At 35.2% G+C, this 72,089-nt stretch overlaps 3 protein-coding genes across 5 annotated transcripts in view; 1 reads left to right on the plus strand and 2 right to left on the minus strand.

The window, feature by feature from the left end:
• Window positions 1–15,088, plus strand: part of LOC127937785 (CUGBP Elav-like family member 5) — a 131,716-nt gene extending 116,628 nt beyond the window's left edge. Inside the window, exons 8-12 of one of the 2 annotated variants that reach the window (XM_052534304.1) lie at window positions 4,312–4,521; window positions 5,476–5,565; window positions 6,331–6,474; window positions 7,142–7,313; window positions 8,709–15,088. In XM_052534304.1, coding sequence (XP_052390264.1) covers window positions 4,312–4,521; window positions 5,476–5,565; window positions 6,331–6,474; window positions 7,142–7,269 — 572 coding nt within the window. In that variant the 3' untranslated portion in view covers window positions 7,270–7,313; window positions 8,709–15,088. The remainder of the gene's footprint in view (window positions 1–4,311; window positions 4,522–5,475; window positions 5,566–6,330; window positions 6,475–7,141; window positions 7,314–8,708) is intronic. The other variant, XM_052534305.1, reaches the window with a different exon arrangement.
• Window positions 15,089–23,609: 8,521 nt separating this feature from the next.
• Window positions 23,610–35,445, minus strand: hsd11b1lb (hydroxysteroid (11-beta) dehydrogenase 1-like b). The gene is made up of 7 exons (XM_052534308.1): window positions 35,277–35,445; window positions 28,638–28,768; window positions 28,300–28,411; window positions 27,037–27,128; window positions 26,864–26,957; window positions 25,501–25,666; window positions 23,610–23,866 (listed from the first exon to the last, which is right to left on the minus strand). Exons 1-7 carry the CDS (start codon window positions 35,350–35,352, stop codon window positions 23,695–23,697), a joined length of 843 nt encoding a protein of 280 aa, XP_052390268.1. The 5' UTR covers window positions 35,353–35,445; the 3' UTR covers window positions 23,610–23,694.
• Window positions 35,446–41,200: 5,755 nt separating this feature from the next.
• LOC127937896 (spindlin-W) lies at window positions 41,201–50,509 on the minus strand. 2 transcript variants are annotated; one of them, XM_052534313.1, is made up of 5 exons: window positions 50,272–50,509; window positions 48,948–48,989; window positions 46,931–47,178; window positions 46,026–46,259; window positions 41,201–43,960 (listed from the first exon to the last, which is right to left on the minus strand). In XM_052534313.1, the coding sequence occupies exons 2-5, from the start codon at window positions 48,965–48,967 to the stop codon at window positions 43,755–43,757; spliced, it is 708 nt and encodes a 235-aa protein (XP_052390273.1). In that variant the 5' UTR covers window positions 48,968–48,989; window positions 50,272–50,509; the 3' UTR covers window positions 41,201–43,754. The 2 variants fall into 2 exon arrangements, with proteins under 2 accessions (XP_052390273.1, XP_052390272.1); XM_052534312.1 differs by having other exon boundaries at window positions 46,931–47,181; window positions 50,272–50,508.
• Between the last annotated feature and the right edge of the window lie 21,580 nt (window positions 50,510–72,089).

The raw sequence follows: 72,089 nt of genomic DNA on the forward strand, positions 1-72,089 counted from the left end.
TTCTTAAATGAAGTACATATTTAATGTAATACTGTGTGTGTGTGTGGGTAAAAAGTTGACTGCAAAACTAGTATAGATTCCATTTTTTGTTACATATGTTACATTAGATCAGTTTACTAGCAGTAAGTATCCCAGATCTGCACTCTATCAAACCCATCTCACGCTGGATATCAGCTTTCACTCCCAGCTCACCTGATCAGTGTCATGGACTGGAACGCACTAGAGATTCCTATTGATCCTTGGGAATCGATGTGCTGGATGTGAACCACATCTCATGGATGCGTTTCAGATGTTCAAACACACACAAACACACACAGCTGCAGGCTCTCGCTCTTATAGCGGACCCTTGAAGCCGGGGATACAGGATAGTCCACGGGGTCCCACATGAAAACAAGCTCCTGAATTTGAGAAACGTTTTAAAATCCATCCACTGGTCATGATTTCGACAAGTCCATTGTAGATGTTCAGAAGCTTCAAAAACAGACAATAGAACATTTTGACAATATTTAGGAGGAAACTAGCATATAGTTGACCTTTAAGCTAACATACATGTGCTAATGGTCCAGTTTTGATTTCATAGGCTCTTAAATTTTGTATACCGTAAGTGTGGTCCCCCAAAAGGCACATGGATTTTAAGTTTTTAAGTTGGTCTGAGTCTTCTGTAATTGCACAACATTTGAAATCCCAGGCCTTGGACAAGAATAATCATCTGGCGCTCGAGCGATCTGTGCCCACACAGAACAGATGCTTTCATCTGTGCACACGATGACCTTTAGTCTGGGTGCTGTTTTGGGCTCAGTATTTGCCTTACATATCCCAATGAAAATAGTGATGTGACTAGCCACACTCTGTGGCTTTATGCAAATGTATCCGAGGGTCACTTCCCAGCGTGTTTCTGGATCTGAATAAGACATGCTGCACTTTCTTAAGGATGTGTTGTGTAAACTGATTCTTTAGGGTTGCATAAGAGAGTGTGTGTTGTAATATTCTCCTCACTGACCATGTAATATGTTGAGTGAACACACAAACACATTTATACACAATAACACCATGGACTCGCCCAGCATCCACTCTGTGTATTGCTTTGATTTTTACTCTGACCGCCTGCTGACCTTTGTATCTTCTAGACTGTGTGTGTGTTTGTGTAAGATCCTTACAGAATATCCATTCACTCCCAGTGTGTGTGTGTGTGTGTGGTTAGAAGAAACAGTGAGTATCTTGGAGTCTGTAGAAGAGACAGTAGTAGACATGGCAGCCTAATTTATCATGGCTCCATGGGACCCGCAAAGCACAAAGCACTGCAAAAGAGACAAAAGCTCTCCTGGGCCTGTGCTGTCCCACACACACACACACACACACACACACACACATGCACACATAGTGATTCCTGCTCCATAAAGAGTAAATATTTGGCTACAGCTGTGCTGTGATGTGACTTTCTGCAACATGAAATGCAAATCCACTCATTACCTGTTGAGATCGCAGTCAAGAGCTGTACACAATACCCTAAGCACTTCAAGTTTTGTAGGGCAGAATTTCACAGTTTTGTATTTTTCCTCTAGTTTTGCAAGCAGAGAAGACTTTTTACTGTCAGCATAAAATTTGGTCCTGTTTGCAGCTTTTTCTGGTTAAGAACTGCACATTGCTTTCCAGAATTTTAAGCCAGAAGGGCTTAGAATATTAAAGTGCTTGATTATTGTACATAAAAAAGTTATTTGTCGTGGTCTTAAAGGGATATTTCACACAAAAATGAAAGTTCTGCCATCATTTAGTCACAATCATCCAGTGTTGTTATTTATTTTATATTTTTTAGTTTATTAACTTTTAATGTATGGACAAAAACAGCTGAGACATTCTTAAAACTATCTTCTTTTATGTTCCACAGAAGAAGGAAAGTCATTCAGGTTTTGGAACAACGTGAAGGAGACAGTGTTGTTATTGACTAAAACGATTAAAAAACGGTTTCTGTTAACTGAAATACTAAAGACAAATGCTAAAATAAAATAAACTAATAACTTAAATGCCTTAGTTAGGTTTACGTTTACTACTTACTACTTATACGCTGTCAGGAGTTTTCGTATGTGAGAGCCGTTCTGTTTTATCAACACTTTCTGACTCACTGTTAGACTTATATTTCTCTCTACTCTCGTTCTCATCCTTTATCACTTTTCTTTTCTCAATCCTGCTGGAAAATCGATGCTGATTTAAATATTTCTTATTATTATCAACGTTCTAATCAGTTGTGCTACTTCATATCTTTGAGGAAACGGTGATACTTTTTTCAGGATTCTTTGATGAATACAAAGTACAAAAGAACAGCGTTTATTTGGAAATAGAAAACTTTTGTAACAATTGAATGCTCCCCTGCTGAATAAAAGTGTTAGCAAGGCAAGAATAACCAGGTCCAGACAGCTGAGCTACTCAATGACTTAATGAAACCAGTTTGGACGAGTAGAAACTATGTCCTGTGCTCCAGCTTCCACCTTCAGCTGGTTTCAGCTCGATGAACAGGAGTGTTACACAAGACCGGACAGCACAGAAACACATGATGTGTTTGATTCGACTGTAGATCAGACATTAAAGAGCCCAGTCCTCAGAGAGAAGTCAACAAAACATACTGCACTACATGAAGACAGCAGTCAGGAGAGATGATGATATTTCTCTGGCTCTCTCAGGTGTTTGTATTTCGCTCTGATTTCATCATGAGCACTGTTTATCCTATTTGCAACTTTTTTGTAGTAGAAATCAACTTCCATATTCCTTGTATGCAAAATCGAACCTCATATTCTACATAACATCTCACAGTGTTTCATTTTGACAAAATTCTTTCATCGTTTTTTCTGCGCAATGTGTGTTGTATGGTGTTTGCTCCTCTTCTAGGGCTAACCGAGCTGTTTTTCTAACCACCTGTTCTTCTCAGTTTGATTGACAGCAGAGTTGAAGCGTGTTGATCTGTCCAACGTTAGATACAGCCAGCAGCGCTTCAGACATCATTTACATAATCACGCTCCTGCATCAATCCATACACATCTGCTGTACTGCATTGTTCATGAACATTTATGAGACTTTGCTTTGTGTTGAGATCTAAGCACTTTTACAGTAATATATAGAGATTTTTATTAAGGATTATCTTTTCTGCTTACCATGGTTGCATTTATTTGATCAAAAATACTGTAAAAAAATATATATAATTTTAAATAAATGGGTTGTATTGTAATATTTTTCAAATGAAATGTATTCCTGTGATGCTCCGCTGTATTTTCAGCATCATTCCTCCAGTCTTCAGTGTCACATGATCTTCAGAAATCTTTCAAATATTCTGATTTGCTGCTCATGAAATATTTCTTGTTATTTTCAATTTTAAAAACAGATGTGCTGCTTCAAATTATTGTGCGCAAACTGCGGAAAAAAGAATCAAGATTCTTGAAATAAAAAATAAATAAATAAAAAAAAAAAATTATATATATATATATATATATATATATATATATATATATATATATATATATATATATATATATATATATATATTTTTTTTTTTTTTTTTTTTTTTTTTTTTTTTTTTTTTTTTTTCAAGCTGGAGCTGATTTGCAGGTAAAAATGAAAATATGTGATGGATGTAAACATGGTACAAACACAATGCAAAAAAAAAAAATTCAATTCCATTAAAATTTAAAATTATGTATTATTTAAAAATTAAATTAAAAATGTATATATATATATATATATATATATATATATATATATATATATATATATATATATATATATATATCTGCCAATGGGGCAAGAATAAAATCATTAAAATCATATAATCAATATAACTGAAATAATGATGACAACATTAAATGTTGGAATGTGTAGAATTTGGAGATTAATTTCAGCACTAGATCAGCATCTATCATATTGTTTCATTTCACAGGAAGTGGCTTAGTTTGTTTACAGAAAACCATCATATATAATGCAAACTAATCGTTTTTTTTTTTTGTTTGTTTGTTTGTTTTGTTTTTTTTGCATGTGCAATTCACTTAGAAAGCAGAATCACCACACAGGTGTGTGGAAACCCCAGATCATGGCTGAAGTTTCCCTGTAGGCATAAACTGGTTACAACCACAGTGTGCTGCATCGATATCAGCTGTCAGCACATTCTGACGTGCAATCAAATCGGATCTAGAACTGATGTCGAAAATTGAGTTGAAGTGGCACAATATCATTAAAACGGCAGAATTTAAAGGAATTCCAGCTTGTGAAGTTCATCGTCAACATGTCGCTGGTCTCAGATCAGTAATTTCTGTGTCCGTCTCGTCGCAGGTTTGAGCTCTCCACCGGCTAATCTGGCCTCCTCTGCCATGCCGAGCATCGTGACTCCCATTGTTAATGGGTTCAGTGGAATCCATCACCAAGCCAACGGTCATCCGGTCGAGGCGGTGTACACCAACGGCCTGCCGCAGTACTCCACCCAGAGCCCCACCGCAGCCGACACGCTCCAGCAGGCCTTCACGGGCGTCCAGCAATACACAGGTACTGCACACACTAGTGGAGACCTCAGTCTCAATATGTCTTCTAAAATTAGTTTGGACACAAAAGAGTCAGTTGTCATCATCCAGCGAGAGTTGTAGAGCTATGAAATGAATCTGAATCTGAGCACAGTTTGAAAACTCGTGTGAGATTACTGGAGTCTTTCTCTCAGAAGAGAAACATCTGAGAAGCAGGGGACTCTCAGTTTGTTCTCCATTTAATCTCGTTGTTGTTGAGGAGAAACTATAGAGATATTTGAGATATTACACATTTTAGAATCTGAGCACAGCTGTGAGACGTTGTTGAGATCTCGCCTAAAACATTTTCTCAGGAGAAACATCTGAGAAGCAGGAGATTTCAGCAAATCTGTTCTCCATTTAATCTTGGTGTCTGGGTGAAACAAATGATGTATTTGAGATACTAAACGTCTAGATTACCTAAGAAGCAGGAGGTTGGGTTTTTATGTTCTCCATTTAATCTCAGTATTGTGTAGAAGTAGCAGAGATATCATGTGCGTGTATTTCCAAACCTGAGCATAGTTTGAGACATCTGTTCAGACACATTTGCTCTCCATTTAATCCCACTGCTGTTTAGCAGAGAGAGCCGAGATGTTAAATGGATCTCATTTGTGATTGTCCATTCCATGCTGTCGATATTTTCATAAATGTCACTTTCACAAATATGACTTTCCTCATGAAGTGTTATTGCTGGTAGGTGACTTTGCTGTGATTGAAACCTCAGGTTGTATTTGTATTTTCTGGATATTACAGCTATCATACGGATGCCTGGAGATCTGTCATTTGAAATCAGTTTGATATATGATGAACTTGCTTTCAGATTTCATTGCACTGTGATGCTGTCATATTTCATTAGCATATAACGGTCAACCTTCGTCTTGTCCTTATTCTTGCCTCATCTGCACCTCTCTCTCTCTCGTGATTATGAATATATCTGCAGCCATATATCCTGCCACAACACTGACCCCTATAGGTCAGACACTGCCACAGCCTGCTCAAATCATCCAGCAGCAGCAGCAGCAGCGGGAAGGTGAGTGACAGAAATCACAGCTTTCATTTCTCTCACTAATCAGTCTTTCCCCCTCATGTTGTTATGAACCAATGAATTCAGATCAGTTAGTCTTATTCAGAAGTATCAAATGCTTGACTGCTTCCCTGTGAAGATTGAACTACTGAGTTCCATTTTAGAATCTTCAGTTTTAGTGACATCACTGTCAGATGCTTCCTGATTGGCCTGCTGCGCTTTAACTTTTTAAATGGCATAAATCATAAAACATTAAAGAAAATATCTTATAAGTGGAGCAAAAAATGCTAAAAAAAGACTATAATGCTCAAAACCCCCCAAAACAACACTGTTTCCATCAGTTGCAACATTTTGTTGTCTATGTAAATTAAATCATTTCTTGTTGATGTGTATTTTATGGAAGCCCATTTCCGCCACACAATAAAGAAATGAATTTTTTCTCTCACAATTCATCAGAACAGAAAAAATTTATTAATTGAAAAAAAAATAGAAATAAGTACCAATAGTAAAATATAAAATCAAAAATGTGAGATATAAAGTCAGAATAGCAAGATATAAAAAATGCAATTTTGGAAAGAAAAGTCAGAATTGTGAGATAAAAACTCACAATTACCTTTTTTTCATAATATTTCACTGATGCATTACAATAAAAAATAATCTTGCATCTAAGTTATATTTCCATCATATGTTTCATTAGTCTTTTCATATAGTCTAAAAATACATGTTCATGTCTGCCACACAGCATATAAAATATGCGTATGTCTGTTTCAGGTCCCGAGGGCTGCAACTTGTTTATCTATCACCTGCCACAGGAGTTTGGGGATAACGAGTTAATGCAGATGTTCCTTCCGTTCGGATCCGTCATCTCCTCAAAGGTGTTCATGGACAGAGCCACCAATCAGAGCAAATGTTTCGGTAAGACACACCTCTATCTATCTATCTATCTATCTATCTATCTATCTATCTATCTATCTATCTATCTATCTATCTATCTATCTACCTATCTATCTATCTATCTATCTATCTATCTATCTATCTATCTATCTATCTATCTATCTATCTATCTATCTATCTATCTATCTATCTACCTATCTATCTATCTATCTATCTATCTATCTATCTATCTAAGCCAATTTTAACATGCATTAAGTGTTTGCCAAATTAGGATTTGTATCCAGGGTGCCATGTAGCCCATGATGTGCCAGCACTTAGATGTTTTGTGTGAGTGTGTGCGCGTGTGTTTGTGTGTGTGTGTGTGTGACTGTAGTGAGTTTAATGAAGGTTTATTGGTCTCCTCACTCACCCCAAAAGCCTTGCCTGTCTGGAATCACATATATTTATATTAATTCTTCTCAGACTACACATGTGGCTCTCGGGAACGAGATCCCTCCGCAGAAATCAAGCCGTTTCTCTCCCTCTCTCTCCCATTAGTTTAATTTGATTCAGTCCTCTCAGTTTAGTTGTTGTTCATTTCCTTCCACATGAATTAAAAAGGAGTAAATTTGGACGTTCGTAGCACACGCACACATGAGCAGCACTGTCTCTCTCAGACTCTGTTGCTCTGTTTCTCTCTCGACTGCAGGCTTCGTGAGCTTCGATAACCCCGCCAGCGCTCAGGCTGCCATCCAGGCCATGAACGGCTTTCAGATCGGCATGAAACGCTTGAAAGTGCAGCTGAAACGACCAAAAGATGCCAGTCGTCCATACTGACCACAAGCAGGGATGCATATGTGCACTCTCAGCCATTAGGAGAGGTAGGCACACGCATCGTTTTAATAAACCGGAGGTGTCCATCATAACATACTGCAGGCTTATGTAAAGGGTTTAGTTACACTCAGGTGTAGCCATCATTTGAGAAGTGAGGAATGTAATAATATTTTTTAAAAATCGGATAGACCAAAATAAATAAATAAATAGTTATAATTATAATGAATACAAAAAAATCTCTTGAGACTATCTTGTCTCTTTTAATTTAAATATAAATGTATTTACAGTCGCCCTTGAAAACCTCACTTGCTTGAATAAAGTGTGAATTTACGTTTTATTAAAAGTGAAGGGGTTCTTTTACTTTACAAGACAGCATTAATAGTTTCAATTGTGTCCTTTCTCTCTAAAAACTGTTGAAACAAGTGGAGAGACCAGTTTAAGTTGATTGTTTTCATTTGCGAATGTTTTATATTCTGTCTGATGATAGCGATGATTTAGAAAAAGCATGGTTTAAAGATTAAGTACAATTTACAGTTCTGAAATATTAATGTAATGACCTGCAAGCTAATAATATCAGGCCAACAACAACTAATTTTATGTTTTTAAATTAATTTAATTTTTATTAATGTTGTTGTTTGTTGTTGTTGTTATTTTATTATTAATATATGTTTTTTTTATAAAAATGTGAAATAAAATAATTAAGATAATAATAAAAATAATAATAATGATGATTATATAACTTTTTGATGTATGATTTTACAAGTGCTTTTGACAACAACAATGATGATTTTATATTTCAAACAAAAATGTAAAATAAAAATAATAAGAAATTATTATTTTTATTAATTAAAATATTGTTATTTAAAAAAAATAAAAATCAAGATATTTTCTTAATTAAAAAGCAAATAAAAAGATGTATTTTAAAAAGTAAATTATAATTATTATATATATATATATATATATATATATATATATATATACATATATATATATATATATCTTGTCCATTATAATCGGCCATAATGAGACATAATAATCAGTTATTATTTATTATTATCATCAAAAACGCTACATCCCGCGTGTGGAGTATAAAAGCTTGTGCTGAATGAAGTGATCTCTCCTTTAAAGCCGCAAACTTCTCTACTTAACTCTTCCGGCAAACAGTCAAATGTTTTCTTGAAGCTGCAGTGTGGATGATGCAATCCATCGGCACACCTGTATCATGTCATCTCTCTGGATGCTTCTATCATATTTAATGTGATGTCAAGAGCGCAGGCCTGAGTTTGAGCTTCACACGGCTCCGGCTGTGTCTGATGGCTCCTGGTTTGACATCCAGGTTTCAAGCTGTCAGCATGAAGCTGAGCTGTTTTCCTCTTCTGCTGCTGCTGTCTGTCTCCCGAGTCAAACTCTGACATCTCTCTCTCTTTCTCTCTCTCTGGCAGGTTTTGAACAGTTGTAGTCTTGACGTTTTGACGGATGGAAACTTTTCTTGAAAAACTAACACATGAAAAAGAAAAAAAGACTAAACACACACACAAAAAAAACAACACAAAGAAGCAAGCAAAGTGGAAAAACAAGCGCATAAGAGAGATTCGTGAAGCATATGGCATTTAACAAAAGCGTGTGTTTTCAATGGCGATGAAAGACTGGCGTGACGAGGGGACAACAGCGACGGCGGAGACGAGGACGAAAACAAATAAACTCAAATCTTTTTTCTCTTGTGAAAAATGCTATATACCGAACACTTTGGAAGAACAGTGCATGGCTGGGACTGGTAGAGTTCGCAAAAAGAAAAGACGGACCCATGCACATATCAAAAGACAGTTGTAGCTTTTCCTCGCGTGGAGTAATGAGGGTCTAACGGTGAAATGTGTATATGACACTGACGCAGTACAACGAACTCTCCCATAGGGACCAGAGGACCAAATCTTTTTCATCTCTGTCGGTACCGTAACCATGTACAATATTACCACCGAACGATTATCTTACGCGACTTACATGCTACTTCATATAATATGCCAATTAAGAGTTAGACACAATTAATTCAGGGTGTATAGTGTAGGTTTACGGGGACTTGGGGTGTGTTTTATTGAAAACCTTTGGTTGTGGGCGCAAAACCGTCTAAATGATATTGATAGATTGTTTAGTGGGGTATTTTAGGCTATTGTTATAGACTATGAAGTGTGTTGATATTGAGTCGGGCACATCCTGCTGTTCATCGCCACGTCTCATTTCAGAAAGGGCATTTGATCCATCGCAATATCATTTATTTCATGCATCATACTGTAAACATTTGACCACAGCAAACACGTAACCACACATGGATATTTTTGCCAAACAATGGCTCTTGTTTTTGAGCTAAACAAATTCACAAGGAAACCTCACTCTGGTGATAATTTCACCACCAAAACTCTCCACGGATGGTTTTAATGTTGGATACGAGGATTTCATAAAGTCTCAGTTATCTTTGGTTTGTTATTGTTTTATTTTGTTTGTTTGTTTGTTTTTAGTTTTTTTGTTTTTTTGTGTCAGCTTACCAAGTTCGCAAGGCTTACATTTAAATTACTCTTTAATTTAATTTAATTTAATTTAATTTAATTTAATTTAATTTAATTTAATTTAATTTAATTTATTTTATTTTATTTTATTTTATTTTACCAAGTACACAGCAGGGCTTAGAGTAAAATTACTCTCATTTGTTATTTATTTATTTATTTATTCATTCATTCATTCATTGTTTATTTTAATGTTAAAATAAAAGTCTCACATTAACATTACTGTCAGTTTATCCATGTTTTTTCTTTTTTTTATTTATCACATTGTATCGTATATGTTAGCTTTCTTACCGTTAATGTGTTGGTTACATTAAGTTTGTCAGTTTAAAACACTGCTGAATACCCAGCAATCAATCTAATGCAATTCACTATTACTATTTAAAACTATTTAACTGAATTGTTGCTCCTGCTACTTCTGTACTGCGTTCCCCAAACACGTGAGAACATATATGAAGATAACTGAGGCTCTATATTGAATCCTCTGAAATTAGGTTAAAAACAGCCAGAGAAAGATGTTTTGCTGGTTCACGCAGCACTGATGTTTCCATTGTGAGATCGGGCTGTTTTCAAGATACAATTCAGGAAAACCTTTAATTTACAAACAGCCTAAAATCGTGCCATAGTGAAGCTTTGAATTTGTTTCAGTGGCTTACACTGATATGCTGTTTGCCAGAAGGGCCTTCTCGAACATTTATAGTAGACAAATCAAATCATATGACAGCATAACACACAGCACACAGAGAGATCAGCAGTCTCTGAACATTTCTATAGCCTTGAAAGGCACTTTTAAAGACAGTAGTTCTCTTCTATTCATGCTTTATTCAGGTATTTCATGTGTGATTACACTTAAATGAACTTCGTAATTGCTCATAGTTACACTGTATTGTGCATGCCAATGTAAACGTAGTACTTATGTAGAGCCAGGTCACAGTTATGGCCTAAACGATCGCGAAAAAAAGAGAGAAGTGATGAAAGGAACAAAAATGTATGAAAAATAGTGTTTAGAGGTGAAAATCTTTGGAACCAAACCAGTGAGGCCACATCACCACTAAAAAACATGGGAACGTTTATTTTAAAGTCAAACATGAAATCAAAATCTTTCGCAATACACGTTTCTAGTCTTATTTTGAAGGACTCACCAGTGCACATACCGTATTCTCCGGACTGTAAGTCGCACTTTTTTTCATAGTTTGGCTGGTCCTGCGACTTATAGTCAGGTGCGACTTATTTATCAAAATTAATTTGACATGAACCGAGAGAAATGAACCAAGAGAAAACATTACCATCTACAGCCGCCAGAGGGCGCTCTATGCTGCCAGAGATGCTGCTCAGTGCTCCTGTAGTCTCTACACTGAGCAGCATAGAGCGCCCTCTTGTGGCTGTAGATGGTAATTTTTTTTCTCTTGGTTTTAAATAAATGCGACTTATAGTCCAGTGCGACTTATATATGTTTTTTTCGTCATCATGACGTATTTTTGGACTGATGCGACTTATACTCAGGTGCGACTTATAGTCCGAAAAATACGGTAATCGCAAATACTTAATACATTCATGTATTCTTAGAAATACGGCAAATTATGGAATTAAATTGGGTTGAAAATTCCATTTCATGTTGAATTTGACATCATGCTTAGTTGTTTTGACCCATAGAAACTTTTGAACTTTTTGGACCAAACCTGTAATGTTAGATAGCAGGGTTTTTTCAGCACAGCCTGCCATGATCAGCCAACTAGCAAATGTGTCACGTGCCACGAAAGCACAATTTCCCCCAGTCAAAACAAGTGATACTTTCTCTGTGCCGTTGTCCCATTAATATTTTGTCAGGATAAGAGAAAAGCTCTCGTCTAGGAGGTTATGTCAGGATATCTGAGTTCTTGAAGCTAATATGACTGGACAGCACATTTCACTCTAAAACCTGAAAATGGTCAGTGTCACTCTTAATATTCAGAGGACAAAGTGGATCTTAAGTGCTTTACAGGTCAAACAAGGTACATGTTTTGATATTAAGACAGAAATTAGCAAAGTTTTGGATCACCGTATGGTTACTTTGACTGATGGATCAACACAAAACATGAATCAGTTATGAAAGGCTTCCCTTTAGAAATGGCAGAATCTCCAGAAAACATGTTCAACAGCTCCAATAAATAAATATAAAATATTGAAAAAAATCTTGCATTTTTATATATATATACATTTTGACAGCAATTTTGAGGACCATTATGATATTTTCCACAATAAGCACATTTTCCTGTCATGCAATCCTCATTACTACAATGCAAAAAGCATTATTATGAGTCATCATTATACTATTAGTTTTGTTCTTGACATTATTCCCAGTTGTTATTTGCTTTATTTTCTCTTTACTGTAATAATATCCAAAATAAAAAGAAATAGCTTTAATACGATAATGTTTATAAGTTAACAACAAATGCTAGAATGATGTATACATTCTTGAATTAAATTTATTCCTAGTAATGATCATGAGATTTTTATTTGTTAATGAGAATTTGGGACAAAAATGCCCTTAATTGTCATGAAAAATTATTTAACAGTGCAAAATAAAAATCATAACACGTTTTAATAAATGTAAACAAAAAAAAAATGTGACGGCCTTAAAATATACTTTATTTTTATCATCAGTGATACACAATGGATCATTAAAACTAGTTAGAGTCCAACAGGGTCCTCAAACACACACACACACACACACACACACACACACACACACACATATATATATATGCCTAATAGTTGCACAAACATTCCAGTTCCTATCGCTCCAGTGGGACGTCTGCCATCTGTCTGTCTAAACTCAAATTAGTGATCAGGGACAGAGCAGGTTTTCAATTAAACTCTTAGAGGATGAGATGATCACAGTGAAAGGTCACTATAATCAACATTCAAGGGCCCTATTCTGTTTACTACATTAATTCCGTTTTCTATAATACTATAGAACTGAACTGTTAAACTAACTGGAGAGTGACATCATCATTCTGAGACGGGACCCAGTGAGATCATGGATGTGTTTGGAAAAGCCTACTAACACACTCCTCATACTGTTTTTTTCTTGTACATTTATTAAATACTCAGTGTGCAACAAAGCAATACCCTGGCAAACACATATCAATGCATTCAAATCAATACTGTCATGAATGCTTTTTTGAAGTTGTAAATAAAACTAAGATAATTGTAGTACATCTTACAAGAAAATACCATTTCCGTTTTTCTACTTCAAATTTTCATGTTTAGTATAATGTGTAACTTGCCGTTTATTTATAATTATCTGGAAATTTACTCTCTACACCTAATTTATTTAGTGTAGTTAATTAAAAATAAAACTATATAGACTTTTTTTTAACCATAAAAATTTTAAAAACAAAGAAAAAAATACTAAAACTTTAACTAAAATTTTAATGAAACCTATATAACCACTATATAAAAATAAATACTAATTCCAAAAGGTAACAGAAATTATACAATTATACAAAAATAACACTGATTCACACAGAATGACTTAGCAACCACAGCAACACTCAACTCACTGCTTTTACTTCAATGCTGGGAAAAAATCGGTATTGGTTTACTTGGAATTACTTCTCACTGCTAGTAAATTTCACAAATAATGAAAAGTTTTGAGGTAGAAAGACTGAAATTAACATACTCCAATAATGTTTATTTACAACTTTGAAAAATCATTTTTCAGTGTGTTTGAACGTGTCATACTGTGTCACAGATTTACATTTGACATCAACAAATCAATCAGTAAAAAACAGTATGAAGCATGCATTTAGCAGTGTATACTATTCCATTCCTTTCCATTCGTAAGAGCAGAACATTCCTAGCCGTGCGGCAGCTGATCCACGCAGTGGCACATACGATTTTCAGTCTGGATGTTTCTAAACCTGTGGCTCATACATTCTGTACAAATATGAATTCTCATGCTCTGTTTTCATTTTTATTCTATTTATTGCCAAAAAAAAGAGAAAACTAGTTCTTCTTTCATAGCTTGCCCTGCCTATAGTTCTTTAAATCACATTTGTGCATGCTAATTGCTAGAGATGTAGAGAGACATTTTTGTAGTAAAAGACATAGAAAAGATAAAAATGCACCATTTTTTGGTTTTGCTTTTCAACCAGTACCTCCTCGGGTAACAGTCAAAGCTTCAAGGTGAATAGCGGAGGTCACGCTTTATAGTTTTTAGGCGTGCTATCATGCAGTAAGGATATCATGGAAACCTAGCGCTGCGCTTGGACTCGCTCGACATGCTCTTCAGGGTCTGGGCTATTTTGGGTGTATGTTTTACAAACTGTGTTTTTTATTCATACAATGTTACTACCTGAACTAAGCCATGTCCTCTTCCTTCATACTCCCTATATACTGCCATAGTCCTCTGCTAGAGCCAACGCTGCATACAGCATCAAAACATACAAACCTCAAGCTTTCCATCCACGTTTGCTTTTCTTTCCCGCGTCTTTGATTGAGAATGATTTTTTTTTTTCAGCCAATACTCTGAATGTTTTGTACAGAAGAAAATGGTTTAGGATGTTATAGATTAATCTATTTGGTATGATATTCCTATGAATGGTTCTCTTTATATATGTCAAGGTAATGAAATCTGTATTTGTTGGGAATATATAGCACAGAACGCTTCTTTCAGGTACAATGGGAGTCGCGCAAAAGCTCCCGGTGTTTTCTGTCGTGACTGATCCGGGATCAGCTCTAAAGATGAGCTGGAAACCAACACTAGACCTGGATCGGTGACAGAAAACAACTCGGATCGGCTTTGCTATGGACGATTGTGTATCTTAGGGTTTCTTAGCACAATATACAAACAGATGTAAGCTAAATGATGAATCTATGTTTAAATGCTATTAAGGGAAGTGTGGGACACGACCAGATGTTCACGTAACGTCTGTATGATGAGTTTTAAGCCCTTCTCTGGAGGTGCAAAGGAGCAAACCTTCATTTTTGTTGCATTTTTGAAGAACAAAAGACCAGTTTTGTCCCATTATCTTCCCTTTTGAACTTGCTGCTTTGACAATTAAATATTTTAATAGGTTTTAATTATACGGTGATCTATTTATTGTTTCGGTCATTAATTTATTCTTTTTATTATTAGAATTTAATAATTTGCATTGGTTTATTTATATATTTATGTATGAACTTTAAGTTTATCATTTCTGACATGATGTATAAATTATGCTAATTGGGGCTTTTTCTGTCTTTCTTCTTTTTTCAATTTTACAATAAAAATGATATGAAATGCATACTCGGATCATTGTGTTCATGCAGTCGCCATGGAAGCTTAGTAAAAAGATGGAATTAATTTGGTTTGAAAATTCTAATAAATAAATGAAAGGGGGGAAATAACCGATACAAAATCTGTTCACATTTTACATAGATTTAGCACAACATTTAAAATTAAAATTAAACATTATTTTTTAATCAGGATGTCAGACAATTTGGATGCACACATAGTATATGAGGAAATTAATTTTTTTTTTTTTTTTTTTTTTTTGACCACATGGACAAACAAGTTTTACTTAGTGTTAATTATAAATAAATAAATAAAAAACATTTTAGTAATTTTATACCAGGGCTATTATTGTTAACTAAAACTATTTAAAGGGGGGGTGAAATGCTATTTCATGCATACTGAGTTTTTTACACTGTTAAAGAGTTGGATTCCCATGCTAAACATGGACCAAGTTTTAAAAATTAAGTTGTACGTTTGAAGGAGTATTTCTGTTCTAAAAATACTCCTTCCGGTTTGTCACAAGTTTCGGAAAGTTTTTTTCGAGTATGGCTCTGTGTGACGTTAGATGGAGCGGAATTTCCTTATATGGGTCCTGAGGCACTTCTGCCGGAAGAGCGCGCGCTCCCGTATAGCAGAGCACTGAGAGCACAACAGACTTCACTGATCAGAGCGAGAGCGTCGCAAATGTCACAAAAGAAGTGTGTTTTTGGTTGCCAGGGCAAGACAACCCTGCACAGATTACCAAAGAAAAAACAGCATTAAGGGACCAGTGGATGGAGTTTATTTTTACAGAGAAACAACGGAGTTGTGCAAGTGTTTGTGTTTGTTCCCTGCATTTCGAAGATGCTTGTTTTATAAACAAGGTCCAGTTTGACGCCGGATTTGCACATCATTTATTTCTTAAGGATAATGCAGTCCCAACGAAAAAGGGTCACGATCGTGTGTTGGAACCACAGGCGGTGAGTAAAACTGCTTAAAATATCTCTGCCTCCTTGTTAGTGCGTCCGCCTCCCATCGGAGACACGGGTTCGAGCCCCGCTCTGAGCGAGTCGTTGCTGCTGCTGCTCTCGTTCAGTTTCAGCCTCGGGATCTGATTCTGGATCATAAATAAACTGCTGAATCTGACTGTAAGCCATGGTTTGTTTTGGATGATGTTTTTTTCCTCAAGGTAATGTCACAGTTTCCACATGCTCTCAACGCAAAAGCCTACTCGCGCTCATGATTCTTTAGCTCCGCCCACACGTCACGCCTCCAGTCGGTCGTGTTTTTCCGGGAAAAATCGGTACAGACTATCTTTCTCTTATGAATATAATAAAACTAAAGACTTTTTGGAGTTATGAAGGATGCAGTACTACTCTATAGTTACTCAAGATTAACAGGAGATTGAGTGAAAACGAGCATTTCACCCCCCCTTTAAAAAAAATGAAAAAAAAAAAATATATATATATATATATATATATACATTTGTTACTTAAAATAATTACCTTAAACTAAACTTTGAAAACTTTTATAAAATACATTTTTATATTTAGACATTTTATATTTATAGAAAATTAAATAAAATGAATAAATGCTAGGCTATATAGACATAAAATGGCAAAAACACAACAAAATTACTAAAGACACTAAATCTTTAAAATATTGACAAAAACTAAATAATAGTATATCCTTGATAATAAAATAACACCATTTTATATTAACTCCATAAGAACATATTTTGAATGTAACAGTTTAAATGGTTGTTGCACAAAACATGCTTTTCAAAAGATTTGTTACAATGTGTGTTTATGATTAAATTTGTATCCACCTTCATTGTGTGGAAAACAGCAGCTTGGGTTTTAAAATGTTCTTTTATGCTCCACAGAAGAAAGAAAATCATATAGGTTTGAAAGAAATGAGTTATAGATGTCAGACTTTTGATTTTAGGTGAACTAGAGAAAGATTTAGTTAGAGAGCTCATCACAGAGAACAAAATCTCCACTTTTAGGGAATGAAATAAAGTTTTCCTTTTCTTTTGGATGTGGCAGATATTAAAAGACAGCGACTCGGTGGCTTCTTAAATAAATTTCCAATTATAATGAAGGGACTGATGTGGTGGATGACTGAAGGCATCAGTTCATCTTTATTACCATCAGTTAATGAGAATCAATCTCACTCTCGCCTCATCTGAACTCTCCCAGGGTCACAGATTATGAATTAGGGTTCTCATAATGAATTGTCTTAATGTGACCGTCTGTGCGTCTGTTATGAGCTTTTCTTGGCAGAAGGTGAAAGTCTGAGTTAAAAGTTTGAGGGCAGTCAGTGGCCTGTTAGCGATATGAGAGGAAATACGACTGGAGGGCGATAAAAACGGACAGATTGATTGTGTTGAAGCATGAAGGACAAGCATCACATCTGCTGCATCCTTATAAATCCTGTCTGTGAGTAAAAAACACATCTGAGGTTTAAGAAGTTTGACTCCACGACTGAAAATCCAACAGATCACGCTGTATCAAGGTAATCCAGCACATACACACGCAGGTATTTTTGAGTGTAAACACTGTTTAGCATAAACTAATGATAAATGTTTAAAAAAGTTGGTTTTATAGGCTATACGGTTTATAGCCTATAAAACTATATGGTTTTACAGGGTTGAGTACTAGCAAACCACAAGCAGCTCTGGGAGCAACGACCTTACTGTTTCAGGAAGCCGTCTGGTTATAATGGTAATTTCATGTCATTTTCATCTTAAATTTCTTTGTTTTCCAGCCACCATTAAGGAAGCACATCCGTGTGTTGTTTTTTTCTAAGGTATTAAAAAAAAAGCTCCCCTGCTGAACAAAAACAATAAAAACCTTCACAAAATGTGTAATGATTAGGCTATAATGGGAATTGTATTGGTTTTAATGGAGACTATAATGGTCCCTGTGGGTCTTTGTTGGGAATATGTTGCCTTCTATGGTAGCATGTTAAAACCACTAAAGCCTAATGGGATATATGGCCCAAAACACACTGCAGGTGTAATGGTTAGAGGTTAATAGTTAACCATTGATGGTTTGTAATTGTATCTGAAAACCATTAGCAACTCTGTTTGTGTTTTCAGCAGGGACACTTTTTTTTATAAATATAAACACTGTTTAATATACTAACAAGTAATGATTGTTTAAAAGTTGGTTTGATACTTCATTAAGAGAGTGATGTCATGAGTTGAGTATGTTGGTAAGTATTAGCAGTGGTGTGTAAATGATAAATATAATATCTTAAACTTGCATAGTGAATTTAATCCCCTTTATGTCTTAAGTGTTAAATGCCTTAATAAATCTTTGTCATCATCAGAATTATTGAGTATTATTCACTTGACACAATGTTATTTGTTTATATTCATCTTTTTTTTTCAAATGTATAGTTTAAAGGGGAAAAAAGGGTTGTTTATACATGACATTAAGTAAAACACATTTTAATTCCTTTGTATTGTTTTTTTTTTTTTTTTTTTTGCATTACTTTGATGCAATATGCTGTGAATATATATTGCTGTATTTAAGGTAAAATATATCACTCTTTGGTTGTGTCTCTACCAGAGAATTTTAGTTTTTTGTTGTTGTTGTTTTACAAATTTTTTATTTTTTTTAATTAATGGAATGGTTTGAAACATGGTAAAGGTTTTGGCACTTGATATGTAAACACATACACACACACACACACACACACACACACAAACACACTCACACACACACACACACACACACACACACACCAAAAGGTTGAATGATCCTGAAAAAATAGTAACACTTGTACACCTTGCTGTCAAAAATAACTGCTTTGGAAATGAATGGAATAAAGAATTTCATCTAGTGGAAATGTTTGGTACTGCACCCAATCTAAATCTTACTGCAAGCTCATTTTTGCGATATCAACGTCAAATTTGGAACACAACTTGTTTAGATGTGTGGCTTTCATTTTCTCACAGTTTTAGAGTAAAACATTTTGGAAATATACTTATTTTATATAAAATTTGAAAATCTTATTTTTGTAAACTTAAAATTACAAGTTGAAAATTTCATATTCAGGTAAAAAAAAAAAAAACATCACTGAACAAAAATATAGAACAAGATCCCCCTCATGAGGACAATCAGCGGGTTAAAGCTGAAAACTGTTTCATGCTAGATTGCACATGCTATTATTTGCCCATAATCCGCTCTGCAGTGAGTAACGCTGGAGCACTGGAGGACACCTGGAGCAGATATCAGATGTGTGTTTGTATGGCGATGGATCTCTCTGTGTTCATTTGCTCGTTGCTGTTTTGCTGAGCTTTGCAAACCAAAGTGCCGAGTCTCTGCCATCGCCACTCCATCCAGATCAGATTTTAATCAACAAAAACTTTGGTTTGGACAGCTCTTGCACAAACATCCCATCACATACATCTCACTAACAGCCCCATAAGATCAGAATTAATTTCCCTGTGAAGAAGACGACAAAAAATAGATATCAAACGTGGAATAGTAGATGTTAGTATGCATACAGATTTGTCCAAGATGTAATCACACAGAAGTTTGTGGCACACGAATACCACTGTGATTTATGAGGCATACAGACTGTTTAATATTTCAGCCAATGTAAAATTAGTATCACAAATCTCAGAGGAACACAGCATTTACTGAATGAATCACATCACCTCAGTTCTGCCTAAAAATAGCTCCTGATGTAAATTTTGAGGTGTCCTTGAGCAAGAAATATGAGGGGTGACAGGTAAAAATATCATTACCAACCCATTGATTTCCATTGGTCAAATATCTCTTACCCTATAGTGCCACTGTGTGGTTTAATGTGCAATTTAATCATTTATTTAGACATTGTTATGGAGCTATATTAGTATTTGGACATTTTAATCACTCTTGAAAATTCTGTTTTGTTATATTAAATATCTGTATCTGCAAAAATCTAATTCGGAAGGTGGCTTGTCTTTTCTTTAACTTTTTATTTGTTAATTTATTGGGTGATTCTCTCTCTCTCTCTCTCTCTCTCTCTCTCTCTCTCTTTAGCCTTTATATTTGTTATTATAATAATAATTATTATTATTTATTAATTTTTTGGTCAAGGTATTAAAAAGGAACATTTATTTGTATTTAAATTAAAATTTTTAATTAAATTTTTACATTTATTTTTATTTATTTATTTATAACCTATGTTTATTTGTCTTTTATTTGTTTTTTTTTTTTGTTTTTGTTTTTTTTTTGTGGTTGCTTCAAGTCAAATGTAAATCATCTGCTTGCAGAGTGTGTTTGTGCATCTTTAAATGAACAACTCTTGTTTATTATATTTTAATTTAATGCAATGATTGTTAGACATTTTTTAAGTAATGCTAAATAATACATTTTGGGACAACTGTCAATTTTCTTTCATTAGCATTGCTAATTACATTAACTCATCTCTAATAATAAACAGACAACTTAAAAACTGTATTTTATGTTGTGTTGTTAAGTTGAAATAATTATTACTATTGTTGTTATTGTTATTATTGTGATTTTAGTTTTTTTTTATGTATGTTGACTTTTTAAAGCAAAACTGTTAATTTTTGTAAGCATTGTATTGAAAGGATATTGATTGAACCCCCTTAGCTGTTATAAATAGCTTCACGGGGCTTATTGCTTTTATAAAACGGTTATTCCACATAAGTAGTAAGGTTTCACAGAATAAAATAGAGCAAATAAACTGTAATGATATTGATAAAAACAGTATTCTTCCACCAAACAATGTAGTTGCTCAGAAACAGTTGTGGTTTCAACAAAGTGGTTGCCGAGCAATACACAGAAGTAAACGATGGTGTAAGTTTGTAGTGTAATTTACAATACACTGTAAAAAATAATCCGTAAAATAAACTGTAAAAATACGGCAACTGTGGTTGCCAGAATTATACCGTAAAAAAAAACAGTAACATTGTTTTACGTTTAATGGTTTTATAATGTAAAAAATACAGTAACACTGTTTTAGGTTTAACAATTTTACCTTAAATTTACAGTTTTATACCATAGTTTTATTTAACTGATATAATATTAATATACCAACTTATTGAATTACTGAAATCTGTTTTGTACCTTTGTACACTGGTAAACACCAGCAGCTGGTGACGAGAAAGTCACGTGATGAAACAAAGCCCCTCACCAGCAGCTTTTTTATAATCAGATCAGTCTGGTTCACACAAGCACTAAACACCATCATGGTGAGACTCATTAAACTGAAATATGCAATAAACATTAATTTAACAACATTATATGTTGTAACATACAATCCTAATAAACATAACGGATAAGAAAAAAATAATAGGAAGAAACATAGTTATTTCAAAGAATAAACAAAATGCAATGCAGAGAATTCTGGGAATGTCAGTTTATGGTTTGTCCCTGTAAATTTTACAGGTAATTACCGTTAACCATTTAACAGGTTTTTACTGTAGCATTCCCACAGTTTATTACCGTTAAAATCACAGTAATTTTTTATAGCTTCGAACTTGGCTCAACCAATCAGAATCAAGTACTGGAACTATCTGTTTTATAATCATAAATAAATATGTGCTGATTTGGGATTTATTCTCATCACACTTGGCAAAGAACTCTTGTGGATGATGGTTCCTGCAAGCATCTGTTAGTGGCAGTGAGGCCTGATGCAGAGACATCTGAGTTCAGCTTGAAAGTTTATTTTCCATCGACAGCCAATTAAAAGTAGCAATGGATTCTGATGTTTTTTTATTTAATTATTATTATTCTTTTTTTTTTCAAGCAATATATTAATTGTAAATATTTAATTGTAGAATAGGGTTTTTTTCAGTGGCTGATTTCTCACACATGCAGTTTCCATTGCTATGTTAATGCATTCAAGTACAGCGATGCACAGCAAATACCATTTGAATGTTCACTTAATTATATATTTTTTAAAGTAATATTTGGGAGAATTAATAGTTGTCATCAATATCAGAGTGTGGTTATAAAGTGTGGTGATATTTTTATCTGCTTTCCTTTTTCAGTAGTATTTCATTTATTATTTACTGTTCTTAAAACATTTTTAAAACTAAATATACAAATATTTTCATATTTGTTTTAATCCTGTGAAATTCAAATTGTTGACTTACTGTATTTTTATTTTATTCATTTCTCATGTGATTTGTCTTTTTTTCTTGTCTGTTACATGTGATGTTTTGTGTAAATTTCTGAAGATTTTTTCTGCTTCCCATAAATCTTTTTATCTGCTGTCCTTGTTGTTGTTTTTTTATAAGGGCAGTATGAGGACTGATATCTGAAGTGTTTAAATACAGCAGCTGATAAGCACATAAAATCAGACATGAAGTTGAGCTCAAAAAGTGTTCAAAAGTGCAGTCACTTTATGTTCCTGTGAACCTAAAACTTTCATATACAAGATTAATGTTTCACTTATAACAGTTATCAGCTTCTGACAGACAGTTGCGATGCCTCACATTGACTCTTGATGGTTTTGACTTTGCTTTCATGGTTGCTCATTAACCAGTATGACCCATATAACATGTAAGGTTTGTATTATGGATATACTTAGAAAGCTTAAATAATGGCACAGCTTCACCAGAAAAAGCTTTTAATAGTTGGAGGCTTTCAAATGTTTAATTATAAATGACTTTTACAAATGGAAATTAATCGTTGCAATGTCTCTGTGTCACAACAACCAGAGGAACAACGGTTTAATTGCAGATTTTACATCCTTCAGTGGTTTTATCAAGTGGTTTGGGTCTCCAATTATATTTCTTTTTTGGAAGAGAAAAAAAAAATATCACACGGGAAATACTTTTTTGTTAAAGTTTTGCAAATCCCACGTCTGACGTTAATATTTCAACATTTGTTTTTAAATGAAGACTGTGGATAACTGATGCAGTGTTTAATAAACAATTTAATTAAACAATATATATCTCTGCAAGTTCAAATCCCAAAAGCATAGTCTTGGTTCAAAAATTAATTCAACGATTTCAGACAAATAAATGCACAAACATTTGAAGAATTTAGCACTAGCTTTTAAAAGTCTTCCTTATAGAATTCTTAAACAACAAATAATTCCTTAAGTGTGATTAATAGTGTTTTGTCCATCTTGTGTTGAATGTTATTTGTATATGTATATATTATTATATGTTTGTAATGTTTACAATGTTTTGATGGCTTGTCTTACACATGTGGCTTTGTAATGGGGTATAAATATAATATTTAAATTCATAAAAACTATTGATGAAAAATTACGGTGACCTGCTTTTACTTTTAATTTCTAAAATGTAAAAATTGGCTGAAGTGCACATAAAACATTCATTCATCACAATGCATATGTTCTTAGGAAATAATGAAAATCCTGTTTGTAAAAGCAACTATGTGTAGTTTTATGGATTTTTGTGACTTTGGCGCTTCCTAGCGTTTAGAGAGGACTTCAGTGTGGTAAATATATCACTGTCCTAATACAGAGGATAGCTGTACACATGCATTTGTTGCTGTGGAAAGCGATCAGCCTTTTTTTTTATCTGCTAAACCAACTTACACATTCTCATCACAGACGTTTGGAATGATTTTAATATTTCAAGGTAAAAACCTTACATACAGTTGCTTTAATGTCTGAACTATGCAGCTGTTTTAGTCCTTATTCTAGGCTTAATAGCAGAATATCCTTCCCGAAGGGGAAGATGTTATTGATCAGGCAGGTGAAGTAGTGGAACCAGGGGTAGTAGGCCTCTCTCTGACGGGTCGCCCCGGCTTTGATGATGTTCAGAGCAGCTTCAATGGCAGGATAGGCAGTCATCGTGCTGAATCCTCTGCAGAGAGATTCGATAGAGAATACAGTTATGGGTGATTCAGCCAAGTACTACTATGATGCATTTAAAAACCATATTGACTGTATGACAGTGAAATTAATGCAAACTGACAGGTAAAATGTGCTTAATATAGACAATATTTAAAAAAAGAAAAAAACTATTGTCCAGACATGTTCCTTTACAGTCAGTGGGTTGTGTCAGTGTGTGTGAAGTTGCTTGAACGATGAATCATGATCCAGTAGAAAATGAGAGGCGTCTGGTGTCGATAGTTATGTTTAGCACACTGTTCTGTCCACTATAATAGATCACCAAAGTAACAAGATAAATGAGCCTGAGGACAAACTGCAAATGAATTCATAAACTGCTTCCTAAAAATATCTTGAGTGATGCACAGAATAGAACGGAACATTGATTGCATTTGAACAGCAACTAGTCCTCGAAAGATCTGGACAAAACTTTAGTTAATAAAAATACAAATGTTCATTGTCAGTTCATGTTTGCTCATAATAATATTAACAGACTTTATTATTATTAACAGATTAATGGATGTATTTTTATTTAATTTTTTTAAAGATGCAAATCGCATGTTAATTTGCATGTTTTTTCAAGATGGTCACATGAACTCCAGTAGAGGGCACTCCACTCAGGACTCTTGCATTTGGTGTCTGAACTCTATTTCCAATAATCCCGTGCTTAAGGCTAACCACTACCAGGTGTTCCTCATTGCCACTCACCTCTATGGTGTTTGGACTATCAGTGATTGCGAGGTCTTGTTTAGCCCAGTCTGACATTTCAGAGCGGTTTCCTTGTGTTTGTTCCTGTCGTGTATTATCTTGGCCTGTTATTCACTGCCGCCTGCCCCTTTGACCATTTCTCTTGTTTTTTGACTGTTTATGCTGATTGCTGCCTGCCCCGACCTCTGCCTGCGAGACGTCTATGTCTCTGGGTTATCTGTGTTATCCCTGACACTGTTGATTGCCCTTGTCTGTTTCTGACCGTGATTAATAAAAGCTGCAAATGTATCCGCTTGCCTTTGACTCAATGTTACAGTTATAACCAAAGTGATAAATGGCATGTTTTTTTTTTTTTTTTACTTCGTTAAAATTATCTTTTTCAAACAATTTAACTAAAAAGTTTATTTTAAATATTCAAAAATTAATTTCAAGCTGCAAAGCAACAAAATGTGATTTACCTCTGAGGTCTAAGGGTATTTTTGGGGCCTGGAAAAGTTTTGTCATGCCCTGACATTTGTGCTTTTTTCAGTTACTTATAAACATATAAATGGCTTTGCTGTGTGATAGAAATGCTGATTTAAAAAAAGAAAGAAAAAAGCTGTAATTATTATATAATTTACTTGAAAAAATTGTTACGTAACATACTAACATTTTAGTATGTTCCTGTGACTCAGTGGTAGAGCATTGTGTAAGCAGCGCAAAAGGCTGTGGGGTTCGATACCCAGGGAACTCATGTTAGGCAAAAAAAAAAAAAAAAAAAAAATTTACATTTGCATTTAAAAAAAAAAAAAATTGTTATTACTTTGGCTGAATATAGCATTTCTGATATTCCAAACATACAAAACAAAGTCCTCATTTTTGTCTGCAGTGGTTAAAAAAGTGTTAAAACATAAAACCAACTTGATCTTATTCATTGCTGCTTCTGTGTCGACCAGTCCGATAATCAAGATGGAAATTGAAACGTTGCTCTTCTTGATTGCCAGTTCATTCTGCAACGCTCCAAAGAATCCATTCAAAGCAAACTTGGTCGAGGCATATGGAGCCACAAACGGACTCGCCACCTTACCTGAATCAGGGAGGAAAAGAGCCAACTTTTTCAGTTCTAGCGGAAATATTTAGATCAGTGGTTCCCAACCTTTTTCCGCTCGCGGCCCACACAACCACACACATATGTTTGCGCGGCCCACTTCAAAAAAATTAACTGACCCTGCTATTGTTGGGTTAATAGCATAGTACTCAGAAGCTAGATTGTTAACTTTATTTATTGAATGAACTTGAGCTGTGCGATATATATATATATATATATTAAAAAAAAAAAACTATCACGATTTCTTTGATCAATTTTGCGATTGTGACACACACCGATATGATTTTACAGTCATAAATGCATTCAGGATTAATTTGAAACATATTTCCAAAAGAAAACTAATTAGAGCTATTAAAAAGTTGTAACGTCTCTATAACAGACATAAGTCAAAATTATCACTATAGTAAAGATGTCACAAAATGTATAGACTTATGGCAACAAAAAAATTAATAAATCCCAAGTACAGGGACCTTTTTTCTTTTTTGCCATGCATTGTTCATAGAACTCATTAATTGTAGCGGTGCCTCAGGTGTTTGCAGTGTGTATACAGTTTATGTATGCGGTCAGTAGCGAGAGCGCATAAATATAACGCGAAAGCACATTAAAATAATGCACGAGAGCACAGATTTCCTTTGCGCTGTCACAAAACCAGACGTACTTGCTCAGATACACGCTGCTCTCCGCGGAGAGAGTGTGCACACTTAAAACGTGTCTCCTCTCACTTAAACTGCGTCCTGTTCACTCACAATTCTCTCTATGCTCATTAATTATTTTCGCACGTTTTTATTTCTAGCCTTTTACCGCGTGCAGTGTGAACTCTCTGATCCGTTAACATGGGCTCAGAAAAAGGCACATCACAGACAGTGTGTGAACCCGGAGTTAGGCATATGCCCAGTCTGTTCTGTTCTCGCGCTAGGCGCAATGCATTGGTTCTGATAGCATACTGCGGGAGGTCAGGGCCGCGGAAAATCGTGCTATAAAGCGATTTAGAAATCGCACACGATCAAATCGTGATTTTATGACGATTTATTTTAATTGCACATCCCTAGAATGGACTGGAGATGAACAGAAAATAATTGGCGGCCCACCTGCAATACCACCGCGGACCACAGGTTGAAAACCACTCATTTAGATTAATATTAACTGGACATGAACCAAAAAAAGTTAAAGACTCACCTGCCAAAGAAGACACTATAATGATGGATCCACCAGACTTTTCCAGAACAGGAAGAGCTGCTCCGGCCATTTGCAGAAAACTCACAAAATTCACCTGTAACAATTGAGACATCTGTGTGGAAAGAAAATGCAACAAAATTGCAACACTGCAGCAACAAGATCCTGTGTTTGACCTGCATGAGAGACCTCACAAAATCTGCGTCTCCATTCCAGAGTTCAATATTGACTTCTCCAACATGATTCAGCACTAGAAAGTCCAGCCCCCCTGCAGGACGGATATTAGGAGTATCATGCTCAATACATTCGGCAAAGTTGGGAAGAATTAGGTTTTCTTTTTTTTTTTAAAGATGTTTCTTCACCCACCAAGGCTGTGTTTATTTGATGAAAAATCATTAGAATGATTTCTGAAGGATCATGTGACACTGAAGACTGGAGTAATGATGCTAAAAAATTATGCTTGATCACAGCATTCACATTTTATTATATATTATAATGGAAAACGGTTATTTAAAATTGTAAAAAATATTTCACAATATTACTACTTTCATTGTATCAGGGCACACAAAATCTCAAAATCCCTGGCAGCCCTTCAGGAATGCACACTTCAGAAATAAAGTGTGAAATAAAAATAAATAAAAATAAAATAAAAAATCATAAATTGGATAGGAGTTGAAATGTCAATCAAATCATTGTCAAAAAACAAATAACAAGAGAGGAACTGTATTTAATTATGTACAGGGTATCTGCAGAATTTGTAGGAATCAGTATAGGGAATTTAATGACACCTTTAAAGAGCTTCACAAATAAACTGCGTGAGGGCAGGACAATGACTATACAGTATTAAACCGCAAAAATGCATTATTTACAGTTCACAAAAACAAAAAGGTCTTATAAAATGATAAACATCAACCATTTTTAAGAAAATGGATGAGTCAAACATAAATTCTTATAATAACTGAAAACAAAAGTATTACTGTCAGCTTTTTTAACTGTGTTTTAAAAACATGTAAAAACATGGGTGGATATTCGCATTCATCTGAACATAAACAGCAGAAAGCCTTACTGAAAATTCTAATTTGTTATTAATACTACATTATCAGGCATTATAGTAGAGATGAAAAGAAAATGCCATAGAAAGTTTTCTGAAGACAGTCGGTTCCCTTCAGAGACACATTCATATAACAGCACCCGTGCAGTGTTTTGACTTTGAAACGTGCAGTGAAATCATAGTCTTAGATTTTCTTTTTGATACATTTTCTGGAAAACACAATGGATGTCCCTGAACGTCATGATTTTGGGAGCAATGTGTATTTTAAATCAGTAAATGCAGCTTTGGAGAGCAGAAGAAACTTCTTTCAAAAACGTTGAAAATAATCTTAAATATTCCAAATAGCTTATGTATTTCACATGCAATGTGTGATGCAATCACTTCTCACCCAGTTTTTCCACAGCGTATTTGAAGACTCTTTCAGGGTCGGTGTGGACAGACATGTCTCCGGTCACATACATCGCCTTCTGAGCGCCCAGTTTCACACACTTCTGCACCACCTGAACATCCACAGGACAGACGCAGACAGCGCATGAGTTCTGTAAATCTCTATTGTTCACTTGCTCAGTTTTTACTTTCATGTAAAATCATTGTATTATTGCTCCTCTTACAGAGAATTCTAACATTTCTCAGCTTTGACAGCCTCTGTGTTATTTGACATAAATATGTTTTTGAAAGCAATTATAAACCATTGTTTAAAAACTGTTCTGGGACAAAACAACTGACCGTTTTTAAAGCATTTTCTCGTCTGGCAGTGATGACGATCTGAGCTCCAAACTTTGCATAATGGTAGGCCATCTGCTCCCCAATCCCTGAACTGGCCCCTGTGATCAGCACTCGGGCCCCCCGAACAGACTCTATATGCAGGAACACATTTCAGGACATCCCATTGCTTTTCAGGTAACTTTAACCAGCCACGACTTGATCACTGAATTACTTAAGGCTTGAACTCCCATAAAGGTCAAACTATAAAAGCTAAAAGCAATCTTAACTATAAAGCCTATATTTGATGCTCAAATTTCTGAGGCCCCTAAATGATCAACATGATCAAAACATGTGCTTCGCATGTTTTTTGCTGTCAAATCTTTACGGATTTTAATAAAGTAAATATATGAATATCTTTCATAGTTTTAGTAATATTTCAAGATGAACACTTACTGTACCGGACTGGAGCGACTTAGGTTTACTTGATCATCCATACATTATTTTTCAATTTTTTTAAATCATGCTCAAATTTGAGTCTCAAATATGATTTTCAGGCTTTTAAGGAAAGTTTATTTGTTCATCTTTCAATCATCATTGTATTGCATTAAATGTTTTGATAATTAAGATGATATTTAAATGTTTATTTTTCTAAGATGTATTATTGGCAGATATATAGAGTGGCAACAGATGTTTATATTATTATCATTGTTATTATATTATTATTGTTTATTATCAATAATAATAATAATAATAATAATATGTATGCATCTACTATACTGTTAGAAAAATCTCAGAGATTTACATTACATGCCATCAAAATTTCATCTTTCTTTTTGGCTACATAAATACCTGCATATATTTTCCTTTTAACAGCATATTTTGCTGAATAAAACTGAGTTTAAAATTTTTAAAATAGTTTTTATTTCAATTGTGGCTTTACAGAGTTAAAACGTTCCCTTAAATCTTTAGATCATCAGCACATGCCTTTTTAACCAAGGTTACATTGATATGAACAAACCATAAGTTACATAACCCTAATAAAAGAGTCGGCCAACCATTTTCAAAACTACAGTTAAGTTGATTAAAGTTCTTGTGGACTGCTTGCAAACACTTGGTATTTTGAGTTAAATTTGGAAGCAAAGCCAGTGTTAAAGCAGTCTAAAAAAATAGTTGTCTTCAGAAGATTCAAGGAACTGCTGAAACATTAAAGTAACTCTTTACAATAAGGATCCATTAGTCAGAGGTGGAAAGTAAAGTATGAAAATATTCTACTCAAGTAAAAGTACCATTACATTAATACAATTTTACATAAGTACAACTAAATAAAGCAAAAACGGATGATATGGTGTCTAAAATGCAAGTCTCTTAATTAACTTCTTGTTTATTGAACTGTTGTCAAAAAAAATATCTTTATGTAATCATGCTGATTTTTTTGAGAAATACGGGACTCTTCGTGTGATATTTATTTACTACATGAAATTATATAAATATATAAATTTTCCACCCCTATATCTTACATTTTGTAATCATTTTAAAACTTTTTAACAGACTGAATCATGCGGTGAAAAAAAGACAGTCTAAAAGTGCACGTGCACTAGTATAATCTACTAGACCTCACAGCACTCTGTAGGTTTTGGTTTAAGGAAAAATATTGATAATGTCAAATCGCGCATCATCAAAACAACAATTACGATTTTAATCGCAGACTATATACATATATCGCACATGCAACAGTCTTTTTGAGTAATTTGTGCAAAATCTTTTGCTAAACTGTCAAAGGTTAATTTTAACCCCCAATGCAACAATGCAAGTACAGTATTTACCTTCCCTTACGAAAGGAAAATATATTTACCAATATATTTCTTAAAATATATTGTAATATATTATTTTCCCTTTTTATTTTCTAATATATAAATATATTTCAATACATTTAATAATATATTGATGATACATATGTTTTGGTCTTTGTTGGTCTCAAACATTCACGTGATGTGAATTCACAGGTCAAAGTTAAGCCAACCTGAACTCTGCTATTGCGCATGCATATGAATGGAAGTCAATGAAATGAAAAGTCTAGTGCAGGGGTGTCAAACCCAATTCCTGGAGGGCCAGAGCCCTGCAGAGTTTTGTCCAACCCTGCTTCAACACATATACAATGTAGCTTTCAAATACGCCTGAAAGACTTGATTAGGTGTGATTGGATCAGGTGTGTTGAATAAGGGTTGAATCAACTATGCAGGGCTCCGGCCCTCCAGGAATTGAGTTTGAAGCCCCTGGCATAGAGGTAACCCTTATGAAACAAAAATATATTGTAATATATTGGAAAATATCATGTAATATATTAGGCATATATTCTTATATATATTTATAGTTTTCCAATATACTGCAATATATTAAAAGCGGCAATCATTTGTATATTTTGCAATATATTATATAACATATGTATTAAATGTTTTAATGATAATGAGTCTAGTGCTTCTGACTGACATGTAAACTGGCCAACCATTGATGAGCGTCTGTATGATTCAGCCAATGAAATGAGGTCTTTTGGAGGCAGGCGGTTTGTTGGCGTGTAGTATTTTACTAGATCAATTTATTTGAAAATTAAAATGGATATTTCAAAATTCTTCAAAAAAAAAAAATCAAGTAAAACCACCCCAGCCAACACTTGAACGCCAAGATACAACAGCTTCAGGTAGCCTATCTGTAAATTTTAATCATAGTATTATATTTCTTTTTCGGTTTTAAATTGTGTCTGATTTAACGTTACATTTTGAACATCTAACAGTTAACGGTTTCGCAGCAGTCTTTATTTCGCAAAGGAAATGGTTTCACACAAAGCATGTTGTTGTGCTCTGCAGCAACACACAGCGGTGTTTACTGAACAAATTTGCTTGAGTAAATGATTCGCTGACCCATTCATAAAAACAGTTGGTTACTTTTTTTCTGAATGAATCATCCGTTTCAAACGATTCCATTGATTAAATGACAGACCGACTCACTCAGGCATGCCGCCATCTAGTGACAAAGTACCATTCTAATTTTTTTAAATGTCATATTTCTGTATTCCAAATTTTATATTTGATGGATTTTTCTGGTCTAAGCCCCGGATCTCAACTCACCCTAGAACCGCCCCTGAATACACAGAAAATATATCCTTGTGTTGCGGGTGAAACAGAAAAGTGTAAGCTGCCTACAGCTCAAATTCTCCAAAATGGCGCTACGGTGATGCGGAGAGACACAGATGGATTCGTGCAAAAAGTACTCCCATCGCTTCATAAAATTGATAAGATTGAATCTCTGATGACAGATGGACTACTCTGACCTTTTCTGTCATACTTTTCTGGACCTTTTCTGGAGATGTAATTTACTTGGAAGTCTATGGGACAGTTACAAGCCTCCCGGTTTTCATCCAAAATATCTTAAATTGTTTTCCGAAGACAAACGAAGCAGTTTTAATTTTGTCAACGAGGACTAGGCAAAGAATATTTGTTAACCAGCATTTTTGTAATTTTTTTTTAATTTATGCTGCATTTTAGTTAACGGGATGAGATTGGACTATTATAATGTTATTTAAGGACTACCGGACACTTAAAATACATCCTATAGAGTATCTCATGAAAATACAGCTATGGATTAAGTGAAGGTGAACAGGTGGGTAAAAAACTGAACGTGTGTCACTATTACATTCATGCCTTCCATCTTAAAGGGATAGCATTCCTATTTAGTACCTATCCGTGTCATTAATGTTAACCAGCAAAAGATGTTAAATAAATGTACTCATGTTAAGTAAACCTACTGTGTCAAAAAAATTATAATAATAAAAAGTTTAATTTGTATTTCATATACAGTACGTCTTATTGTGCTTTTTCAAAAAATATTATATATATATGAACAACTATAATTTTTAAGTTGCTCCCTTTTAACTATTGTTTAAAGGGATAGTTCACCCAAAAATGAAAATTGTCGTTTAAGTTTTTTCAAATTTAATCCTTGATTCAAATTTCTCATAAGCTAAATGATTCGGTCTAAAGAGAGAAGAATTAATGACCATTTTTGTTTGAAATCTACATATAAAATAGCTACCAAAATAAATGTTTGTAACTGCAGTTTGACTAAAATAATGACTAAAAGTTGACACAAATGCAATGACTTTTCATCGACTAAAACACAAAAAAAACTAAAACAATGAAAGACTAAAATGTGACTAAGACTGTTAAGCATTTTTGTCTCAAGATAAAGACTTTGACTAAATCAAAAATGCTTGTCAAAATGAAGACCGTATCGAAGTTTTATGGGTTTGAAACGACAGTGATTAATGACAAAAAATTATGGGTGGAGTAACCCTTTCTGTATCTATCTTTCTTGTGATTTTGGCGCCAATTTGCTCTCCTGCCCATTATTTACTGCAGTAGTTTACAGGGAGATATTTATTTATTTATTTATTTTTACTCCAAAATTGTCGCGTTTTTAAAATGCAGTGAAGTAAAATACTTAAAACTAAATATTTAAGTATAAGTAAAATTGGAGGTTTTAAAAACTACTTTTAAAAAGTAGAAGTACACAAAAAGCTTCTCAATTACAGTAATGCGAGTAAATGTTATTCATTACTTTCCACCTCTGCCATTAGTAAATGTTAGTTAATACATTACAGTTTTTTTCAATCGCTAACAAGCGCTTAACCATACTTCAGATACTTTTTCTAAACTCTTAACACAGACTCACACCTACAAAACACAATTGGCCAAATGGATAATTTTCTTCTCAAAAACACATTTTGTTAAATATATACTCAATCTTCATTTCAAAATAGAACACATCTTTATCTGCACACACCAACTTTACCAAAACACTGGAAATCTGACTCAAAATTAAATTATTCTGTCAAAGAATAACACTTGTTTTCACCTCACAAGTTACATACAGTCAATCAAAGTACACCAGGTTTCAAAATACTGGCTATTGTTGACATTACTAAAACTGCATTGACTTTTATGTTTCAGTTTTACAGGTATTTGCATGCAAAACATGCAATTCACTGTTTTACACTAAATTTATTGGTTTGGAACTGTATGTCCAAATGTACAGTAATGTTCACATTCAAAAGCATTCCAGTAAAAAGCTATTTTTCCCTTTACTGTTTACTGCAGGAGGCAGTACAGTAGAAACACGGTATGATAGAACAGAACAGGATCGACAGTATTGCTTACAGTGAACAAAATATCAATGAAACACATAAGAGCATAGCATTCTGAACATAAAACAACAACATCAAAAAGCCCAGATAAAAAGGGGGGGGGGGGTTAAAATAAAAACAATCTCTCACTTCTCCTGCTCCTCTCACTGCTCCTCTCACTGCTCCTGCTCCTCTCACTTCTCCTGCTCCTCTCACTGCTCCTGCTCCTCTCACTGCATCTCTCAATGCTCCTGCTCCTCTCACTTCTCCTGCTCCTCTCACTGCTCTTGCTCTTCTCCCTGGGCCCCTTTCTCTTACTCTTCCTCGTCCAGACATTACAGTGTTTGTCTTTTTCTGTTTCTGTTTCCAAAAACATCACTCTTCAAAGTCCTCCTTTTATTGTATAAGTGTCAATGTAATAGAAAAAAATAACCCCTGCGATTGAGTCTAAGCCAGATTGGAATCAGTTGTGGTTGGCCCAATTTACACAACATAAATCAGCTAAGATATATTGTTTTTGAACTGATATCATTGCAGAAGCAGAGGTTTTTATACTGTATCTAAGGTTTGGAACATTGTTTTTGCTATTGTGGGATGTTGTGTGTTAACATTTGTAAATACTACAAAAACGATCCATAATTTTGTTGAGAGGTATAGCTTGTCTGTTCAGAATATGTAAGCATTGTGGAAATGTGTTCAATGACTCCATATTGTGTGAAAACGACATGAAATGTGTGAATGGTATGGCCACAATAAATAGATGCTGTGCTAATTGTGTTTAGAGTTTTGAAAATGTGACAACTGTTTGGACAAATGCTTGTTAGCGACTGAAAAAAACTGTAACTGACATGAACAAGCAATGAACAATACATTGTACATGTTCCTTTCCGCTGTCGCCTCTGGCTTGCTTAGTTGGGGTCACTTCATCGATATCGTTGGCTTGATTGCAAATAAATGCACAGACACTATTTAAACTGAACAGAGATGACGTCACTGAATTCAATGATGAACTGCCTTTAACTTTCATTTTGCATTATTGACACACTGTTTTCCTAATCAATGTTGTTCAGTTGCTTTGACGCAATGTATTTTGTTTAAAGCGCTATATAAATAGAGGTGACTTGACATGTATTTATTCATCTTTGTTAATGTTAATTAATGAAAATGCAGATGTTCATTGTTCATGTTAGTTCACAGTGCATTAACTAATGTTAACAAGCACAACTTTTAATTTTAATAATGCAGTTAACATTAACTAAGATTAATAAATGCTGTCGAAATTTTGTTATTGTATGTAACTAAAGTAGTTAAATAATGTGAACTTATGAACCTTATTGTAAAGTGTTACCACTTAAAAAAAAAAGAAAAATTCACAAAGTAGGCTATATGAAATGTTTATATTAGTCATGCAGCAAATTAAGGACTAGAATATGGCATTTGATTTTAAAATTAACATAATAACAGCAAAAAGCTTTTGTCTTGACCTGGATCAAACGTATCTCTCCACATGTAGGCTGTGAGGGCAGCGATCAGCAGAAAAAAGCCCAAATACCCCTTCATTTCCACTGCTGTCCTCGATCAGAAGCTCGTGTGTGTATCCTGTGAGTCCTCTTCTGACTGCATGTGAGTGTACTGCTGATCAGTGTTGGGAAGGTTACTTAGGAAATCTAATAGGTTACAGATTACAAGTCACCCTATTTAAAATGTAATAGTAGTGTGACTTTTTTAATTACTTTAATGATTACTTTTACTTTTTGATTACTTTTCGAAATTTCTAATAATGTTTATTTTCAACTGTTAATCATTTTCTAACATTTACATCATGCAGTGTTGGCCTTAAAGTGGTGCTCAACACTGTCAGACTTTCAAAATCCTTCATGACTTGAATTAATACGAACCAAATCAGACTTTAGTACCACCTTATACTTTGAGATCGATCTGAAGTTCAATGCAGATTTAAAATCATAAGAAATAGTTTACTGATACTGTTTTTTGTAAAGAACTGCTGTCATTTTAATCAGACTGAATAAGCTATTTTACACCTGCAATCGTTATATCTGCACTGGTACTATCTGACATGTACCTTGTGCTGCTTTACTTATCTATGTTTTTATATGACCTTATTTGTATAGTTGTATTTTATGTTTTATCTGTAATGTTCTGTTAGTGTTTGTTTGCACCAAGGGTCTGAGTGTATTTACTCTACATGTGGAAGAATTGACAGACTTGACTTGACTAGTTACTGATACACTGATACAGAAAAGAGCCATAAAGCTTGACCCTGAGATCCAGCATGCTGGATAATGACCTAGAGTTTATTGCTCAATAGTAGGCTGAAGGTCCGTCAGTATTGTTTACGATTCAAAACGGAGGAAAATCTTTATGACTTTTTTTACATTCTTTTGTAACAGCGCCACCTACTGATTTGGAGCACTAAACATGGACGACACGGAGAGCAATCAGAGAATGAGTAACTTTAACGGTTTTCAAATAAGTTTTAATTTATAACCTTAAAATGATGCAAAGTTTACATAGCCAACGTGAAAACTGCTAAGAAATAATAATTAACGTTAATTCCCGATTTCTAGTTTTATTGATTATTATGATGTTCTTCATTTGTGGTCATGATTTAATTAAATGGGTCATATGATGCTGCTAAAAAGAACATTATTTTGTGTATTTGGTTTAATGAAAAGTGTTTATGCAGTTCAAGGTAAAAAAAAACACATTACTTTCCACATACTGTACTGTACATTTTGACAAAGCTAATCAGTCTTAAAAGCAAGGTGTGCTGTGATTGGCCAGCTATTCAGTGCGTTGTGATTGGCCAAATACCTCAATCGTCTGATGGAAATGTTACACCCCTTTACATATTGCCATGATGTATCCGGCTGGAGCGGCAAGACATAAACATTAAACCCCATTATAAATGTGATATAGACATGCACGCAAAGGCTAAACAAATAAGATGCCCTGTAGGATCGTACAATGGAATACTAGGAGTTTATCTGCGAATGGCCAATAGTTCAAAAGAATGATCCATGAGTTAATAAATCTCCCAGATGTCATATATGTTCAGGAGACTTGGCTTAAACCACAGATGGACTTTGTTATTCCAGGGTATGTATCCATTAGGAAAGATAGAACACAAACAGCTGGTGGGGGTTGTGCAATATCTGTGAAGAAAGGGGTGGCACATAGGAGAGTAAATATATATTCACAAGATGAAAGCATTAAGGTAGAGGTTTGGTCTTTGATGGGAAAACTAACAATTATTTGAATCCCTTTGGACAGTTATCCTTGTTATAATTATGCAAAATTTGGAGTAGTAGAAGGTATAGTGTGGTGTGGTGATTTTTATGCACATAATCTTACATGGGGAAGTTCAAACACAGATTAAAAATGGTACACATTTTTTTAGTGTGCATAAATGATGGGAGTGGAACAAGGTTAAATATAAGGGATAAATCAAAATCGTGCATAGATCTAACATTAATGTCAGCAAATATAGCAGTTAAATGTCAATGGAAAGTACTAGATCAATCGACAATTGGGAGGAGTTATCACTATCCAATAATTATTACAGTAGGAGTGGAAGAACAAATAGATATGGTATTTCAACAGCAAAGATTGAAATTTGAGAAAGCAGATTGGTAGAAATGTAATTTTATAATTAAGACAGAGCTGTTGGGATTTAATATGAAAGAGGTTATTGAAGAGTGTTCAGATAGATTGAGTTCCATATTAATGAGAGCAGCAGAAGAATCCATTCCAAAAGCAAATTAAAAGAAACAGAATGGATAAAGTTGTTCCATGGTGGAATGTTCTAATGCTGTTAAAAATTTAAATAAAGCTTTTAGAATCCTAAAAAGAACATTGAATATAAAGGCAGTATTAGAATATCAGAAAGAAAGAGCTCAGGCTAGGAGGAAAATCAAACAGGCAAAAAAGAAATCCAGGCAAGAGTGTTGTTCATCGACTGAATTGGGTGAGGTATGGGGTATGTTAAAGAAGATGATTGGGATGTATAAAACCAGGAATATTCCGATATTAACAGGATAAGGATTAACAGCTATAACAGAAAAGGAAAAGGCAGAAATATTAGTCAAAATCTTTCAAAACGCACATAGTAAGGAAAATGTTGATGACAATTATAGAAGGAAAAGACAGGACATTTTAATGCAACATCAATGTATTTATAATAGAAAACCTTATGGGACAGGAGTATTAGATGTGGATTTTGAGATATGGGAACCTAAAAGAGTAAATTTAAGCAATCAGCTCCAGGAAAAGATCAAATATTCTATAATATGATCAAACATGCAGATGATAGTATTCTCAAGACTTAAAGTTCTGCATAATTAAGGGCGTGGCCAACTGAGTGACAGGTGGATTGCCGCTGCTGACACTGCCGTCATGCTAGGTGGGCGTGGCTTCAGCATGTAGTTCCTGCCTTTTTGCCCATTTTTGATTTGATGTCACAATGTAAATGCATTTGACTACAGATACACATATTAGGGCCTTTCGCACCGCAGGAACCTTTTCATAGTACCAGAACTAATTGTGGAACTACCTACATCTGGGCATTTTCCTGCGGTGTTGATTTTTAATTCTGACATGCCTTTTTAGAGAATTAAATTAGATCCTACTCTGTAAAAGGGTCTAACCATGACCTACGTACAGTATTGTTCAAAATAATAGCAGTACAATGTGACTAACCAGAATAATCAAGGTTTTTAGTATATTTTTTATTGCTACGTGGCAAACAAGTTACCAGTAGGTTCAGTAGATTGTCAGAAAACAAACAAGACCCAGCATTCATGATATGCACGCTCTTAAGGCTGTGCAATTGGGCAATTAGTTGAAAGGGGTGTGTTCAAAAAAATAGCAGTGTCTACCTTTGACTGTACAAACTCAAAACTATTTTGTACAAACATTTTTTTTTCTGGGATTTAGCAATCCTGTGAATCACTAAACTAATATTTAGTTGTATGACCACAGTTTTTTAAAACTGCTTTACATCTGTGTGGCATGGAGTCAACCAACTTGTGGCACCTCTCAGCTGTTATTCCACTCCATGATTCTTTAACAACATTCCACAATTCATTCACATTTCTTGGTTTTGCTTCAGAAACAGCATTTTTGATATCACCCCACAAGTTCTCAATTGGATTAAGGTCTGGAGATTGGGCTGGCCACTCCATAACATTAATTTTGTTGGTTTGGAACCAAGACTTTGCCCGTTTACTAGTGTGTTTTGGGTCATTGTCTTGTTGAAACAACCATTTCAAGGGCATGTCCTCTTCAGCATAGGGCAACATGACCTCTTCAAGTATTTTAACATATGCAAACTGATCCATGATCCCTGGTATGCGATAAATAGGCCCAACACCATAGTAGGAGAAACATGCCCATATCATGATGCTTGCACCTCCATGCTTCACTGTCTTCACTGTGTACTGTGGCTTGAATTCAGAGTTTGGGGGTCGTCTCACAAACTGCCTGTGGCCCTTGGACCCAAAAAGAACAATTTTACTCTCATCAGTCCACAAAATGTTCCTCCATTTCTCTTTAGGCCAGTTGATGTGTTCTTTGGCAAATTGTAACCTCTTCTGCACATGCCTTTTTTTTAACAGAGGGACTTTGCGGGGGATTCTTGAAAATAGATTAGCTTCACACAGACGTCTTCTAACTGTCACAGTACTTACAGGTAACTCCAGACTGTCTTTGATCATCCTGGAGGTGATCATTGGCTGAGCCTTTGCCATTCTGGTTATTCTTCTATCCATTTTGATGGTTGTCTTCCGTTTTCTTCCACGTCTCTCTGGTTTTGCTCTCCATTTTAAGGCATTGGAGATCATTTTAGCTGAACAGCCTATCATTTTTTGCACCTCTTTTTTTGCACCTCTCTAATCAACTTTTTAATCAAAGTACGCTGTTCTTCTGAACAATGTCTTGAACGACCCATTTTCCTCAGCTTTCAAATGCATGTTCAACAAGTGTTGGCTTCATCCTTAAATAGGGGCCACCTGATTCACACCTGTTTCTTCACAAAATTTATGACCTCAGTGATTGAATGCCACACTGCTATTTTTTTGAACACACCCCTTTCAACTAATTCAACTAATTGCCCAATTGCACAGCCTTAAGAGCGTGCATATCATGAATGCTGGGTCTCATTTGTTTTCTGAGAATCTACTGAACCTACTGGTAACTTGTTTGCCACGTAGCAATAAAAAAATATACGAAAAACCTTGATTATTCTGGTTAGTCACATTGTACTGCTATTATTTTGAACAATACTGTAGACATTGGCCAAACGCGTTCTAAAACGTCCCCATCTGCCATTATTTACAATGCTGTGTAACATACTGTAAACATTTTGTCAACTCGCAAGTATGACAAATAGAGGATGCTGAAGTGCAGGCACTTGTAGCAAATGTAGCAGTGCCAGTTGTCGTTGGAGATTCTTAGTCCTCTTTCAATCGCTTTACGTATACGTTGACATTCCATGACCAGTATTGTGAAACCCACAAGACGCAACAAAAACACAGCTCCGATCACAGTGTCCTCATCCTCCTGTTGTTGACGTTGTTCTTCTTTGATAAAGTTGTTGAAAGCTGCACACAAATGATATGCTGTCGACCGCCAGTTTACCTCACGTTCTAATACACACTCTCTGTGCAAATGCAACACTTTAAATGGTTCCAGGAAATAGTTTGTGCTAGTACTGTACATTGAGTTCTGAAACTAAATCAGTGCGAAAGGCCCTAATCTTTCAACATGGATAGAGGGGAGGCTACCAAGATCATGGAAACATGCCATAATAACACCAGTAGTATTACCAAGCCTGTTCTTTGAAGGGTGTAGGGAATAACTCGTCTCGTAAAAGGAAAAGGTACTGTCTAGGAAAAAAAGGGTGTATTTTGTATCTTGGTGATTCTAAAAATGAAGTCAGAATTGTGATATATAAACATAATTGCTAGGTAAAAACTCAGAATTCTGAGAAAAGGAGTGTGAAATGTCAAATCGGAACTCTGAGAAAAGTCAGAATTCTTAACTTGCAATTTTGACTTTTTCAGCAATTTCTGAGTTTACATCACCACAGAAGAAAAGATTTACAACTTTAAACATTTATTTTCTTACATTTCCTTAATCACTATTGTATTTTTTTATATATATATAATATACTTTTTTTAATTCTGTGGCCAAAACATTTAGAATGCAATTTTGCCTAGGCAAATCATATATATATATATATATATATATACTGATATTTTTAAATTAATTTAGCATATTTTGATTCCCATCCCTCCTATACGGTCATGAAATGGTTTTTACATTATGTGCATCTTATGTGTGTGAGAAGTAAAAAGTCCATTAATAGAAAAAATTACCATGAGAACAATTTTCAGTGCAAAAAATATCTCTTTTATTATTTACGATAACTTCATTACACAAACAGACAGGATGAATTGTTTGACACTCCTCAACGTCACCTACTGAAACAACTTTGGTAAAAAGCAGCAAAGAAAAGATGAAATCGAGGAACCAGAGAAACCGGCAAAACCTCGAAGACCACACAATAAAACACATTTACGAAGAAGCCAGAGAGAATTACTCATTCACAGTTAGAAGAAAGAAAAACCGCAGAAGCCTGCTGAGCGTCATGAAACCTTGAACATTTCAAACGGCTTGAAATCACCAAACCTTTGTCTTTACATGGAAAGCAGAAATATAGTACAAGTGTTTTTAAAGCACAACGGAGAATATACAGCGAGCGATCCACCTGATGTGATAGCAAACAGACTAGAAACTCAATCCATATGCACAGCTGAAATAAGAACAATTCATTTACAGAAATGTGCATTTTACTGGACAATACTTTCCTGTAATCCCAAATTGGGTTGCCCAAAAGATTTAATGACAGGGAAACATTTCCAAAAAAATAAATGAAACCCGCAATGTGTTATTAATAATGACATACTGAATATCTAACTAGAAAAAACACCATAAACAACTGATGAATCTGTGTGAAATCTGTGTGAAGCGATGATGTACAGGAGGAAATCAAAAACTATCACTCTGTCCAAAATAGACATGCAGCAAAAGTTCAGTAAATACACTTAATCAGAGAGCAACATTTCCATATGAAATCCCCATTTGTATGCATTACATTTACACAGCCAAAACCTTTTAAAACATGTATATACAAGTCAATTGTAAATAGTTGATAAATGTTGTGTGATCAAATTAATTAATAAAAAATATGGGACTGGGTTGATAATATATTCTCATATATATATATATATATATATATATATATATATATATATATATATATATATATGTGTGTGTGTGTGTGTGTGTGTGTGTGTGTGTGTGTGTGTGTGTATATGGTTATATAAAGTTTCTTGGAAATCTATGGTCATATTCAAAACAAAAGAATACAATTTCAATTGAGTTCAAATTGTTTTAATGCTTTCCTATATATTTCATTTTAGTGATGCCAATCAGGCAAGCCAAATTAATTTCAGAGTGTGTTTTTAATCTTTAATCTTCCTGCGAGACACTTTGGAGCTACACACGACAGCCTAAGAATAAAGTGCAAATGCTACAAGCAAAAAAGGCCTAAACCGCTACATGAACAGGTGGCCAATCATCACGCTCATTTGCATTAGTTACGACAAAACATCAAGCCATGCAAGAATCGTTTTATTACTTTAAAGAGCTGTGATGATGAAGATCAAGTTGATCGGACACATATGCACAATGGGGAATTCATATGAACACAACAAAAATCGTTCCTCGTTCAAACTTTATCATGAAGCTCTGCTTAGATCAACTGGGACAAAAAAAAAATGAGCGTTATTATAGTGAATTAAAAAAAAGATCTAACAGATCTATCCAGCCTGCTGGATTGGAATTGTTTTGTTTTTTTGTTTTTTTTTAACTGGGCTACATAACAAACTCTAATTTTTCCAATAAATGTTAGATATTGTTGAGCAATTACAATTGCATTGGTCATCTTTACTACAATCAAAAGGCTTTGATTTTTGCTGTGCTTTAAATTCAAAAGCTGCAGCTGGTTGGTTTGGTGTTTAGAAATAAGTGCTTTAGTCAACAAAACAATAATAAAGCATTAATGAATTCAGACAGGACAAAGCGGGCGACCCTTTTTACTGACACTCATGTCGCTCAGTGTCTGGACTTCTGTGTTCAATACTCCTCCGAGGATAAATCATTACAGAAAACCATTTCAAAAAGCGTCAATCGTGCTTCCTCTATGCTATATCTGTTCAAAACAAGATTGAGTCCTAGTCTGGTGCCTTTACCGACCAGATTCTTGCTTTTAAAATCATAAACCACCTTTTGAAGATGGCGGAAAGCTGAAACACCTTTGTTTCATTGCAGATGTGATCTGATGTGGGGGGGACACAACTAAAAGAGCCAAAATGTGCGTCACATAACACCAACTTCAAAAGTTTCAACAGCATTTCTGGGTTATGAAGAAAATTAATTAAATAAATAAGTAATTTAAAGAGTCTCACTGTATGATTTGTAATCAAATGTTTTTTTTGGACCTGCAGTCAGAACTATTTACAAATTTAAAACCAAGAAACTCCTTCAACATTCGTTCATACGAAAATGCAACCTTTAGCATGGTTTATGGTGAAAGGAAGCTATTCCATGGGATTATAAACATACCAAATGATGCCCAACACACACGTATAAATACACTGTTTCGATATGACAATTGTAAAAATCATCTCCATAAGCTGCGACATCAACACAAAATACGAACCCTGTACATGGATGCTTCATACAGCACCTCGGCGGCCGGCACTTCATGGCGAGGCATGACAGACTGTACAATAAGAGGCCATGATGTTTAAGCTATGAGTAGGTGAAGCAGTGTGGGTTTGTTTTTGGGTTTCTATGTCTTGTTTTGTCTGTTTTTTTTAGGTGGTCTTGACCAGGTCGTACACGTGGATGTGGAAATCGTCATCGTATTTGATATAGTAGACGGACGGCTTGGCAGGAACTTGGTAGATGACGAGGCCTGTTCTCTTCACACCTTTATCCGTCACATACTCCACCTGCTTACCCACAAGGCTCTCTGTTTCCTCGCCGGGCTTCCTGTCTGCGGGCAGAAGGTGTTTATTCTCTGCGAAAACATAGGGGTGGAACCACTTTACTTCAAAGTGAACTGAATGATATAAAACAACAAATCTTATAAATAGAATGTAATATATGTATTATTAAACACATAATTTTATATTAAATAAAAATAAACATGCGTTCTACATTCATTCTAATTAGAGGGATAGTTCCCCATATTATCCTATTATATACTATACTCTTCCTCAAGCCATCCAAGGTGTATATGATTTTTTTCTTTCAGCTTACACTACTCCTACGTCATCTGCTCTAACACAACTCTCTCGTGAACGCGTATACGGCAGTTAGTGGAAACTAGAGATTACAGTTCATTAAGTTTGATCTTCTTTTACAAACACTTCACCCCCGGAGCTGTGTGGAGCGGTTATGATGATGGATGGATGCACTTTATTAAGATTCAAAATCTCAACACCCATTCACTGCCATTATAAAGCTTAGAAGAGCCAGGACATCTTTAATATAACTCTAATTGTATTCGTCTGAAGGAAGAAAGTCATTTACAACTAGGATGGCTTGAAGGTGAGTAAATCATGGGGTAATTTTCATTTTTGGGTGAACTATGCCTTCAATGCAATTAATATTAATAATTTATATTTCATTATTTAATTTATATACTACACAAAAAACCAATATTTTAATAACATAGTTATTTTTTTTACATGACCTATTTGTATATTTGCATAGTTGTACTTTATATTTTATCTGTATTTAATGTTCTACTGTTAGTGTTATCTGTATGCATCAAGGGTCTGAGAATAACGCAATTCTCAATTCTCTGTATGTATGTGCTGTACATGTGGAAGAATTGACAATAAACGAAAGTTTGGGGTCGGTAAGATTTTTTATGGGTTTTTTTTTCTTTCTTTTTAAAGTCCTTCTCACCAAGGCTGATATAAAATGTACAAACCCTCATGTGGTGTTGGGGTCAATTTGTCCAGGAGAAGATTTTCTTTTTCCCGAAAATACTAGTTAATGTTATCGCTTTGGACTGAAATTTAGTGACTTTGTTCCCAAAGGGTATAACTAAATCTCACTTTTTTTTTTGGAAATTTTCTTACTTTTTTGTGGGGGTTTTGTTACCTTGTTACACTTGTGGTGTTCCTGGTCAAAAATGACCGGCCTATAAAAATAGCTTATAAATCACTCATTATACCATATTTTCACCCAATCTTGGATTCAATCTAATTGAAAGAGAAGAAGTTGACAAAAAGATTGAATCCAAGATTGGGTGAAAATATGGTATAATGAGTGATTTATACGCTTTTTTTTGTTATGGGCCAGTCATTTTTGACCGGGAACACCACAGGTGTTATAGGGTTTTGAACACCACATCAGGGTTAAATATTCATGGAAATTCAGTCAAAACAGCAATATTGTGAAATATTACTACAAATTCGAATAACTGTTTCCTATTTGAATATATTTTCAAATGTAATTTATTTCTGTGATGACAAAGCTGAATTTTTCAGTATTATTACTCCAGTCTTCAGTGTCACATGATCCTTCAGAAATCACTCTAATGTGATCTTTTGTTCGTTATCTGGCTCGGCTCGGTGTTCATCACATCAGTTCAGTGAGTGTACTGTTTGAGTAAATGTAGTACTCCGGGATATTGGTTTGTTTGAACTCAGAGGGAGTGTCAGACACATTAAAAAAAGTTAACAGCTTAAGTCATTTGTGGATTAATGCGTATTGGAGACACGAACCGTTTAAAACGATTCAGTTCGATTTGGTGAACTGGTTCAAGAAGATCCGGTTACATCGAATGATTCGTTCACGAACCGGATATCACTAAACTGCTTTGTTTTGAACTCTCTCACAACAGACACAGAAGAGAAGACAATGCTGAATAAAGTCATCGTTTTTGCTATTTTTGGACCAAAATGTATTTTCGATGCTTCAAAAAATTCCCTCTGATGTCACAAGGACTACTTTGATTATGTTTTTCTTACCTTTCTGGACATGGACAGTAGACCATCCACACAGCTTCAATGGAGGGACTGAGAGCTCTCGGACTAAATCTAAAATATCTTAAACATCAGCTTATTTACCTGCTTCAGGTAAAATCCGGAGGTCTCCGTCTTTGTAGTCGTCCCAGAGCTGGTACATGTAGAGCACGGGGTCCTTCTCGTAGGTGATGTAGTACCAGTTGGTCATGATGGGCGCTCGGGACAGGACCATCCCTCTCCACTCGTTCTTCTCTCCGTCCTCCTTCTCAAACAGATGCTCCACAGCTTTTCCCACCAGCTCCTCTGCGTCATGAGGAACCTTGATCTTGTTGTTCACTTCAAAGGGTACAGCAAAATTACTAAATGAGCAGTTTTACTGTGATTTTACTTTGTTTAGGAGCACTGGTTGAATTGTACTGTACAGTATAAAATAAATAATAACCAAAACAATAGTTTACAGATTCACAGACATAGTTTTTGAAACAAATCTCTTAAGCTCACCAAGACTGCATGTATTTGTTTAAAAATACAGTAATGCTGTGAAATATTATTACAATGCAATTAACGGTTTTCTATTTTAACATACATATATTTAAATAGTGATGCAAAGCTGAATTTGAAAGTCTCCAGTGTAACATGATCCTGCAGGAATCATTCTAAGAAACATTTATGATTATTATCAATGTTGAAACCAGTTGTTTGCATTTATCTGAAATAATAAAAATATTTTCACTGTCACTTCTGATTAATTGAATGCATCCTTGCTAAATAAAAGTATTTAAAAAATGACTTTATACCTTTACTGAGATATAGAATTACTTATATTGTGAAATTTTGGTCATCAGTATTCACAAAGTAGTAGCACTTAATGTTTTAGAAGCATGATTATTTATCAGTCTTAGTTCATGAACTATAAATACTACTAGCAACTGCTCATTTTTGCACATGTGCTACTTCCTGTCACCGGCTTGTTTCCTGTTCACATCACAACAGATCCACCTACTCACCCACTTTCTCAGTGAGAACTTGCAGGTTGGAGACCCTCTCGTCCTTAAAGAGCTCGATGCCATAGACGCAGTCGAATCCGTCGTATTTGACCATGAACAGGGAGGAGTTGACGCTGAGGCGGTCCAGCACGGTGCCCTTCCACTTGGTCAGCGCGCCCTTCTCCCTCCAGCTGTGCTGAATCCGTCGGCCCAGCAGGTTATTGGGATCTGGGGTGAGACTGTCGCTCAGCTCGCCGCTGCTGCGCTTCCTGCTGCAGAGAAAAATGGGAACGTAATGAGCTAATGCTAAACATACACATACTATGCATTAGTCTAAAGTGATATTATATATTAATATAAAATATACAATTATCATTTATTTATATAATTATAAGTATAAATATATAATTATAATTTCATTCAGCAGGGGTGAACTAAAATTATCAAAAGTGCCAGTAAAGACATTTATAATGTTACAAAAGATTTTTAGTTCAAATAAATGCTCTCCTTTTGAACTTTCTATTCATCCAAAAAGTCCTGAACAAAATGCATCGTGATTTCCACAAAAATATGAGGCAGCACAACTGTTTTCATCGCTGATAATAATCACAAGGGCAAATCAGCATATTAATATGATTTCTGAAGGACAATGAAGACTGGAGTAATGATGCTGAAAATTCAGCATTGATCACAGGAATAAATTTGAATATATATAATATATCCACATATAAAACTGTCATTTTCTGATTATATAAATGCAGCCTTGGTGAGAAAAGTTCAAAACTTAAGGGTACATTAACACACTTCATAATCATTCATCAAACTTGATGACATTACAAAGTCCTCTTACTTTTCACACCAGGCTCTAATCTGATTTTTTCACAATCCAACCAATTCCAAAACTTTTCCCACCCTGGATTTATTGTGGTTATCCTATTTCAATCAGAAATACAAAAATCAATTACCTAAATAAAACGGATTCACACTGACTCTACAGGCGCTTAATAGAAATAAATAATGACCAATATTTCGAAAACATTGTCTACTCCCTCACACGAGGTGAAGAATAACTGGTGACTTTTCCAAATGATACATGGCTGACCTTTAAATAAAACTAGCATCCTCTCCCAGCTGCCGTTAGTTCAGTCGAGTACAAGAGTTGCATTTATTCATTCATTGCATCTGTCACTCAACTTCTCTAACGCTCATAACACATTCCTGGAAATGTCACCGCATAATCCGGCTTGAAAACAAAATATCCTTATCACACTGGAGCTGCTGGTAATTTCAGCATGTGCAGATTCATTATTGGTCAATTTTGAACTATATGGTATATATTACTGGTCGACCAATGTGGGCAGATACAGACACATATATCTGGAGAGCAATGCTGTATATAATGCATTTTAACGACAGCAAGACATAACTTAAACACTCATTATTCAATGACTTAAGGGAATTGTTCACACAGAAATTAGAATTTGCAGACCATCTTAGATGTAGAGGAGTTTGTTCCTTCATCAAAACAAAATGGGAGAAATGTAGCATTCCATTACTTGCTCATCAATGTATACTTTGCAGTGAATGGGTGCCGTCAGAATGTGATGTAAAAAATAAATAAAAATAAAAATCACAATAATCCGCACAACTTCACACAATTATTTTATTCACTTCACTAGACGTTAACTGATGGGCTGGAGCGGTGTGGATTATTCTGATGTTTGGACTCTCATTCTGACGGCACCCATTCACTGTAGAGTATCCATTGGTGAACAAGGGATGCAATGCCATATTTCTCCAAAACTGTTTTGATGAGGAATCATAGATGACCTGAGGGGGAGAACATTCTAAAAAATTTTAATTTTTAGTGGACTATTCCTTTACTGCACTGACCTATATTGATGGTAATCCATGGCACTTCCATCGCTATCATGCTAAAATTAATTTACTATGGTATTCACATGTTATACCAATACTGGTATCCAAAGTAACATGGCACTGCATTCCAAAACGGCACATTTATATTGTTTTTACTCACCTGCCCCTTTTCTTGGACATGTTTCCAAAACCTCAAACACGCCTAGAAGAGAAAAATAACAGAATTACGAGTAAACCCAGGAGGTTTGCTGGTCTGACACTACAAGCTAAACCATTGTTTTTACTGCACTGGTCAGTTTTACTTAGTTGACGCTTTTATCCAAAGCAACTTACAATTGCTATATATGTCAGAGGTCACAGGCCTCTGGAGCAACTAGGGGTTAAGTGTCTTGCTCAGGGACACATTGGTGTCTCACAGTGGATTCGAACCCGGGTCTCTCACATCAAAGGCATGTGTCTTATCCACTGCGCCAACACCACCTGTTTTGAGAGTTTGACCAATTCTGCTTCCATAACATTCCATTTATCCACTTCAAAAGCATTTGCATACACTAAACTTTACAGTTTTATTCCTATCTATGTTCCTAACATTTTTACAGAATGGTATTATCATATACCATTTGCCTATTTTTATAAATGTTATTAATAAAAAAAATGGTGAAGAATTTGAACACACACACACACACAGTCTTAATGCACAGTTTAATCAGCTGGGACGTATGGTGGTATCGATTAGTTAAAATGTTCACCTGTGGTGTATTAAGAGCAGCCATACAGATAACACTTTGATTTCAGCATATAGAAACTGATGGAGTGTCAGCATATGGATGGCCCCATGCTTTTGACAGCTCCATTCAGTCCTAAACCTACTACAGATAAATCTAGTACATACATCCAAATGTTACAATGTTTCAAGCATTGTTAAACAGATGTGGCTGTATAATGTTACATGTGTAACGCCACGCTGTCTTTTGTTATTTTGTAGCGATGCCACATTAATCTGGCCTCTGATTGGACAATGACTAAACAGCGCCTATGTTGCATAATTACATCGAATCTGCGGCATGCATTCATGTGTTCATAGTTTAATATCGAGTTAAAGTTAACGTGAAATCCCCGCAGAACATGAGTTTGAACATCCTCGGTATTGCGGCATAATAGAGGCCGGTTTATTTGTCATGCCTTTATATGTGAAAACCGTGCTATTTATGCATATATCGACCAATATATAACATTTATATCCTAACTAAATATCAAATATCAGTAATGCAACTAAATGAGTGCTGAGAATCTATAAAAAGCCACAGAATCGGGTCGTTTTGCTTCTTCACATGAAAACCACCAACGCAGCTATAAAACGCTGGCGTTTCTGTCCTCTGCGCAAACGGCAAAGTCCGCCTCACCTTCGTATTTAATCGTCGTACACACTCTTAATTCCACGTGCACGTGTGTTTTTGTATAAATTGTTAGAAAAGCGAGATTACCTGGCCTCTATTTTCATGTCTATGATGGACTTCCCTCTGCAGAGATCCTCATGTATAATGCTCGTACAGACGTCAGGCAACAAGCTGACACGTCCTGTTAAACTACATCTCCCAAAATCCATTTTCGCTGAGAATAGTTCTAAAAGCGGGTAGGGATTTCTGGGAAATGTAGTTGAGAGAGTGTGAGAACTCGTAAAGGGGCGGATATGCGTTCTTCCTGTGTCTTCTGTTTGACTACCACTATGTTTAGAATAAAACAAAAGCCATTTATAAGAGTAGTTACTAAAGACACGCCTACATAAAAGTCATTAGAGATGATGAAATCTCTCTGGATGTTATTGTGAACCTAATGGGACGGTAAATGTTAATTACTTCTATTAGCACTGACAGAACTACATTTCCCAAAATTCACCAAGACTTTTCTTTGTTATTCATTTCGTCAGCTTTGGAAGAATATATATGTGTGTGTGTGTGTGTATAAATGTATATATGTATAATCGCAAAAACTATCTTTGTGTTTTGTACAGAATACCATTTTACGTTTTTACGGCTGTTTATACAGTCATAGTTCAATAAAAATATAACGAGAAAAAAATGAAGCTTTACATTTCTGATTTTGCACCTGAAACCGAAAGTTATGCATATTTAAATATTCTTGAATACATACCTTTGTTCATTGTAATGCAATGATGTGGATTCAGGGTCCACTGCATTATATTTAATATTCTCCACTAGAGGGCACTAGTGCTCCATTCTCAGAACAACAGAAAACTTCACCAATAGTAAATATGTTGTCATTCACAGTTCTTCCCCATGCTTCTTCTTTGTAAGATATAAATAAATAAAAATAATACATAATTCACCAAATGTTTTGGTGTTACTGAACAGTGATTAACAAAAATAAAAAGGTAAATAATTAGGTGCTTGAATAGCATGATAGACAATTCATCATATATAATTATATATAATTGTATATTATTAATTGATAATAATATAAGCAAATTTTCTGATATAAAATTAAAAATGTTTTAATTTAATAAAAAAAAAAAAAATCAATACAAGGCGGATCCTACTCTGAACATTATAAAAAATGTAAACAAATTTGATTAAAAAAAAAAACAGCTGCAGTGTGTGTGTGTGTGTGTGTGTGTGGACTTGTCTTTGCAGTGCTAAACGCAGACTAATCATGTTGTCTTATCGATTTCTAGATCTAATTTTCACTATTTTATTTTGGTAACTTCAGGTCCTGAATGCTGAGCAATGCATCACTGAATGAGTGAAGATCCGCTGGGATTTGAAGGATGTCTCAGCATGTCTCTTTCCTGAGTCAGACGTATTTACAGACCTTATGCAATTTATAACTCAAAATACTCCAGCCAGCGCTAACTAAATTCTCATTCTGTGTCGTTCTCTACATTCTGCAAGTAAAAATGCAGTTGCTGACACTGGATGGCTTTTCTGGAGGTCATCCTGGCAGTCAAGATCTATCACTCTCCTCCATAAAGCAACTCAGGGCCATCAGAACAAAAACATGCTGGTAGTAAAACAGTTTCCCCGAGACATGAGACAATGTCCTCTCTGCATGAGATGTGCTTTCTGATGCTCTTATTTTTGTCCACGTATTCTCCATGCTGTCTGCTGCACTGCTTATGATATATTACAGTTCACAAAAGCTGATGTGTTACTTAAAATAATCACACATTTTGTAAAACAGGCAATATGATAAAATACTAAAAGTAACAGAACAATAAAAATAAAAAAAATGAAATTCTTCCTGAAATCCTTCTGGTTAATTTTTTTTTCAGTCATGGACATCCCTGTGCTTTATCACTCACCTGCTCTTTCAATGACTTTTAGGTGAATTCTGTCCTTGGAGCGGATCAGTCTGGGTTTGGTTTAGAGTCATTGTGAGCTCTAGGGCCGCTGTGGAGCCAGTTGTCACAGCGACAGTGTTAAAACTAAATCACATCTCTAAGTTACTGGGCAGAAACGCTGTGTTGTAAATGATCCCCCAGGCCACCAAGCACCAACCAGCCTTGATCTTGCATGAAAAACATTTCCCAGTGGGAAAAAATATGCTCCTCTGAAAGCTATTTACAAACTGTCGACAGCTGTAATGTGGCTTGGCCGCATACTGAGTGAAGACATTCATGATAAAACATAACACGTCTTTCTCACTGACGGACACGTACATAGAAATGAAAAATGTACATTTTACCTTCCATATGGACAAATGATTCACTATACACAACTGAGATAATGTTATAGAACAATGGACAGAACAGAAACCTCTTTCTGTATCCATTTCCCTTTCAACATTTATCAAGTGTTTACATTTTATTTCTCCAATTCCTTGTATTTCCAGTTAATTTTCTTCTCCCTCCCACATTAATTTCCATTTAGTTTTTCTTTGTATTTACACAATTAATTCTGTACATATTTTCTTTTTTCATTTCCATTCCCAAAATAAGTGAGTTTTCATGACTCATTAGTTTTTTTGGATGGGAAAAAGTGTAATGCAAAAATAAAACCACAAAATGATCAAATTTATTTCTAAGATGAATGACTGGATGCTACATGTTGAATTAAATATGCAGTGTAGAGAGGTATTTATATATTTTTCTTTCCATATCCTGATTTTCTTTACTTTTCCAAAATAATTTCTACTTCCTCCTACTTTCTTTAAATTCCCCTCCCTTTACATTTTTACCTTATTTCTATTTTTTCTTTTCTTTCCTCTCTATTTATCTTTTATGTATATATTTATGTATATTTATTGATAAATATATCAATAGTTCCACACAAATTTCCTTTCTACTTGATTCTTTTCCCCATTAATTACCACTTCCTTTTATCCCCTTCCTTTCCATTTGCATATTTACTTCCATTTCTCTCTCTCGCTCACTCTCTCTCTCTCTCTCGCTCCCTCTCTCTCTGTCTCTCCCCCTCTCTCTCTCTCTCTCTCTTTCTCTCTCTCTCTTTCTCTGCGTCTGTTCATTCCAAGGTTGGAACAGGGTCAGGTGACCAGGAGAACCCATACAAGTGTACGATCTCCTGAGAACCGGAGGACAGAAATAGCCCACCCCTTCACTCTCTCGCTCTCTCTCCTGTGCCATTTTTGTCCAGTATTGGTCTTCCCATTGGGTCTAGGTCTCTGTGAACGCCCACCCTTTTATTCTCTCATTCCCTCATAATTGGATCTTCCTCAGCAAGCGGCGGGTCGGTGTGCGCCCAGCATGATTAATGTAACACTGCATGTGTTTTTCTTCTATAACCACAGGCCAAACCCAGCCCTCCCTCTCTCACAGACTGAACACTAGCAGGGACGGATGGCACGAGGTGCGTGATTAATTGGATGGGAGAGGAAAACACTCTCTAGAGATCTGATCCAGATTCTCACAGTGAAGTATAGTGTTTCCTCACCAGGTAGCAACATGTTATCAGATGTGTTCATGGATTTTTGGGAAGGACTGATAAAGGTGTTGTATTATACTAGTGCTAGTTTCGCAGCATGCAGTACGTCTATTATGCACAGTAAAGTATGGAACACTCAGATTACTTACTGCATTTAGCAAAGTGTGCATCATACAATCAGATCACATGAGTATGATATTGCATCCCAAAATGCAGTGCATTTGATTTGACTTCCCATTTATAGAGAGATAAGTGTACAAATGGAAATTATATAAACAAGAGCTATGTTAAATTATAATAATATTTCAGAATATTACTATTAATGTTTTTAAGTTTTTACTGTATTTGTAATCAAATAATGAGGCCTTGGTGAGCAGAAGTAAGCACTACATTTATAAAAAAAAAAAAGAAAAACATACATACATACCGGTACACGAAAACTATAGATTGTAACATTGACAAAAACTCTGTTTTTTTCAGCCCTTGTATGCATTTCTCTCAAAATGTACAACTTCGAAGGAGAGACCTGAGCCGAAGAAAGCAGAATATCAAAATTTAGCCATCCAAGATGTAGATTGTAGTTTGTTTCTTCATCAGAACCGATTTGGAGAAATTTAGCAAAACGATTCTAGTTTAAAGGTACCTTTTAAATGGATTTGGACAGAAGTCTGTGAACTGGGAAAACATAGCAATGCATAAACTTTGAAGTTGTTTTGGCACAACAGGATGATTTATCTGTTTATTGGCTACAGAAAGATTGTTACATATACACTTGGATAGTTATTTTACTGCCTAACAATCCAAACACACACTTACACAAACAAAAATAATGAAAATTGATGCACACACAAACTTTGGATGAACTCTCACGCTCTGTAAGTCTTTCTCTTTCTCTCTCTCTGTTCTCATCCCACAGTGGGTGTTGATGCTAAATTGAGGTTATTTCTCCTGCTCTTCACACGTCTGTAATTAGCACGGGTGTTTTTAACTCTAATTTATCACTTGTCAGAAAACATGTCCATGACTCTAATTTGTTTCCTCCTGAAACAGAGCATTGTAGTCCATACCTAATGCAACTTGCATGTCACAGGTTTACGATAAGTACATTTCTACATTTCTAAATAAAGAAAAAATATTTTTTACATTTCTGAAGGAGAAAAACTCGCCACCAGGTAGTGTGATGTTGCCTGTGCACATTCAAAAAGATTTAAATATATGCTAAACATATGTTATGTTATGTTATGTTAAGTGAAGCTCTATTAAATATATATTTGAAATAATAATTTTACTCATCATTAAATGTGACAGTTACAGTTTTTCTCAGTCGCTTTGGTACATTTCTCTAATCATTCTTGAGATTTGCAAAACAGTAAGTGCATTTCTCAAAACAACTCGTACAAATATCAAAACACAATGGATGACCTGCAAAAGCCAGTCTCTTGCTCAAAATCCTTAGTTCATCTCTCAAAAATAAATATCTGTGTCAATGAACATGTCAGTGCCATCAGAATGACAAGTCCTTGTGTCATAGTTTATGGATAAGACAGTCAAATTGCTTAGTCATGTTGTCAATTTAACAGTGGAGGGATGTTCTGATGTAAACTACTGTATTAAACAGTATGCCATATGCTTATGTATGCCATATATCCATTTCAAAACTACACATTTACACATTACTGTTTGTGGGATGTTGATTGAAAGAGACTGGATAGAATTCCCAGTTACACTTTTACTAGTGGTCTGACCAAAAAAATAAAAAAATAAAAAATAGTTTTACAATGCCATTGTGATATAGAAAAGGAAATATGGGAACAAAGATGAAAATAATTCCATTTTCAGAATTTGTAACTCTTGTGTTGTCCTTTGTCTATACAGTATAAGCATTCCTACTGAAGATTCATGAGATGAACCTTTGAGCTATTTCAGAGAAATGGTTTATCATTGGTTTATCATCTACATTCTCTTCATTAGTAAAGATTCACTTGCACAATTCATGCCAAATTGACAAAACATCTAATAATAGTGTGTAAAAATACAAATAAAAAGTGTGCTTGGCAGTTTATGACAACTAGATTAACCATTTTGCATTTAATGACTTATACGATGAACTAAAGACTAGATGTTTTGGGGGGTAAGACTATTGCACAGAAAACTGTATAATACATTTTGAGCAACATGACATTAGCAACTGATAATGTAGGAAACCGCAGATAAATGTGCGTAATCAATTGCATGAATGTACAATAGCAATCGCAACTTGTTCAAAAGAATGAGAAACTGGTTTTATGATGTGTATTAATGACTAGATGATGTGGAGGTTGTACAAGTAGTTTTGAAAATTTCATTTCTGTTTTGAAAAATGCACCAAAGTGACTGAGAAAAACTGTAATACAATTATAATGTCATAGAAATATGTTTACTTCAAAGAAATGCTGTTTAAATAAATAAATAAAAGCAATGATTTTTTTCCCCCATTTTCTTGTTATATATTTTGGATTGAAATATATGGAGGACAAAATATTTTTTTAAAAACTTTAAATATATATATATATATATATATATATATATATATATATATATATATATATATATATATATATATATATATATATATATATATACTAAAAACGTTTTTTTTTTAAATATAATAAAGATGCAATGTACATTACTATGTGGTTTGTAGATTTTTTTTTTTTTTTTTTGCATGTTGCTTTGTAGTTGCTAGTGCGGTTTCTAAAATGAGAAAATACCATACCAAACACGAACCAAAGGGCTTTGTTAGTATGTCTGAAGCCTCCTCCAAACTTGCTCATTTTCTTTTAGAGCCTGATTTTCTCTGCTGTTCCTGACAAGTTTCACCAGATGAAAAGTTCATGTGTTTTCAATGAATTTTTGCATTTAAAATGTAAATAATTTCTCATTAACTTGCACTGACTGGTCCGCATGTGCAATGGTCTCCATCAGTCTACAGATGGATTTACTTGTAATTACCCTCATTTGGGATATTCAGGAACATTCTTATTATGCCGAAGCTTAAGTTCATCATTAGTTCTTGTGGTCTTCCGCCTCTTTATACAGATAATTTAACCTGCAACAAAAGCTCAGGGGATGGTTAGCCAGTCATGTGTGAAAACTAATTAAGCAAAGACGGGGATTATTTCTTATATCTCTGAGTGAGTGAGAGAGCGTGTGCATCTGTGTTCGTGAGGTATTGATGTGGTCATTAAAAAGGGGGGGGATCTATTGAAAGGTTCACCCAAAATTTTTTTATTCTGTCATTTACTGATCACCATGTGCTTCCAAAACTGTCAAACGTTCTTCTATGGAGCACAAAATTGTTCAAAAATTGGGGTAGTTAATTATATATATATATACAGAGGTGGGTAGTTACATTTACTTCGTTACATTTACTTGAGTAATTTTTCGGGGTAACTAATACTTTTCGGAGTATATTTAAAGATGAGTACTTTATACTCTTACTTGAGTAAATTCTTTGGGAAAAATCTGTACTTTTACTTCGTTACTGTGGGCGACGCTCCTCTCGTTACTTCTTACTCGTTATCTTAATGCAATAAATGTTATAAATGCTTCAGTTTATTCCAAACGCGCCGTCTACTTTTCTCTGAGCAATGAGGGATGCCCTTTCGCGAATGATTCATTCTTTTGAGTCAATTCTGTTCAAAGGCTTGATCAAACCAATTGGCAAACGAGTGAATTGGTTCATGAATCAGTTTGAATGAGTCGTTCAGTTCCCTGCCGCACGCGCTGAGCTCTGAAGCAGTTCACTCAGAGTTGTAACGTAGATCAGCAGCGTTGAAACGGGGCTATGGAACTGCACTGAATTGAAAGCAAATCTGCAAAGGCTATTATTTGCTTGCGATGGAGATCCTTATTAGATGAACGCGTGTGCTGTCTACTGTTTAACAGGTAATAACTTGGGCTACATTCGATTACAGTACTACACGATACCACTGTGACATTAGTTTGTTGTACGTGTGTGGCTTATAACAGAGGGGAACCAAGTTGAATGCAGCTTCCAAAAGACAAAAAATAGCCGATTAAGATTTTATTAATTTTAATACAATCACACCGGTGCAAGTACATTCAGCAAGTCATATCATCAGGTGCTAAACTTAGATCTGTGATCGCTTGCTGCTGGCGCTGAGCCAGAGACAGACGCGTTTTTACAGCGCTGCGCATTATAACCAATCACACAAGATTCTGTTGAGCTTTTGAATGCAATGGCCAATCAGAGGTGTTCCGATGAGTCATCGCTGAAATGTCGGTGCTTCCTTCACTGGCTCACTGACTGAATACTTCTTTCTGGCGAATTCTCTCGTAAGAAACAACAAAGTGCAGATGTGTGTATGAATCTATAATTAAGATACTGATTTCACAGTGTTAACAGTTTCAGTGATTTTAATGGGAGTTTCTGAGAGTGATTGAAATCTAGACTGTCAGTGAAAATGATCTTTAATAATGTAAATGTTATTTGCCATCTTTCTTAATAATGAAAGATTAGTAGCAATATTTATATCACATTAACTTTCAATGTTAAATTCACATTTAATATAAAGTCAGTCGTATTAAAAATATGTTATGGCATGACACCTATATCTGTTACTTAAGTAAACAGACAGGGTTTTATAATAAATTACATAAATTGGAGTAAAGGCTGATGAAATATATACATTTATACACACACACATACTACATACATTTTATCTATATATCTAAATAAAAATAGGCTCTGTATATATAACTAGTAACTAACTACTTGAGTAGATTTTTTATCTGATACTCTTTTACTCTTACTCAAGTAACTATTCAAGACTAGTACTTTTACTTTTACTTGAGTAAATATTTCTAGAATTACTTTTACTTTTACTTGAGTAAAGTTTTTGGGTACTCTACCCACCTCTGTATTTATATATATATATATATATATATATATATATATATATATATATATATATATATATATATATATATATATATATATATATATATATATATATATATATATATATATATATATATATATATAAGCAATATTTACACTGCTCTTTTCCATACCATACAAACAAACAGCAACCATTTACTCATTTAGAAATGATGCCAGAACTGTTCATTATTATTATTATTAGCTGAACTATTCCTTTAATCATTACGTCGACGTTCTCTAAAGTGTCATCAGCAGATTAAATATGTCATGTTGAACATGTTTCGCTGAAATAGAATGAGGAGTATTTCAGCCGTTCATTTTTGATGAGTTGATTTTACTCTGCAGCTGCTTCCTCTCAAACGATTTTGGGCTTGTTATAAAATCATACTTTCAATAATATTTCTCTGACTCTCTGCGTGTGTGTGTACACGTCATGTACAATATAACATCACTAATAACAGCAATCTAACACCCCCCACACACTCACCATCAGCTGAGCTCCCCTCCAAAATATTATCTTTACTTCCAGCATAAATGATGAATCACTCTCTGCGGTTCCTCTGTCTGTCATCTCTCTCTCTCTCTCTCTCTCTCTCTCTCTCTCTGTCTCTCTCTACACAGGTATCTCACAGAGCACCTTACTGCTGTTCTTACAGGTTCCAGCCTTAAAAATCTCACTCTCACCTCACCACCCTCCCAAACCACAACAGAGGATGTAATTGCAGAACTGGTTTATTAATGCATCTGGATTTTGGTTTGGGGTAATTGTGTCAGTACTCAGGGCAGTGCTGGGTATTTTTCACTTAATGTGGAGCAGGTGAGACTGATGTGGTTTCCGTTTCCACACAAAAAAAGCAGTGTCAAGGTCTCAGTCACAAAAAAAAGTTCTCATTTATAATGTTCACATGTGTTTTGAAGATAGACAGATCGATGGACAGATGGACAGACAGACAGACAGATCAATGGACAGTTGGGCAGACAGACAGATAGATGGAGAGACAAACAGACAGACAGATAGATGGACAGACAGACAGATGGACAGACAGAAAGACAGACAAAGAGATCGATGGACAGATGGACAGACAGACAGATCAATGGACAGAAGGACAGACAGACAGACAGATCAATAGACAGACAGATAGATGGACAGACAGACAGACAAAGAGATCGATGGACAGATGGACAGACAGACAGATCGATGGACAGAAGGACAGACAGACAGACAGATAGATGGACAGACAGACAGACAAAGAGATCGATGGACAGATGGACAGACAGACAGATCGATGGACAGAAGGACAGACAGACAGACAGATCAATAGACAGACAGACAGACAAAGAGATCGATGGACAGATGGACAGACAGACAGACAGATAAATGGACAGATGGGCAGACAGACAGATAGATGGACAGACATACAGACAGACAGATAGATGGACAGACAGACAGACAAAGAGATCGATGGACAGATGGACAGACAGACAGATAGACAGACAGACAAAGAGATCGATGGACAGACAGACAGATCGATGGACAGACAGACAGACAGACAGATCGATGGACAGACAGACAGACAGATAGATGGACAGACGGACAGACAGACAGACAGAAAGATGGACAGACTGCCAGACAGACAGACAGATAGATGGACAGACAGACAGACAAAGAGACAGATGGACAGACAGACAGATCGATGGACAGACAGACAGACAGACAGACAGATAGATGGACAGATGGACAGACAGACAGATAGACAGACAGACAAAGAGATCGATGGACAGACAGACAGATCGATGGACAGACAGACAGACAGATAGATGGACAGACGGACAGACAGATAGATGGACAGACGGCCAGGCAGACAGACAGATAGATGGACAGACAGACAGACAAAGAGATCGATGGACAGACAGACAGATCGATGGACAGACAGACAGACAGATAGATGGACAGACGGACAGACAGACAGACAGATAGATGGACAGACTGCCAGACAGACAGAAAGATAGATGGACAGATGGACAGACAGACAGACAGAAAGATAGATGGACAGACAGACAGACAGACAAACAGTTCGATGGACAGACAGACAGACAAACAGATCGATGGACAGATGGACAGACAGACAGAAAGATAGATGGACAGATGGACAGACAGACAGATCAATGGACAGATGGACAGACAGACAGATCGATGGACAGATGGACAGACAGACAGACAGAAAGACAGATAGATAGATGGACAGAAAGACAGACAGACAAACAAGTCGATGGACAGACAGACAGACAGAAAGATAGATGGACAGATGGACAGACAGACAGATCGATGGACAGATGGACAGACAGACAGACAAACAGATCAATGGACAGATGGACAGACAGACAGAAAGACAGATAGATAGATGGACAGACAGACAGATTGATGGACAGATGGAGAGACAGACAGACAAACAGATCAATGGACAGATGGACAGACAGACAGAAAGACAGATAGATAGATGGACAGATGGACAGACAGACAGACAGATCGATGGACAGACAGACAGACGGACAGATGGATGGATAGACAGACAGATCAATAGATAGACACAGACAGATTGATGGACGGATAGACAGACAGACAGATGGACGGATGGATTGACAGTTAGACGGACAGATGGACAGACAGACAGATAGATAGATGGACAGACAGATAGATGGATAGATATCTATCTGTCTAACCAGATCATTCTTGTTGAGAATGTTTGTAATGTTGCTGTGATTTCCATGGTCTTCATTAGATGATAGCGGTCAGTGGATTCCATGCGTTGGGGTGACGGGTCAATCTCAGTTCAGGTGTTGTTCTGTTCTCTGCACACCTGCTGCGGGCCACAAGTGTCTCTGTGTGACCATCTGTGTGGTAGTACTCGCCTGCTGATTGATTCAGAGGGTCCTGACCCTGCACCAGTCAGCTGCGATCGACGACAGAGGTAGGAACTCCTCCCTGATTGAAACAACTTCACCTCGTTCCCAGAGGGAACATAAAGGCTGTGACACACATTATCAGTCACATGTGGACAGCACCAGCTGTTTAGAGGACAAACCGCTAAACACTGAATGTAAAATAAATAAATAAATAAGACAGGTGTAAGAGAAAAGAAATGAAAGAAAAGAAGTTTGTTGTGTCCTGTAAATCAGTGCTTCTCAAATTCACTTGATGATATGTTGCTTTGATAGCCTCTGTTATTATTGCAAAGCACACGCCACTGATGAAGTCAGTTAAGGTTTTTGCACCAATACATTGGATTTTAATTATAGATTAACATTTTCAGCAATGTTGTACTTTATGTTTGAATTATTTCACTTTAAAGCTATTAAAACACTCAGGAATTCCATTGTCTTAGAAAGCCATAAAAAAAATTCTGAGTACCGTATTTTTCGGACTATAAGTCGCACCTGAGTATAAGTCGCATCAGTCCAAAAATACGTCATGATGAGGAAAAAAAAACATATATAAGTCGCACTGGACTATAAGTCGCATTTATTTAGAACCAAGAGAAAACATTACCATCTACAGCCGCCAGAGGGCGCTCTATGTCTCCAGTGTAGACTACAGCAGCCCTCTTGCGGCTGGAGACGGTAATGTTTTCTCTTGGTTCATTTCACTCGGTTCATGTCAAATTAATTTTGATAAATAAGTCGCACCTGACTATAAGTCGCAGGACCAGCCAAACAATGAAAAAAGTGCGACTTATAGTCCGGAAAATACGGTATATGGTAGACAGCAACAGTTGCTTGGCCAGGATTGGTCAGAAACGTGTTTAAGGCAGGCACAGATATCTGCTTTAGTGACATCATTCACCTGCAGGAATGAAAGTGATGTACCAAACGGGTAAATTCATCCTCTTTCTCTTCACCTCAAACACTTTTAGGAAAAATAACTGTGCAAATTTGCTTACAATCTCCATTTCTCCTAATCTCAGCTGATGAGTCATAAAGACACAAAGGCAATCTGGTGCAGGTTATTTATAACGAATATGGAAGGTGTCTGTAATACTTCATTAACTGATTGCTTATGTTTAATTTGTATGGATGTCACACTTTATCTGATGGAGGCAAACGTCGCATAGCTGGCATCATCCATTTAACACGGCTGACTGATCTTAAACAAAGCACATCTCACTCAGGCAAGGCAAGGTCAACTAAAGTGTGTGAGTTTGTGTGTGTGGTGTGTGAAGAGGGCAGCATATTCAAATCAAAGACTTATGATTCATCCATTGAGACACGGATGCAGTAATGACGTCAAAAGTGAACTCAGAGAAAGCAATGAGTTTTTCCTCCACAGAGACTGCTAAAGTAAGAAAGGAACAGCTTAGCAACTGGGTTTAAAATGAAACCGCATTCTGTCCCATCAGTACCAGAGCCATCGCTTTCCACAAATAGGGAACAATTCACCTAAAAATATGAAACATTATTTCATTATTTACCATAAGAAGTTGATTTTGGCCTGCTCAAAATGTTCTGAACTCTGAACTACTATTTAAATCTCAGATATCAAAATAATAGTTCAAAATAATATAAAAATAGAATAATTGTGTAGCCTCTGTTATAAAGTTTAATTTATTGTTAAAAAAACAATTCTTTAAACAATTAAATTTTTTTAGTACCTATACAAAACATATAATTTAAATATATATATATAATATAATTTAAATAAATAATATTTAAAAATCATTTAAAAAATAATTTTAGTGACTTAAAATGTCTTATTTAGCTGTGCTCGTCTCCTTTCTTGTCTCCAGCGATTTTAAATCTCAGATATCAAAATATGATAATTATAAAAAATTATGAAAAAATAGTTATTTTGATAGCCTCTTTTATTTGTTTTAAATAACAAACATTTGATCCCAAACAAGCTATTTTTTACTGATAACTTAATTTAAAATAAATCTGCATCCCTGTTACACATTCTATCAAACCTACAGTAATAAAATAAAACCACTTAAAATAAACTACAGGTGCAGCACATATAGCAGGACGTACAATATGTAGTTTGATTTTCTGATGTGGATGAACAGTGTGTTTTGAAAGTTAAGCATGTCCCTTTAGTGAAACAAAGAACAAAAATGTGAATTCTAAAACAATTGAAACCCACTGAGAGTCTCATAGTGCAGCGACGGTTCACTCCAGAGCCTGAACAAAGCCTGCTCCATAAATAGAATGGCCCAGGGTGCAGCCTTTGTAGTGTGCACTACAGCGGCCAGTGAGCGAGTGATTCTGTCAGAGTTCAGTGTGACTCAGCTCTGTGTAAATGTTATGGACCAGTTGACAGGAAACATCCTGTTTGTCTATTCAAACAGTTCAGGAATGCAGCTATATAACAACGCCTTGGCAAAACATGACTTTGCTAAAAAGAACATTATTTTGTGTATTTAGTGTAATGCAATGTGTTTATCCGGTTTAAGATAAAAAAAAAAAAAAAAAAACATTAGTTTCAATGTACATTATTATTTATCCTCCCAGCCCCACCTTTCTGAAATGTGTAGATTTTTACAAAGCTCATCGTTCTTAAAAGCAAGGTGAATGCTGATTGGCCAACCATTAAGTGTGTTGTGATTGGCTGAATGCCTCAAGCGTGTGATGGTAATGTTACGCTCCTTAACATACTGTGATGCTGACTCCTGCAGTGTTGGTAAGTCTGCGGCTTTCCCGTGGAATTGGGCTACTTTATCACTGTTGCCGCGGGTTGTTTTTCATGTCCATGGGACGAATGAAGCAACCCCAATAATGTGATATTTAGCTCCTAAAATGCAATTTTTATAAGAGGAATCCTCTACTATCCCGCAGAACTAAATTTTTAACGGGAAACCCCCTCGAAAAATGATGGGGCTAGTTTTGAGTAGCAATTGTGCGGGGTTTGTTGTGAAAACCTGTCAACCATGGTCTCCCTGCATGACAGGACAAAAACAATAAAACTCTTTTCAAATGAGGCATTTGTTGCATCCAGTAGGGACATAATAAACTGATCATAATGATGTTGTTGCGTTGGGTATCGCTCTACATAAACATAAAACCACGTCTGCATGATAGGTCATATTACAAACAACAAGTGCAACAAGTCAAACTTGCATTTAAATCTGAGCAACCATATAACTGAGTAACTGAACCGCAACACTCTGGCAACCGTTCAGAATACCTTAGAAACTACATAGCAATGACCTTGCAATCGCCCAGAACACTGGGTTTAGAAAAGTGGGTTTGGAAAAGTGGAAAGGTTTTTTTTTTTTTTTATCATGAATCATTTCTTTGCATGAGAAAAAAAAGTTTTTGTAATGAAATTACAAAATCAAGTATAAGCAAAACCTGCAAAGACAAATTCGGACAGAAAGATAAACGCATGCGATAGTGGGAGCAGGTAATTGAATTGGCTGCCGCCCAGCAACTGAACACGTGCTCACAACACCCCCTTCCTCGTTCTTTTGTTCTGTGAACGCTAGAAGAATATCAGAATGCTAATAGGAAAACACTGGATGAGGGAATGAATCAATTTATGGCCTTGATTTTTCATCTAGATGTTCGGTGCAACTCAGAAAAAAAAAATAAGAATGAGCAATAGATTTTCAATGCATATGAATCAAACTTGTTTTGTAGGAATGCAGAAGATGTCAGAAACATCAGCGTTAAAAATGATGGTCAGCCTAATAGCCTCCAACGGCAGACTGTTAGTGTTAGTAAGATCAACAAACATATATTATATTTATAAATGTCAGTCACAACTTTGGTCACTTCAATGAAATAATGAGTGAAGATTAAAAACAGACATTTCACATACTGTACTCTATATATATATATATATATATATATATATATATAATGCACTCACTTAAAAAAAGTGTGATAAATAAAGGACAAACAAACTCAATTAACCTCATATAACCAATGTGGCATCTGAATACCACACTTCACCAGAGTGCTGAGTGATGCAGGCTGATTGAGCACTCTTCAGGACATATTATACAGAAGCAGAGTCTCTTCATTAAAATGGACATATTAACAGCACAGACAGGTGTGTTATTATGGCCGAGGGCTGTTTGAACAAGCAGAACACACACCTGCAGCTAATCGAATTTTAGTAGAGCACTGGAAATCTAGAGCACTTAAGTCCACACTACTATAAATCAGCAGGGTCTTTTATCTTTTATAAAACAGTGGTCAGTGGCCATAAAATCTAATTCAGTTCTATAAATAACAATCATAACAAATAGAAGGAAATATCTTACTTGTACGTGTATATTATTTGTGTGTAAAAGTTCAAGGTAAGTTTAAGTTTTAATATTTGATTCAGCATCCGTTCTCCATTCCCACGCTCTTGGCCCCGCCCCACTCATCACAATAAAATTGCAATGTAAAAAAAATTAGTTTTTAAATTGCCAATATGTTACAGGCCTGCAGCAACAGAACAATGCAGAAGAGAGTTGAACAGGACAGTAGAGCAATTTTAAATTGTCTTGTGTGCTATATTTCTATTAAGTTCTCCAGCTCTGTTAGTTAAATACCATATTTGGTTGTTCTTCGGGGAATAATAATTTAAGTGCAGAGCTCACAGACGCTGGGTTTTCTGGTCAGCTGCTCTAGACAGAAAGTCAGAGCCACACCAGTTAATCTGTTTTTATACCTCTTAAAATCAAGCAACAAGAGACTTTGCGCTACTATGACATTTCCACAAATAAATGTTGTTGTTTGGCAAACCACGATGTTAAAAAATGCTGGCAGCAGTAATGTGATAAAGAAGACTATTAATAATAATCACAAAAATTTGCTAGTAAATGATATAAATTAATAATCTAACAGTTTTACATGTGTCAAAGAATCCAATGCATTAAAATTAATGTCATGTGCACACAGGTTTGTATCGCATGCGTATATTGATTATTTTGTTTGTTTTCAAGAATTTTACCACAACAATTGCCATTAATAACACCCTTGTGTTATTCCAAAATTAGATGTTAGGCAACATTAAAGCAGAATAATATGAATAACATTCCTGTTTGGGTGCTATTAAAAAATGTGCCATATTCTCAAATTGGAATTAAGAACAACAGTGGAACAACATCTTTGCTTCCATTTTTAAATGAATAGTTCATCAAAAAAGAAAATTTGTTGAAAATGACCTCACTCTCAGTGCCATTCAATATGTAGATGAGTTTCATCAGAACAGATTTGGAGAAATGTAGCATTCCATCACTTGCTCACCAATGGATGTTCTGCTGTGAATGGGTGCCGTCAGAATGAGAGTCCAAACATCTGATAAAAACATCACAATATTCCACAAGTAATCTACACCACTCCAGTCTATCAGTTAATGTCTTGTGAAGAGAAAATCTGCACGTTTGTAAAAAAAAAAAAAAAAAAAAAAAAAAAAATTCCATAATCTTGCTTTCTCCAATGAGAAATGTGTCTGGTCTGAATCAGGAGAGAAATATGCACAGATTAAACACCATTTACAAGCCAAAATGGCCTTTTCACTTCACATGCCATTAACGGATGGACTGGATTGGATTATTATTGAGATGCTTTTATCAGCTGTTTGGACTCTCATTCTGACGGCACCCATTCACAGCCTAACTATATATTCATGTTAAATAATAAGTGTTAAATAACATTCACTGTTAATATTCCCAAAGAAATGGTTCAAAGATGTTAAACCTCTCAAATCTAGTGACTTGTTCCTTGAAATATCTCCATGGTCCGAAAAAACTGTCACTGCCAGAAATTTCATCACAGGCTTTTTCATCAGATTGGAAAGAATGATTTCTGACGCCTCCTACCATGTTTCAATTGAATATGCATAATGCGGTCATTGAGCAGCCGTCTGGATCTGAGGCTACAGGCTTTGCCTTGTGTAAACACGCAAAGCTTGATTCAGCAAAATAAATTAGATGAATCCGGGGCCAAAAACCTCATCCCTACTCATTAGCCTTAGAAAGAGAGAGGAGCTCAGCTGTGCATGTGAAATGTAAAATCATGTCATCTTTGACACACAGCGAGGGGGAGATGTGAATACAGAATGTAATATCTTGTCTCAGTAATTGCAAGGGTGTGAGCTGATGATTGTTTGTGTTGCACAAGGCTAACAGGCAGAAAATGATCACCGAAGCTCCTGTGTTAAGCAACAGAACACGACTGCAGAGATGCAGTAGATGTGATGTACAGTAGTTATATTATTACACAGCAGCATCCCAATTCACATACATTTACTACGCTGTAGGAGAATGTACTTCCTGCTTGTCTTTCCTTTAAACCAAGCTGTACAGAGAATGTCATTCCACCCTCATCTCATTTTTACCTGGAGTGGATTTTCCTTTCCCTGAAAATGTTAGTTAATGTTGGACTATAACTTCCCAACTTTGCTCAGCAACTTCATTCAAAAAAAAGGTTGCTTATACATACATATATTATCACCAAATATGTGACCCTGGACCACAAAACCAGTCATAAGGGGCAATTTTCCTAAATTTAGATTTATACATCATCTGAAAGCTGAATAAATAAGTTTTCCATTGATGTATGGTTTGTTAGGAGGACAATATTTAGCCAAGATACAACATTTGAAAATCTGGAATCTGATTGTGCAAAAAAAAAAATATATACTAAACACTGAGAAAATCACCTTTAAAGTTGTCCAAATGAAGATCTGAGCAATGCATAGTTCTAATCGAAAATTAAGTTTTGATATAGTTACAGTAAGAACTTTAAAGAGTATCTTCATGGAACATGATCTTTACTTAATATCCTAATGATTTTTGACATAAAATAAATATCTATCATTTTGACCCATCCAATGTATTTTTGACTACTGCTTCAAATATACTCCAGCAATTTAAGACTGGATTTGTGCTCCAGGGTCACATATTGGATTTTAATTATTTTGTCAGCTTGTTTTCTTTTAATTAGCATCAATCCGAGCATATGCACCTCAGTTAATGAATGAATATTGCCAAAATTTCCCCCTCAGAAATGGAGGTGCAAAATCTCAGATCAATGAAGCCCATGATCAATCAGTTCTAAAAGAATTGAAAGAAAATAAAGACTAAAAGAAAACAAGATTTGGTGCTAATATAGCATAATGAGAGAATTACGAACTAAAGGAGAGATTTATCAAAACACTAAATTAGGTATTTTCAGCACAGCATAAGGGTTAAAAAAAAAACAACTTCATGGGTTTGATTTCAAGAGAATGCACATAATAAAATATATACACAATGAATTGCATACATTGCATTGCAGTGCATGGTTAGAAACATGCTAAATTAATTCATGTAAATGCATAATTAATAAACTTTAGCATTCTCTTTTCAACATACTATAACTTGTAAAGAAAGTATGTGGAATGGGATGCAGCCCCTGTTTAAAGTTAGTAAAGGCACTGTTAAACATGAGCCTTTTGTTGCAAGTATACACTGTTAAACATTATTTACGTTTTAAATAAAACAAAGATTATTGGAAAATATTATTTCATTCTTTCATCTTAAAAATGTCATTTTTAATTTACTGTTACTTGGCATTTCTTTGAAATTATAAGAGAAATGTATTAACACTTTCTAAGCAAAAAGTAAATCCTACACTATATATATATGTATATAACATCAAGCTTTTATGCCACAGGCTTCTGATGCCGTGTCGTCAGGCTTGACACTGCATATATCTCACAATGCAATTTGAATTTATAAATTATTGCAGCGACAAAAATTGAGAGTCATTATGCAAATAGTATGCGAGAGGGAATGATTAGTATGGAAAACACGTCATGGCGAGGCAGTTGGAGGATATGCAGTCATGACAGACTGGAGTTCATTAGCATTCCTGCCGATACCTGCTGGAACAGAAGTACTGAAGCTTTATCAAATCTGACCATAGGTGGGATGTACTTCCAGTAAAAACATGTTAACATGCTAATTCAACTGTTTTATTTCCGCTAAAAATGAACATTCTGGAGGGGAAACCAGTCGTATACAGATTGCAACAGTGCGTAATGACTCATGAACAATTATCAATGCAGGAATTAAGTTAATACAATTTCTGACATGCTTTTTGCATGCATCATTCATGCTTTTCACAGAACAGACCGTTTCAAAGTGGCATTTCAGAAAATAATCATGTAAGTGTTTAGAATATCTTCATGCCATGTTTCTTTTTCTTTTAATTTTACATAATTTAGCAATCAAGCAGGTGAGATTTGCTATATAGTACATATTTCCCAAAGCAAACATTATGTATGCAGATAAAATTGGACACTAATATGTCCAACTATATATAAAGAGCTTGGTGATAACATAGTTAAATTTTCTAACAAAATAAAAAGTCAAACAGTTTTGCTATAGTATATATATCGCTATATGTGAATATACAGTACTGTTTGTACAGTATGCAAATAAAACTGTATATAATACATATCCAAATTTATATGTAGAGCTGTGGTAATATAGTTTGTATTTTGCAACAAAGTTGAAAAAATCTGACATTAGAGTACAGTATATATAGTTTTATGTGGACTGTCTGAGAATAAAGTTGTTATGGAGAGAGAGCTGTGCAATTATAAAGTTGACCATTTTTTTGTGTGTTTTTGTCATTTTTGTTCATTACAAGCAATCAAGCAGTTAAGATTTGCTATTTAGTATATATCAGTGAGTGCTGTGTACTGTGTACTGAGTACTGAGTACTGAGTACTGTGTGTATGCAAATATAGTTGGACAAACTCACAAATCCAACTTTAAATCCAGAGCTGGATTTTTTTGCAGCTGATTTTTTCATTGAAGTTGTCAAATCCATTATGGCATTGCGTCTCTGCAAAGGACAGCAACAAATCTGCCTCAAAATTTGTCCAAAACTTTCTGGACCAGCACTGACACATTGCATCATTGCTCATTTGCATAAAGCAAAACTTTTCTCAACTTAAGTTCCATCATCCAGCGGTCGCTGTCATTCACGTCCCTGAAGATCACCCACTCTTTTGGAAAAGAAAAAGAGCTTTTTGAGTGAATGTCCTGGAAACTCTTTTAAACATTTCAACCATGCAGCACATAATGAGAGAGCAAGAGAGAATTTCAAGGACAGACGATCTTGAGAGTAGTTTTTCATGTTGGCTGAAATGAGGTGGCTTTGGTGATTTGCAGGAAAATCAGTTTATGTGGCCTGAAGGTGTCTGACTCACCGCTGACGTCATAAGACCTTCATGCTTCATGCAACTTCTGCGACACGTTTGCCTAAATATATCATCAACAAAACCGTGCACGCTCGCTTGCATCTATTCATTTTGCGTTCACACCTAGTTCAAAGCTGCATTTGTTGCAGACTAATTACTTGACCAAAAGCCATCACTCAGCTCTCTAAACGGATGGGGCAGGCGAAGAGAAAAGGGCCGACAGCTCACACTCTCTCTCTGACAGAAAAGGGGTCAGCCTCGGAAAGAAACATGATTTATTCAGGCGTTCAGTGTATTGTCGGTGGATTGTGTGAGGCCGGGCCTTTAAAGAGAAACCCTAGGGAGAACACCAGCACTTTTATCCTCCATCTCCCTCTCTCTTTCTCTATCCATCCATCCAGCTCTCTCTCATTAAGTGTATCTCCTCCAGACTTGCAGTGACACTACACTACACCTCTAGGTCAGCCGAAGATATTTACAGCATTTACAGTCACTTCACACACTGTTCCAATGCATTCTCCACCAGAAACACTGCTGGTTGACACAGGACACGTTCTTACGTTTTTAAGACACTAAAAACAGTTCAGGTCGAGACAACATTGATTCTGTTCTGTCTCTCTGCTCTGCATCTGTGTGAACGCACACATACTCCTGGATTGTGAGAGTTTATTTTAAAATCCAAAGCAATATAATTGTGCATCTACATGCCATCTCAGACTGGTATTGATACAAAGGTTAAAAACAACTTAGACCCTTTTATTCTGTTCTACGCTCTAAAAAAAATGTTTTGGCTTTAAATAAACAAAGAAACATCCAATGACAACTTCCAATTATATTATTTTCAGCCCACAAACTCTACTGAGTTAGAAGAACAAAATCATTTATAGTATACTTTGTTGTGGTCTTGTAACGAATTAGTATTATTCATTTCAGTGATATTTAAAAGCTGTCATTGGATACGATGGTAGCAATTTACTTAAAGCCTTTATATATAATTATAAAACTAGTTTTAGTACATTAATTATGCCTTGTAATGCACCTTATGATGAATTGTATTGTCTCATGAATAATTGTATGTTATAATACATTTATAAATAACTCTGGTTGCAAATTAATGTACATTATAAATTACATTATAAATATAATACATAAAATGTAAAGGCTTTAAGTGTTACTGATATGTTAATATTTAGCATGTACATTTAATGAACTACTAACTATACAACGTGTTTTTGTAATCTTTAACAAATTTTCTTTTTATCAATTTAGCCATTATTG

This window comes from Carassius gibelio, chromosome A2 (assembly GCF_023724105.1).
Source record: "Carassius gibelio isolate Cgi1373 ecotype wild population from Czech Republic chromosome A2, carGib1.2-hapl.c, whole genome shotgun sequence".
Taxonomy (NCBI): Eukaryota; Metazoa; Chordata; class Actinopteri; order Cypriniformes; family Cyprinidae; genus Carassius; species Carassius gibelio.

Excerpts from the sequence above, each read along its gene's own strand:
- hsd11b1lb (XM_052534308.1), bottom strand. The coding sequence starts at position 35,352 with ATGAAGGGGTATTTGGGCTTTTTTCTGCTGATCGCTGCCCTCACAGCC. Across the intron at positions 26,958-27,036 it reads TTGTGAGGTCTCTCATGCAG|GTGAATTTTGTGAGTTTTCT; the intron begins GTCAAACACAGG and ends CAATTGTTACAG. Across the intron at positions 23,867-25,500 it reads GCAGCAATGAATAAGATCAA|AGGATTCAGCACGATGACTG; the intron begins GTTGGTTTTATG and ends ATCTCTCTGCAG.
- LOC127937896 (XM_052534312.1), bottom strand. The coding sequence starts at position 48,967 with ATGTCCAAGAAAAGGGGCAG. Across the intron at positions 47,182-48,947 it reads ATGTCCAAGAAAAGGGGCAG|CAGGAAGCGCAGCAGCGGCG; the intron begins GTGAGTAAAAAC and ends TTTTCTCTGCAG. Across the intron at positions 46,260-46,930 it reads AGTTCTCACTGAGAAAGTGG|TGAACAACAAGATCAAGGTT; the intron begins GTGAGTAGGTGG and ends TACCCTTTGAAG.